At 40.1% G+C, this 72,089-nt stretch overlaps 1 protein-coding gene across 4 annotated transcripts; it reads left to right on the top strand.

The window, feature by feature from the left end:
- Positions 1-40,859: 40,859 nt before the first annotated feature.
- On the top strand, positions 40,860-55,987 carry LOC107764516 (OVARIAN TUMOR DOMAIN-containing deubiquitinating enzyme 7-like). Of its 4 annotated transcripts, XM_075242296.1 has the most exons (13): positions 40,877-41,019; positions 41,234-41,496; positions 41,598-41,704; positions 41,966-42,041; positions 43,899-44,048; positions 44,210-44,271; positions 50,230-50,314; positions 50,430-50,576; positions 50,698-50,818; positions 52,413-52,546; positions 52,966-53,063; positions 53,650-53,792; positions 55,349-55,987. In XM_075242296.1, exons 4-12 carry the CDS (start codon positions 42,021-42,023, stop codon positions 53,777-53,779), a joined length of 948 nt encoding a protein of 315 aa, XP_075098397.1. In that variant the 5' UTR covers positions 40,877-41,019; positions 41,234-41,496; positions 41,598-41,704; positions 41,966-42,020; the 3' UTR covers positions 53,780-53,792; positions 55,349-55,987. The 4 variants fall into 4 exon arrangements, 3 of the variants coding, with proteins under 3 accessions (XP_075098396.1, XP_075098395.1, XP_075098397.1); XM_075242295.1 differs by lacking the exon at positions 41,234-41,496 and having other exon boundaries at positions 40,860-41,019; positions 52,422-52,546; XM_075242294.1 differs by lacking the exon at positions 41,234-41,496 and having other exon boundaries at positions 40,862-41,019.
- Positions 55,988-72,089: the final 16,102 nt, after the last annotated feature.

The raw sequence follows: 72,089 nt of genomic DNA, 5'->3' as shown, positions 1-72,089 counted from the left end.
ATATCAAAAGCAATAACATCCCGGCAAGGGAGATAACACTAAAAACAACAACATCCCAGCAAGGGAGACAATATCATAATCCTCTTCTCTTTTAACATTTACTTCACAACTCAATTCACAACTTAAGCCAATGCTCTAAAATGTTCAATTGCCAATAATACTTCCACAAATCATTTTACAACTTGAGCCAACACTCTTCAATGTTCAAATACCAGTATTACTTCTACAAGCCTTGTTCAACAATAGCAATCATCACATAAGGCATGAGCAATACAAAACGGGTCACATTAATCATAGTATAAGACTCACGGGCATGTTTGACACCAACGTATAGATACTAGTTACGTCGTACTCAACAACTAATGCATAGCAAATAGGATACAACTCCTAATCCCTCAAGCTAAGGTTAAACCAAACACTTACCTCGATACCTGATCACGCCCAACTATGCCTTATAAAAAGGACTAAGCAGTCATTGCAAATATAATCCGGTTTACAAGTCCGGAGTCGAATCCCATAGAGAACTAAGGCTTAGCTACAGTTGTTCACTATCACTAAGAATACAATCTTGAACAATTCCTAACTTATAGATATTAAGATTTTTGTGTTTAACTAACTAACTAACTAACAAATTAAAATAATAAATTAACATTAAAGATACTACAGGTTGAAGAAAAGATTAAGGAGGTCTAGAGTTATGATTTTCCCAATTATCGGAATCCTTCCCGCTATGTCTTCTATAATTTTGCCTAAGTATTCTCTACCGATCATGAACGCTTTGCGTGTTGTAATTCTTTCCCGAGTAATTACGACAATTTACTAGACATAGCTAGCTTTAATTACAGCTCACTTATATCGCATCCAAGGTTTTGTTATCCCTAATCCCACCTTTAAACCCTTGGTTATTGATTCCTCACATACGTCGGGAGTGATGTTGTTCAACAACTACCTAAATATGCACTCTCTCCCGAGTAATACATACTAAATAGTCACAGCTAATTGAGGGCCCTTTAATCAACCACAAGAATAATATAGTTAAACAAATAGAGAAAATATTACGGCTCAATTATATAAAAACATAACAAGGATTTATCCTACAAAAGGTTCAATCAAAACCCTAGATAACAAATTAGCTATTCATAATAGTATGTAAAACTACAATACTAAAAGTCATAACCAACAATGAAAAATAGGAAAAGGAAGGAAAAACTCGTAGAAGAATTCCCCGCCTTGCTCCTATTGTGTGTCTGCCTCCTTAGGTCGAATCTGTGTCAAAAATTGGTCTCCTCTCCTCAAAATACCATTTTTTCATGTATATATACCAAGTAGGGTTGGGCCTAAACATATATATCAAGTAGGGTCGTGCCCAAACAATTATACCTTCTCCTACGTGAAAAAGGACAAGTTTCCAGGCCTGGACGTCCGCGGCTACGGTTCGGGCGCGGTACTTTCCTAGTGTACTGCCTCAGTCCGCGTCAGGTCCGCAGTCACGGTTTCGACCGAGTTTTTCACCTTGTTTCGTTAGAAATTTGAAAAATTGTAAAACATTAAAGTTGTGTCCCTTTGTGTTAGCTTTCCAACCATATATTGTGGAGCCCAAATGGAGTTACGAGAAAAAAATTATGTGCATTTTACTAGACAATGCACAATATGCCTACTCGATTCTTCGTTTGTTGCTCTATCATCCATTAATCCCCGAATATGATCCAGGATTAATTTCTTGGGCTTTTACTCAGACTTCAAAGCTTCAAATCACTTGAATTCATTCCATAACATCTACATAGCTCGGAATCACCCCTACAAGACATAAAACACACAAATAGTGCAAGACACTAGCGATTAAAGCTCAAACTCAATTAAAGCGCAATAAATTTGAGTGTAATAAACGACTAAAATACGTAATTATAGCCTATCATCAACACCCCACACTTAAAACTTGCTCATCCTCGAGCAATCAAACTACTTTTTTTATAGACACGACCTTTTTAAATAATTCTTCTAACTCATCACACCAAGAGTATTTAAAATAGACTAAGCAAAAACGCGTAACATCTTCACCTCAAGATTTGACTCACAAGTACCACGCATTATTCACAACTCACCCACTTACTCTAACATAGAGGTCACTGACATTACCTTTCCTTCATGAATCAAGTGCCCTCACACAACAAAAGAGAGTAGTTCCACACAATAAAATTTAAGAACACTTAGGAACTCAAGATAGAAAGAATTCACTCACTCTCAGAAATAACATTCATATGCCACAAAAGATGCACCATAAGCTTGCCCGTAGTGTACTACTCCACTAATCGAGCTCATTCAATCTTGGATCAATTAGGACTTTATTTGGTTGTAATGTAGGCTGAGGGACGGGTAAGATACATTTAGATATAAGAGTGACTACACCTCCCCAAGCACTTTAATACATACACTTTAATATTTAAAACCCCACTTATGTCAAACCAAAACTCCACCTTCATATCAATGTATATTACCCCATTCTTCTTTAAGCACACTTACATCAAAAGCCACCACTTATCATAGAATATTTTTTTTCTTCACAACAATCCAACTAATTTTTTTTTTCCTCAATTCAAGTGGCTCTTACTTTTCAAAACAGTGCACTTTTCTCCTTATTTAATTAGTTCTACTCAAAAGCCAAGCCAACACCCCACACTTTAACTTTTACAAAATTCATAAACAATTCAAGTGCTCATGCGAGGTTAAAAGGTTCAAATAGATGATTAATTCAAACAAATGGGTAAGGCTTGTAATGTGGTTGCCAAAGAAACAAGATTACAAGCTCAAAGGGGTTAACTACAATACATAACAATTAGGTGAGTAAAATATACATATCTGGCTCAATAAAGAAACGCCTATATCACCTTCCAAGACTGAACAAAACTACTATTTCGCTTTGCAAATACACAGGGCAAGTTCTAGGCATTAAATACAATGCACAAAATATAACAAATCCTTACACACACGTGGCACATAACTCACTCAGGATTAGTTTCATCAAGACACTCTAGTCAAAGCAGTTAAGCAAAGTTAAGATCATAAAATTTAAGGTACTTATACAAGAGTCAAAAACTGAGCTTAAGCGTTACAACCAAAGTACTCACTATTCTCAAGGCATAACAAAGTCAAGAGATATTGGTTCAATTTAAAGCACAACACAATGGCTCCTACTCTAAAAAAAACTAACTACACCTGGTTCAAACAAAACCCTTGGAAAAGAACCGTGGTTTAAAGAAAAACCAAGGGGTAATTGCTACACTACCTAACAAAAGAAAATCCTTTTGTTTTCTTTCTTTGGACTTAAATCCCTCAAGAAAATTGTCTAATAGATCCATCGTCGGGAAAAGTCCAATCTTTTAAAAAATATTATTTAATTAAACTAACACAACTAAAGTAGCATAAAAAGTCACCCAGACAATCTTCTCACCCTACACTTAATCATAACCATAAGAGGGTAAGAGAAACTCCCAGGTAGGACAAAGGCCGAAGCACTAGCAGTTCATGGGGTACTTAGACTTCTCCCAGGTTTAGTCATTCGTGTGGGTACCTCACACTTTGTTCCAACCATTTGGTTTGTTGTTGCATCCTTCCAATAGCTTTGCTTTCCATGTTTCTAGAAAACAAAAAATCGGCACTACAAAAATAATACAATAAAAAAATTTATCAAAAAAATAAAATAAAACAAAGCAGGAAAGCTGGGTTGCCTCCCAACAAGCGCTTGATTTAACGTCGCGGCACGACGCGAATCACTTTTTGCCTCCACTTCAAACTTATAAATTGGACCCCAAGTTTTGATTCTGCTCTATGATCATGCTCCTGGGGTGGTGGAACGAATCTGACTGGCCCAATAAAACAATGTAGTATTCTGCACTTCTTGGCCTTTGGATGAGATGTGTATTCCCGACTTTCTGGAAAGAAGCATTCCAGAATGTAGCCACCTTGTTCCTCATTCCTTGAATCCTCAAGTGGCTCGGACGACTCTATTTCTATATCATCATCCAAACACAATGTGGAAAAATGCTTGGAGTGTGGACCAATGCGCTCAACTACAAAATTATTGGGATTGTCTACATTCTCAACACTAATGACAATAGAGTCAACTAAATATATATCCTCAATGTCATTGGTTGACTCTAGTATCTCATCTACAACATCGACATCCTCAAAATCTAGTGCGATTGTGTGACGACCCGTCCAGTCGTCTCATGAGTTACCGCTCTGTTTCCCCCATTTTTGCTTCTTATTACTTTGTCTATCGGTTCTATATGTGATTGGGTTGGTTGGCTCGGGTTCGGAAAGGATTTGGTAAGGTTTGAGACACTTAGTCTCTTTTGAGGAAGCTCAAGTTGGAAAAACCAACCGAATATTGACTTATGAGTTAGAGGGCTCGGATGTGAGTTCTGATGATTTGGAGAGCTTCGGGAGGTGATTTGAGACTTAGGAGCGTTATCGGAATGTGTTTTGGAGGTCCGGAGTAGTTTTAGGCTTGAATTGGCGAAATTGGATTTTTGGCATTTTCCGGTTGATAGGTGAGATTTTGATATACGGGTCAGAATGGAATTTAGAGAGGGGCAGTAGTTCCGTTGTGTCATTTGGGATATGTGTGAAAAATATCAGGTCATTCGGACGTGGTTTGGTTGGGTTTTGATCAAAAGCGTAATTTAGAAGATTTTGGAATTTTTAGGCTTGAATCCGATGTGTTTTGGTTTATTCGATGTTGTTGAGGTATTTTGATGATTGATATAAGTTTGAATAAGGTTTTGGGATATGTTTGTGCTTTTGGTTGAGGTCCCGGGGGTCTCGGGGTGATTTCGGATGGTTGACGGAGAGTTTGGAATTTTTGGAGAAGCTGCAGATTTTCTACTTCTGGTGTTTCTGCACCTACGGATTGGGGATCACAGGTGCGATACCGCAGATGCGAGAAGGGAGGTCGCAGAAGAGAAAAGTAGCTGGGAGGCTGTGACTGCAAAAACGGTTAGTGAACCGCACCTGCGATGGCGCAGGTGCGGCTTGTGCATCGCAGATGCAGAAAGTGAGACTTAAGTGAGGACCGCAGATGCGGTGGTCTTGACTGCAGAAGTGGTACCGCAAAAGTGGAAATTGGGCCGCAGGTGCAAAATCCCTGGGCCAGAAAGTATAAATTGTTTCCTTCGCGATTTTTGAGCTATTCCATCATTTTAAAGTAGGTTTTGGAGCTTTTCGGACGATTTTGAAGAAGCATTTCAAGGGAACTTCATTGAGGTAAGGATTTTGGACCAAAAACTCGTTCCTATGGTATTATTTCACGGATTATAGCTATAATTAATGGAATTTAAGGGTTAAAATTGGGGAAACTAAGGCTTGGTATTGGAGACCTAGACTTGAGGATTTGAGGGACAATTTGCGGTCAGATTTTGGTACTTTTGATATGTATGAACTCGTGGGGAGATACAAAATCTATTGATGTAAATTTTATCGAATTTCGAGACGTGGGCCCCGAGGGTCGGGTTTTGGTAATTTCAGGATTTATGTGGTAAATTGATTATTTTTGCTTAGGGCTTCGTTCCCTTAGCATATTTTGACGTCGTGATTATGATTTTGGATATATTCGACGCGAGTGGAGGCCGATTTGAGGGGCAAAGGCGTCGTGGGCTAGAGTTTGGACCGGATTGAGGTGAGTAATGATTGTAAATGATGTCTTGAGGGTATGAAACCCCGGATTCCACATTATTGTGCTATATTGCGGTGACGCACATGCTTGATGACGAGCGTGGGGCCGTGCACTATTGAGGATTGTGACTTATTCCATCCCGAATGACTATTTTACCACGTATTTGACTGAAAACTATTTGTTATTATCATGTTTTGGGCTGAATGCCATATTTGGGCCTCGTACCAATTATTTGAGCCCTTAGGGGATTTTTATTGATATTTCCTCACTGTTTGACTTTATACTTGAACTCAGTCATGCTATATTCTACTATTTTCATAACTTAGCCATGTTTACTCTACTTTAACACTTAAATGATATTTTGGGCTGAGCAATATGTTTTACTGTTGTCCGAATGGCTGTGAGATTTTGACTGAGTAAGGCCGAGGGCCTATGTCGTGAGGAAACACCTGATTATGATTATGAGGCCAAGGGCCTAAGATTTATACGCCACGAGATGACTTGTTGATATGAGGTCGAGGGCCTAGTGATGATGCCACGTGATGGCTTGATATTGCGCTTGGGCCGTAAGGGGCCCCTCCAGGAGTCTGCACACCCCCAGTGAGCGCGGGTACCTAGTGTGATGTGAGAGATAGACCGAGGGGCTGACATTGTTCTATGATCTTGCCCGAGGGGCGATCCTTTATGTGTTTATCTTTCCTATTTGCTTGCTTAATTGTTAAAAATGCATTTTATGAAGTTTAAGCTGAACTCAGTAATTTTACACATCTTTACTGCTTCACTGATTTACTGGCTTTTACTGCTTCCTTATAGCCTATAATGTGCCTTACGTGATTTCATGCTTTCAGTCTTTATTTATGATTATTACTCACTGAGTTGGAGTACTCACTTTACTCCCTGCACCCCGTGTGCAAATTCAAGCGTTGCTGATCCCGCTAGCGAGTGTTGATCTTTCTAACTCGGGCGAATTTGAAGATTTTCTAGGTAGCTACCGGCATTCGCATCGTAGAGCTTCTTCTTTTATCTTATCTTTCTCTGTTTAGACCTGTATTGGACTATGTAGACCCTTCTTGTATTTATTCGAATTTGTAGTTGCTCATGACTAGTGACATCCCGGTATCGGGCTATTTTGGGTTGCATTCCGCAAGTTGTTCTGTATTGTCACTGCTTACTTTTGGATTATTTATCATATTTTAGACTTAAATTCTTATTGTTTAATTGCTTAAACTGAAATGGGTAAGTGTCGGCTGCCCTTATCTTCACGAAGGGCGCCATCACGATCGGGTCCGGGTTTAGGGTCGTGACAGATTGATTGTTGGTGTTCTACTCTGGCCTTCTCCTCTAGCTCATCCTCGTATTTTTTTAAATCCTCCAATATAATGGCAATTTCTGCAGCCAATTCATGCTCATATTGGCTACTATCCACAATATCAACTTGTTGCGCTTTACAAGGTTCAATTAATTTATTCGTTTGCATCTCCAAGTTGTGAATAGTTGTCTCTTGCCTTTGTATTTGCCGTGTTTTCTTATCATATAGTTTCATGTAACACTTTAACATATCTTTGATCTCTTTCAGGTCATCATCCCTGGGTACTTTGTTTCAATTAACTTCACAAGAAAAAGAAGAACTATCAAAGTAAGGGGTTGGGGGAAGATAAGAATTATAAGCACAACCATGAAAGTGACCATCTGGACCACCACGCATATCACACACATTCCACATATAAGATTGAGTTGGTGCACCAAACTCGCTCTCGCAAATATTTTGATAATTCTGCCCTGGGTGGTTTCCTTCACAATATGCATAAGGAGGATTAAAAGTAGAATTACCAACATCAAAATTCTCATAATTCCATGATGCCATGTCTCTCAGATCAAAAATAAAAAAATTTAAAAATAAATAAATTATCAAATGCACGAAAACAAAAATTACAGTTCAAACTTGCAACCTAGAAATATGTACACCTACAACTACACCGTTAGTTCCCCGGCAACGGTGCCAAAATTTAGTCACACCAACTACGCCTTATAAAAAGTACTAAGCGATCGTTGCAAATATAATCTGATTTACAAGTCCGGAGTCGAATCCCACAAAGAACTAAGGCTTAGCTACAGTTGTTCACTATCACGAAGAATACAAGATTGAACAATTCCTAACTTATAGATATTAAAATTTTTGTGTTTAACTAACTAACTAACAAATTAAAATAATAAATTAACACTTAATATACTACAGGTTGGAGAAAAGATTAAGGAGGTCTAGAGTTATGATTTTCCCAATGGTCGGAATCCTTCCCGCTATGTCTTCTATAATTTCGCCTAAGTATTCTCTACCGATCATGAGCGCTCTGCGTGTTGTAATTCTCTTCCGAGTAATTATGACAATTTACTAGACATACTCTCCCGAGTTACGCTAGCTGGCTTTAATTACAGCTCACTTAGATCGCACCCAAGGTTTCGTTATCCCTAATCCCACCTTTAAACCCTTGGTTATTGATTCCTCACATACGTCGGGAGTGATGTTGTTCAACAACTACCTAAATATGCACTCTCTCCCGAGTAATACATACTAAATAGGCACAGCTAATTGAGGGCCCTTCAATCAACCACAAGAATAATATAGTTGAACAAATAGAGAAATACTACGGCTCAATTATAGAAAAACATAACAAGAATTTATCCTACAAAAGGTTCAATCAAAACCCTAGATAACAAATTAGCTATTCATAATAGTATGTAAAACTACAATACTAAAAGTCATAACCAACAATGAAAAATATGAAGAGGAAGGAAAAACTCGTAGAAGAATTTCCCGCCTTGCTCCTATTGTGTCTCTGCCTCCTTAGATCGAATTTGTGTCAAAAATTGGTCTCCTCCCCTCAAAACACCATTTTTCCATATATATATATATATATATATATATATACCAAGTAGGGTCATGCCCAAACAATTATACCTTCTCCTATGTGAAAAAGGACAAGTTTCCACGCCTGGACGTCCGCGGCCATGGTCCGGGCGCGGTACTTTCCTAGTGTATTGCCTCAGTCCGCGTCAGGTCCGCAGTCGCGGTTTCGACCGAGTTTTTCACCCTGTTTCATTAGAAATTTGAAATATTGTAAAACATAAAAGTTGTGTCCCTTTGAGTTAGCTTTCCAATCATATATTGTGGAGCCCAAATGGAGTTATGAGAAAAAAATTATGTGCATTTTACTAGACAATGCACAATATGCCTACTCGATTCTTCGTTTGTTGCTCTATCATCCATTAATCCCCGAATATGATCCAGGATTAATTTCTTGGGCTTTTACTCAGACTTCAAATCTCCAAATCACTTGAATTCATTCCATGACATCTACATAGCTCGGAATCACCCCTACAAGGCATAAAACACACAAATAGTGCAAGACACTAGCGATTAAAGATCAAACTCAATTAAAGCGCAATAAATTTGAGTGTAATAAACGACTAAAATACGTAATTATAGCCTATCATCAATACCCCACACTTAAAACTTGCTCATCCTCGAGCAATCAAACTACTTTTTTTTATAGACACGACCTTTTTAAATAATTCTTCTAACTCATCACACCAAGAGTATTTAAAATAGACTAAGAAAAAAAGTGTAACATCTTCAACTCAAGATTTGACTCACAAGTACCACGCATTATTCACAACTCACCCATTTACTCTAACATAGAGGTCACTGACATTACCGTTCCTTCATGAATTTAGTGCCCTTACACAACAAAAGAGAGTAGTTCCACACAATAAAATTTAAGAACACTTAGGAACTCAAGATAGAAAGAATTCACTCACTCTCAGAAATAACATTCATATGCCACAAAAGATGCACCATAGGCTTGATTGTAGTGTACTACTCTACTACTCGAGCTTATTCGGTCTAGGATCAAGTAGAACTTTATTTGGTTGTAATGTAGGCTGCGGGACGGGTAGGATACATTTAGATATAAGAGTGACTACACCTCCCTAAGCACTTTAATACATATACTTTAACATTCAAACCTCATACTTATGTTAAACCAAAACTCCACCTCACATCAATGTATATTACCTCATTCTTCTTTAAGCACACTTACATCAAAAGCCACCACTTATCATGGAATATTTTTTTTTCTTTACAACAATCCAACTAATTTTTTCTTTTTTTTTTCCTCAATTCAAGTGGCTCTTACTTTTTCAAAACAGTGCACCTTTCTCCTTATTTAATTAGTTCTACACAAAAGCCAAGCCAACCACCCCACACTTTAACTTTTACAAAGTTCATAAACAATTCAAGTGCTCATGCGAGTTTAAAAGGTTCAAATAGATGATTAATTCAAACAAATGGGTAAGGCTTGTAATGTGGTTGCCAACGAAACAAGATTACAAGCTCAAAGGGGTTAACTACAATACATAACAATTAGGTGGGTAAAATATACATATCTGGCTCAATAAAGAAACGCCTATATCACTTCCAAGACTGAACAAAACTACTATTTCGCTTTGCAAATACACAGGGCAAGTTCTAGGCATTAAATGCAATGCACAGAATATAACAAATCCTTACACACACGTGGCACATAACTCACTCAGGATTAGTTTCATCAAGACACTCTAGTCAAAGCAGTTAAGCAAAGTTAAGATCATAAAATTTAAGGTACTTATACAAGAGTCAAAAACTGAGCCTAAGCGTTACAACCAAAGTACTCACTATTCTCAAGGCATAACAAAGTCAAGAGATATTGCTTCAATTTAAAGCACAACACAATGGCTCCTACTCTAAAAAAAAACTAACTACACCCGGTTCAAACAAAACCCTTGAAAAGGAACCGTGGTTTAAGGAAAAATCAAGGGGTAATTGCTACACTACCTAACAAAAGAAAATCTTTTTGTTTTCTTTCTTTGGACTTAAATCCCTCAAGAAAATTGTCTAATAGATCCATCATCGGGAAAAGTCCAATCTTTTAAAAAATATTATTTAATTAAACTAACACAGCTAAAGTAGCATAAAAAGTCACCCAGACAATCTTCTCACCCCACACTTAAAATTGTGCATTGTCCCCAATGCACATCATAACCATAAGAGGGTAAGAGAAACTCCCAAGTAGGACAAAGGCCGAAGCACTAGCAGTTAATGGGGTACTCAGACTTCTCCCAGGCTTAGTCATTCGTGCGGGTACCTCACACTTTGTTACAACCATCTGGTTTGTTGTTGCATCCTTCCAATAGCTTTGCTTTCCATGCTTCTAGAAAATAAAAAATCGGCACTACAAAAATAATACAATAAAAAAATTATCAAAAAAAATAAAATAAAACAAAGCAGTAATGCTGGGTTGCCTCCCAACAAGCGCTTGATTTAACATCGCGGCATGACGTGAATCACTTTTTGCCTCCACTTCAAACTTATAAATTGGACCCCAAGTTTTGATTCTGCTCTATGATCATGCTCCTAGGGTGGTGGAACGAATCTGACTGGCCCAATAAAATAATATAGTATTCTGCACTTCTTGGCCTTTGGATGAGATGTGTATTCCCGACTTTCTAGAAAGAAGCATTACAGAATATAGGCACCTTGTTCCTCATTCCTTGAATCCTCAAGTGGCTCGGACGACTCTATTTCTATATCATCATCCAAACACAATGTGGAAAAATGCTTGGAGTGTGGACCAATGCGCTCAACTACAAAATTATTGGGACTGTCTACATTCTCAACACTAATGACAATAGAGTCAACTAAATATGTATCCTCAATATCATTGATTGACTCTAGTATCTCATCTACAACATCGACATCCTCAAAATCTAGTGCGATTGTGTGACGACCCGTCCAGTCGTCTCATGAGTTACCGCTCTGTTTCCCCCATTTTTGCTTCTTATTACTTTGTCTATCGGTTCTATATGTGATTGGGTTGGTTGGCTCGGGTTCAGAAAGGATTTGGTAAGGTTTGAGACACTTAGTCTCTTTTGAGGAAGCTCAAGTTGGAAAAACCAACCGAATATTGACTTATGAGTTAGAGGGCTCGGATGTGAGTTCTGATGATTTGGAGAGCTTCGGGAGGTGATTTGAGACTTAGGAGCATTATCAGAATGTGTTTTGGAGGTCCGGAGTAGATTTAGGCTTGAATTGGCGAAATTGGATTTTTGGCGTTTTCCGGTTGATAGGTGAGATTTTGATATAGGGGTCAGAATGAAATTTAGAGAGGGGCAGTAGTTCCGTTGTGTTATTTGGGATGAGTGTGAAAAATTTCAGGTTATTCGGACGTGGTTTGGTTGGGTTTTTGATCAAAAGCGTAATTTAAAAGATTTTGGATTTTTTAGGCTTGAATCCGATGCGTTTTGGTTTATTCGATGTTGTTTGAGGTATTTTGAAGATAGATATAAGTTTGAATAAGGTTTTGGGATATGTTTGTGCTTTTGGTTGAGGTCCCGAGGGTCTCGGGGTGATTTCAGATGGTTGACAGAGAGTTTGGAATTTTTGGAGAAGCTGCAGATTTTCTACTTCTAGTGTTTCTGCACCTACGGATTGGGGATCGCAGGTGCGATGCCGCAGATGCGAGAAGGGAGGTCGCATAAGCGAAAAGTAGCTGTGAGGCTATGACTGCAGAAGCGGTTGGTGAACCGCACCTGCGATGGCGCAGGTGCGGCTTGTGCATCGCAGATGTGGAAAGTGAGACTTAAGTGAGGACCACAGATGCGGTGGTCTTGACCGCAGAAGTGGTACCGCAGAAGTGAGAATTGGACCGCAGGTGCGAAATCCCTGGGCCAGAAAGTATAAATTGTTTCCTTCGCGATTTTTGAGCTATTCCATCATTTTTAAGTAGACTTTGGAGCTTTTCGGACGATTTTGAAGAAGCATTTCAAGGGAACTTCATTGAGGTAAGGATTTTGGACCTAAAACTCGTTCTTATGGTATTATTTCACGGATTAGAGCTATAATTAACGAAATTTAAGGGTTAAAATTGAGGAAACTAGGGCTTGGTATTGGAGACCTAGACTTGAGGATTTGAGGGACAATTTGCAGTCAGATTTTGGTACTTTGATATGTATGAACTCGTGGGGAGATACAAAATCTATTGATGTAAATTTTATCGAATTCCGAGACGTGGGCCCGAGGGTCGGGTTTTGGTAATTTCAGGATTTATGTGGTAAATTGATTATTTTTGCTTAGGGCTTCGTTCCCTTAGCATATTTTCACGTCGTGATTATGATTTTGGATAGATTCGACGCGAGTGGAGGCCGATTCGAGGGGCAAAGGCGTCGCGGGCTAGAGTTTGGACCGGATTGAGGTGAGTAATAATTGTAAATGATGTCCTGAGGGTATGAAACCCCGGATTGCACATTGTTGTGCTATATTGCGGTGACACACATGCTTGATGACGAGCGTGGGGCCGTGCACTATTGGGGATTGTGACTTAGTCCATCCCGAATGACTATTTTACCGCGTATTTGACTGAAAACTATTTGTTATCATCATGTTTTGGGCTGAATGCCATATTTGGGCCTCGTACCAACTATTTGAGCCCTTAGGGTATTTTTATTGATATTTCCTCACTGTTTGACTTTATACTTGAACTCAGTCATGCTATATTCTACTGTTTTCATAACTCAGCCATGTTTACTCTGCTTTAACACTTAAATGATATTTTGGGCTGAGCACTATGTTTTACTGTTGTCCGAAGGGCTGTGAGATTCTGACTGAGTAAGGTCGGGGGCCTATGTCGTGAGGAAACACCTGATTATGATTATGAGGCCGAGGGCCTAAGATTTATACTCCACGAGATGACTTGTTGACATGAGGTCGAGGGCCTAGTGATGATGCCACGGGATGGCTTGATATTGCGCTTGGGCCGTAAGGGGCCCCTCCAGGAGTCTGCACACCCCCAGTGAGCGCGGGTACCCAGTGTGATGTGAGAGATAGCCCGAGGGGCTGGCATTGTTCTATGATCTTGCCCAAGGGGCGATCCTTTATGTGTTTATCTTTCCTATTTGCTTGCTTAATTGTTAAAAATGCATTTTATGAAGTTTAAACTGAACTCAGTAATTTTACACATCTTTACTGCTTCACTGATTTACTGGCTTTTACTGCTTCCTTATAGCCTATAATGTGCCTTACGTGATTTCATGCTTTCAGTATTTATTTATGATTATTACTCACTGAGTTAGAGTACTCATTTTACTCCCTGCACCCCGTGTGCAAATTCAGGCGTTGCTGATCCCGTTAGCGAGTGTTGATCTTTCCAACTCGGGCAGATTTGAAGATTCTCTAGGTAGCTACCGGCGTTCGCAGCGTAGAGCTTCTTCCCTTATCTTATCTTTCTCTGTTTAGACCTGTATTGGACTATGTAGACCCTTCTTGTATTTATTCGGATTTGTAGTTGCTCATGACTAGTGACATCCCGGTATCGGGCTATTTTGGGTTGCATTCCGCAAGTTGTTCTGTATTGTCACTGCTTACTTTTGGATTATTTATCATATTTTAGACTTAAATTCTTATTGTTTAATTGCTTAAACTGAAATGGGTAAGTGTCGGCTGCCCTTGTCTTCACGAAGGGCGCCATCACGACCGGGTCCGGGTTTAGGGTCGTGACAGATTGATTGTTGGTGTTTTACTCTGGCTTTCTCCTCTAGCTCATCCTCGTATTTATTTTAAATCCTCCAATATAATGGCAATTTCTGCAGCCAGTTCATGCTCATATTGGCTACTATCCCCAATATCAACTTGTTGCGCTTTACAAGGTTCAATTAATTTATTCGCTTGCATCTCCAAGTTGTGAATAGTTGTCTCTTGCCTTTGTATTTGCCGTGTTTTCTTATCATATAGTTCCATGTAACACTTTAACATATCTTTGATCTCTTTCCGGTCATCATCCCTGGGTACTTTGTTCCAATTAACTTCACAAGAAAAAGAAGAACCATCAAAGTAAGGGGTTGGGGGAAGATAAGAATTATAAGCACAACCATGAAAGTGACCATCTTGGCCACCACACATATCACACACATTCCACATATAAGATTGAGTTGGTGCACCAAACTCGCTCTCGCGAATATTTTGATAATTTTGCCCTGGGTGGTTTCCTTCACAATATGCATAAGGAGGATTAAAAGTAGAATTACCAACATCAAAATTCTCATAATTCCATGATTCCATGTCTCTCAGATCAAAAATAAAAAAATTTAAAAACAAATAAATTATCAAATGCACGAAAACAAAAATTACAGTTCAAACTTGCAACCTAGAAATATGTACACCTACAACTACACCATTAGTTCCCCGGCAACGGCGCCAAAATTTAGTCACACCCAACTACGCCTTATAAAGAGGACTAAGCGATCGTTGCAAATATAATCCGATTTACAAGTCCGGAGTCGAATCCCACAAAGAACTAAGACTTAGCTACAGTTGTTCACTATCACCAAGAATACAAGCTTGAACAATTTCTAACTTATAGATATTAAAATTCCTGTGTTTAACTAACTAACTAATAAATTAAAATAATAAATTAACACTTAAGATACTACAGGTTGGAGAAAAGATTAAGGAGGTCTAGAGTTATGATTTTCCCAATGGTCGGAATCCTTCCCGCTATGTCTTCTATAATTTCGCCTAAGTATTCTCTACCGATCATGAGCGCTCTGTGTGTTGTAATTCTCTCCCGAGTAATTATGACAATTTACTAGACATACTCTCCCGAGTTACGCTAGCTGGATTTAATTACAGCTCACTTAGATCGCACCCAAGGTTTCGTTATCCCTAATCCCACCTTTAAACCCTTGGTTATTGATTCCCCACGTACGTCGGGAGTGATGTTGTTCAATAACTACCTAAATATGCACTCTCTCCTGAGTAATACATACTAAATAGGCACAGCTAATTGAGGGCCCTTCAATCAACCACAAGAATAATATAGTTGAACAAATAGAGAAAATACTACGACCCAATTATATAAAAACATAACAAGGATTTATCCTACAAAAGGTTCAATCAAAACCCTAGATAACAAATTAGATATTCATAATAGTATGTAAAACTACAATACTAAAAGTCATAACCAACAATGAAAAATAGGAAGAGGAAGAAAAAACTTGTAGAAGAATTTTCCGCATTGCTCCTATTGCGTCCCTGCCTCCTTAGGTCGAATTTGTGTCAGAAATTGATCTCCTCCCCTCAAAATACCGTTTTCAATGTATATATACCAAGGAGGGTCGTGCCCAAACAGTTATACCTTCTCCTATGCGAAAAAGGACAAGTTTCCAGGCCTGGACGTCCACGGCCACGGTCCGGGCGCGGTACTTTCCTATCGTACTGCATCAGTCCGCATCAGGTCCGCGGTCAAGATTTCGACCGCATTTTTTACCCTGTTCCATTTGGAATTTGGAAAAATGTAAAACATGAAAGTTGTGTCCCTTTGGGTTCGCTTTTCAACCGTATATTGTGGAGCCCAAATAGAGTTCTGAGAGAAAATGTATGTGCATTTTACTAGACAGTACATAATATGCCTACTCGATTCTTCGTTTTGTTGCTCTATCATCCGTTAATCCCCGAATACGATTCGTATTGTTGCTCTATCATTCACGAAGATGGGAGTTCTATACCTACACATTCGTGATGGCTTTCACGCGTTCGCTTAGGAGGAGGAGATTGTGCTCTGCGTTCGCGACTAGGGCATTTCGTTCGCGATGAAGGAAAGCTGGACCAAGCAAAGTTGTGCTTCGCGAACACGACGTTCCTTCCGCATTCGCGCAAAAGGAAATACCTAAGCAGAATATAAAATTTCAAAATCGAGGGTTTAGCCATTTTTATCAAAATTTAAGCTTAGGAACTCGAATTTGAGCGACATTTTGAGAGATTTTCACAGATATCGATTGGGTAACGATTCTTAACTCCTTTTTTCTTGTAACCCATTAATCTAAACATGAATTCTTCATTTAATTTTGGATTGGAGATGAAAATTGGGGAAAAATTGGAAGAAAGTTCTTAGACCTAGAATTCGACTTTTGATTGGGAATTTGACCTTGGATTTGGATAATTTTGGTATGCATGAACTCGTGAGAGCGTGAGGATTCTGAAAATATAAATTTTACCCGATTCCGAGAGGTGGACCCAAGGGGCGTTTTGGTCATTTTATCTAATTTTGTGTATTAGCTTAAAATTTCTTTGTAGAATCAGTTACTTAAAGTGTTATTTACATTATACAAGTGAATTGAATAGATTTGGGCCATTTGGAGTTGAGTACTCGTGGCAAGAGCGTGGTTTCGAGTTAATTTTGAGCCGGTTCGAGGTAAGTGGCTTGCCTAGCCTTGTGTGGTGAACTTTCCCCTTAGGATTTGGTATATTTGGTAATTGAAATGCCTTGTATGTGAGGTGACGAGTGAGTACTTGTGCTGATTGTTGGAAATCCGATTTTCATTAAGTAATTACTAGTATGTTTCCTTTCCTATTTTTTTATTACTTGCACTATTAAGCCTGTTGTTAGCTTAAGAAAGCATGTCCAAGTGATTTAATTGCTCTATTTGCTCAAGCTGCCTTATCTGAGTTTTGTACAACATACTAGGCTAGAATTACTTGTTTGCCTTAATATGAAATTTGTCATTTCTGAATATTTTCATGTTGCTACTGTGTATTTACATTGGGACTACGGATGTGGGATTCTGGTAGCTCCCCCTTGTTTGTTTATTTGGGACTACGGATGTGGGATTCCGGTAGATCCCCCTTGTCTGTTTATTTGGTACTATGGATGTGGGATTCCGGGTAGATCCCCTACACAGTTATATGGAACCACGTGACTGCACCCGTTAGATTCCCCCAGTACTGGGTATTTATATTTGGGACTACGGATCGGGATTTCTGGTAGATCCCCACGCACTGATAGTTGGACTATGGGATGGGATCCCGGGAGATCCTTCAGATATATATACATGTGATGGACTACGGGACAGTATCCCGGGAGATCCATTGGATAGATGTAATTGGGACTACAAGACGGTATCCTAGAAGGTACCCCAGTTATTATCTCTGTGTTGAGTTGTATTTCCTTCCGTGATTATTTTGTCTATGTTATAGTTGTTGTTGTTCTTTCTATTCTATATTATTTCTTACTGTTGCACTTAATTATACTGTCTTATTCTACACTGTTATACCTTATATTTTATTTAACCTCAGTAGGGCCCTGACCTTCCTCGTCACTACCCAACCGAGATTAGGCTTGGCACTTATTTAGTACCGTTGTGGTATACTCATGCCCTTTCTGCGCATGTTTTTCATGTGCAGATCCAGGTACTTTCACCCTGTCTTATCATCCTTGAAGCGATGTGCTTCTGTAGAGACTTCGAGGTATATCTTCCGCGTCCGCAGACCAAGGAGTCCCTTTCTATCTTTTTGTAATAGTATAGCCCTTCAGTACTTCCCTTTTGTTAGACATTTCTGGAGTTAGAGCTTCTTATGTATCTCTTAGCTTGTGATTCATGGGTTTTCGGGTCCTGGAAGTATGTATTGGTTGAGAGTTAAATATTGTGTATGCCGAGTGGCACTTTTAAACACTGTTTTATCACTTTTCATTCTGTTTTAAATTGTTTTTATTCTGCACTTTAGGCATCTTCCGCAATTTAGGCTTACCTAGTTGTAGAGGACTAGGTGTCGTCACGATGGTTCACGGAGGGCGAACCGGGGTCGTGAAAATTTGGTATCGGAGCTTTAGGTTCATATGAGTCATGGATCACAAGCCGGTTTATTAGAGTCTCACTGATCGGTACGGAGACGTCTGTACTTATCTACGAGAGGCTATGTAACCGTTAGGAAAAATTTCCACTTCATTTGATTTACCTATCGTGCGAGATCTTTGACATCACGAATTCTAAGCTTTTATCTTCTATTCTCTCACCAATGGTGAGGACACGTGCTACCTGAAATGATCAGGCATTCGCGCCCCTGCGAGAGTCGCCAGAACTCGGGGTCGGAGTAGAGGCCGAAGACGCGCACGTGGTGTAGCCAGAGCACCTACGCGAGCTGCCGCCGAGGTACCACTAACAGTTCCAGCCGGAGTCCAGGCACCAGATACTGCTACTACTACTCCAGCACTTCAGGAGACATTAGCATAGTTCCTGAGCATGTTTGGTACATTAGTTCATGCGGAGTTGATTCAGGTTGTACCAACTACCTCACAGATCGGGGAAGGGACCCAGACTTCCGCTACCCCCACTCTAGAGCAGCGAGTTTTCATTGTTCAGGTTTCAGGTGTCATAGCGACACAGCCTGTGGTCCCAGTTCAGCGGGTGGTGATGACCTTTCGCCGAGTAGAGGACGGATGGGTCTAGGAGAGAGAGGACAGATGAGGTCAGGAGAGAGTATATGGAAATAAAGAGACCTCGTAGACTGGAGAGACCCACTGGTCCTTATTTTGGAGGAAGAGTACGGCATGGTAGAGGTTTTGTGGTTCAGCCAGCTTAGTTTGCATCTCAGGTTTCACACAGTGTTTCAGGTGTTCAGGGGTCTTGGAGTATACCGCACAGTTTCCGCTACCACATCCTCCCATAGCTTTTTTTGAGTGTGGTGACACACACCATGTGGTGAGGGATTGCCCTAGACTTGGGAGGAGTGTACCTCCACAGACTTCTCAGCCACGGCGCACTCCGCAGAGTTCTCAAGCTATGATCACCGCACCAGTTGCTATCCCACCTGCCCAACCAGCTAGAGGGGAAGGCCAGACAAGATATTATGCCCTTCCTACTCGTACCGAGGTTGTCGCCTTCGATTCTGTCATCACAGGTATTGTCCTTGTTTGTTATAGAGATGCATCGGTTTTATTCGATCTAAGCTCCGCCTATCCTTATGTGTCTTCTTATTTTGCTCCACATTTGGATGTACCTCAGGATTCTTTGAGTTCCCCTATTTATGTTTCTACTACTATGGGAGATTTTCTTGTTGTGGACCGCATTTATCAGTCGTGTTTGGTTGCTCTTAGTGGTTTTAAGACCAGAGCCAATTTATTGTTGCTCAGCATGGTAGATTTTGATATTATCTTGGGCATGGACTGTTTGTCACCCCATTATGCTATTCTTGATTGTCACGCCAAAATCCTGATGCTGGCTATGCCATGTGTACCGCGTGTTGAGTGGAGGGGTACTTTAGACCACACTCCTAGTAGAGTTATTTCTTTTCTTAAAGCTCAACGTATGGTTGAGAAGGGGTGTGACGCGTATTTAGCTTATGTGAGAGATGTAAGTATTGAGACCTTTTCAGTTGATCCAGTCGTAGTAGTACGAGATTTTCTCGATGTGTTTATAGCTGATCATCCACGCATGCCGCCTGATAGAGATATCGATTTTAGCATTGATCTATTGCCGGGCACTCAGCCCATTTCTATTCCTCCGTATCGTATGACTCCTTATGAGTTGAAGGATCTGAAGGATCAGTTACAGGAATTGTTTGATAAGGGTTTTATTCGGCCCAGTGTATCACCTTGAGGCACTCCTATCTTGTTTGTGAAGAAAAAGGATGGTTCTATGCGTATGTGTATTGATTATCGCCAGTTGAACAAGGTTACAGTAAAGAACCGTTATCCTTTGCCTCACATTGATGATCTGTTTGACCAGCTTCAGGGCTCACGAGTTTTTTCTAAGATTGATTTGTGCTCAGGTTACCATCAGTTGAATATTAGGGAGCCAGATATCCCGAAAACTGCTTTCAAGACTCGGTATGGTCATTACAAGTTCCTTGTTATGTCATTTGGGCTGATCAATGCCCCAACAGCCTTTATGCATTTGATGCACAGTGTGTCCGGCCGCATCTTGACTTATTCATCATTGTCTTTATTGATGATATTCTGGTGTATTCCTGAAGTCGGGAAGATTATGAGCAGCACCTGAGGACTGTTCTTCAAACTCTGAAAGAGAAGAAGTTATATGCTAAGTTCTCGAAATGTGAGTTTTGGTTGGATTCAGTGGCATTCTTAGGCCACGTGGTATCGAGTGAGGGTATTCAGGTGGATCCGAAAAAGATAGAGGCCGTGCAGTTTAGCCCAGACCATCCTCAGCTACCGAGGTCTGCAGTTTCCATGGCTAGCGGGTTACTACCGTCGTTTTGCGAGGGGTTTTCATCGATTGCAGCCCCTATGACCAGGTTGACCCAGAGGGGTGTTCCGTTTCAGTGGACGAAGGAGTGTGAAGTGAGCTTTCAGAAGCTCAAGACAGCGTTGTCTACAACCCTAGTTTTGATATTGTCTACAAGTTCGGGGTCTTATACGGTCTATTGTGATGCCTCGAGGATTGGCCTCAGAGCGGTGTTGATGCAGGACGGTAGGGTGATTGCCTACGCGTCCAGACAGTTGAAGGAACGTGAGAAGAACTACCTTGTTCACGACCTTGAGTTAGCTACCATTGTTCACGCCTTGAAGATTTGGCGCCATTATTTATACGGGGTTCCCTGTGAGATTTATATTGACCATCAGAGCTTGCGGCACCTGTTCAAGCAAAATGATCTAAATTTGCGCCAGAGGAGGTGGTTAGAGTTGCTAAAGGACTATGACATCACTATTTTATATCACCCGGGAAAGGCCAATGTTGTGGCCGATGCTTTGAGTCACCGGGCAGAGAGTTTGGGGAGTTTGGCTTATTTACTAGCATCAAAGAGGCCTATGGCGATGGATGTTCAGGCCTTGGCCAGCCAGTTTGTGAGATTGGATCTTTCGAAGCCCAGTCGGGTTCTAGATTGCGTGGTTTCTCAGTCTTCCTTATTTGATCGTATCAGGGAGCGTTAGTATGATAACCCTTATTTGCTTATCCGTAAGGACAAGGTTCAGCACGGTGATGCCAGAGATGTGACTATTAGTGATGATGGGGTATTGAGGATGCAGGGTCGAATTTTTGTACCCAATGTCGATGGGCTTCGATAGTTGATTCTAGAGGAGGCCTATAGTTCGCGGTATTCCATCCATCCAGGTGTCGCGAAGATATATCAGGATTTGAGGCAACACTACTGGTGGAAACGGATGAAGAAGGATATAATTGGATTTGTAGCTCGGTGCCTCAACTGTCAGTAGGTGAAGTATGAGCACCAGATACCAGGTGGGTTGCTTGAGCAGATAGAGATTCCAAAGTGGAAGTGGGAGCGGATCACTGTGGACTTTGTAGTTGGGCTCCCACGGACTTTGGGGAAGTTGGATGCTATTTGGGTGATTGTGGATCGGCTGACCAACTCATTTCATTCCTGTGTGTACTACTTATTCTTCGGAGCGGTTGGCGGAGATTTATATTCGGGAGATTGTTCATCTGCATGGTATTCCAGTGTCCATCATTTTGGATAGAGGTACATAGTTTACATCACGGTTCTGGAGGGCCGTTCAACATGAGTTGGGTACTCGGGTGGAGTTGAGTACAATATTTCACCCTCAGATGGACGGACAGTCCGAGCGCACTATTCAGATTCTTGAGGATATGCTCTGTGCGTGTGTGATTGAGTTTGGAGGGTCTTGGGATAAGTTCTTGCCGTTGGCGGAGTTTGCTTACAACAACAACTATCAGTCCAGCATTTAGATGGCACTGTATGAGGCTTTATATGGTAGGTGGTGTAGATCCCCGGTGGATTGGTTTAAGTCGGGTGAGGCCAGATTATTGGGCACATACTTGGTTCAGGATGCTTTGGAAAAGGTTACGGTGATTCAGGATAGACTCCGTACAGCCTAGTCCAGACAGAAGAGTTACGCGAACTAGAAGGTTCGTGATGTTTCTTATATGGTTGGAGAGCGGGTTCTGCTTCGGGTTTTGCCTATGAAGGGCGTTAAGAGATTTGGGAAGAAGGGAAAGTTGAGTCCGAGGTTTATTGGCCCTGTTGAGACATTGAAGCGTGTTGCGGAGGTTGCTTATGAGCTTGCCTTACCTCCCAGCTTGGCAAGAGTTCATATGGTATTTCATGTTTCGATGCTCCGGAGGTATCACGGTGATCCATCGCACGTGTTGGATTTCAATTCAGTCCAGTTGGACAAGGATCTATCCTATATTGAGGAGCCAGTGGCAATATTAGACATGCAGACTAGAAAGTTGAGGTCAAAGAACATTACATCAGTAAAGGTTTAGTGGCGGGGCTAGCCGATCGAGGAGGTGACCTGGGAGACCGAGCAGGATATGCGCAGCGGTTTCCCTCATCTTTTCACTACTTCAAGTATGTCTCTATGGTCGTTCGAGGACGAACGAATGTTTAAGTGTAGGAGGATGTGATGACCCGGTCAGTCATCTTAAGAATTAACGCCCCGATCCCCTATTAACTGCTTTCCTCGTGTTTATTTCTGCTATTTTGATTCGCCGGGATGTTAGATTTTGAGTTTCAGAGAGTTTTGGGACACTTAGTCCCTAAATGAGAGCTTAAGTGTTGGAAAATTAAACATAGTCGGAACAGTGTGAAGACGACCTCATAATGGAAATTCGATGGTTTCGTTAGCTCCGTTGGGTGATTTCGGGCTTAGGGGCGTGTTCGTATTGTGTTTTGGAGGTCCATAGCTAATTTAGGCTTGAAATGCCGAAAGTTGAATTTTTGAAGTTTCCGGTTCGATAGTGAGATTTTGATCCGAGGGTCGGAATGGAATTACGGAAGTTGGAGTAGCTCTGTAGTGCTTAATGTGACGTGTGTGCAAAATTTCAGGTCATTTGGACGAGGTTTGATAGACTTTTTGATCGAAAGCATATTTTTAGAGTTTTTGTAATTCTTAGACTTGAATCCGATGAAAAATAGGTGTTTTGATGTTGTTTTGAGCATTCCGAAGGTTGGAGCAAATTTGAATGAAGTTATGGGAGATGTTGGTAAGTTTGGTTGAGGTCCCGGGGGCCTCGGGTTTGTTTCGGATGCCCAACGGGTCATTTTTGGAACTTAGAAAATTGCAGAAAATGTTGCAGCAGTCAGTTCTGGTTTCCTTCTTCGCATTCGTGAAGAGGAGCTTGGGTTGGCAAGGAATTTGTGCTTCGCATTCGCGAAGTGTCTCCCGCATTCGCGAAGCTGGGAGTTCTATACCTACGCATTCGTGATGGCTTTCACGCGTTCGCGTAGGAGGAGGAGATTGTGCTCTGCATTCGCGACTAGGGCATTTCGTTCGCGATGAAGGAAAGTTGGACCAAGCAAAGTTGTGCTTCGCGAATGCGAGGATCCTTCCGCGTTCGCGAAGAAGGAAATACCTGGGCAGAATATAAAATTTCAAAATCGAGGGTTTAGACATTTTTATCAAAACTTAAGCTTGGGAGCTCGGATTTGAGCGAGATTTTGAGGGATTTTCAGAGATATCGATTGGGTAACGATTCTTAACTCCTTTTTGCTTGTAACCCATTAATCTTAACATGAATTCTTCATTTAATTTTGGATTGGAGATGAAAATTGGGAAAAATTTGGAAGAAAGTTCTTAGACCTAGAATTCGACTTTTGATTGGGAATTTGACCTTGGATTTGGATAATTTTGGTATGCATGAACTTGTGAGAACGTGAGGATTCTGAAAATATAAATTTTACCCGATTCTGATACGTGGACCCAAGGGGCGTTTTGGTCATTTTATCTAATTTTGAGTATTAGCTTAGAATTTCTTCGTAGAATCAGTTACTTGAAGTGTTATTTACATTATGCAATTGAATTGAATAGATTTAGGCCATTTAGAGTCGAGTACTCGTGGCAAGAGTGTGGTTTCGGGTTGATTTTGAGCTGGTTCGAGGTAAGTGGCTTGCCTAACCTTGTGTGGGAGATTTTCCCCTTAGGATTTGGTATATTTGGTAATTGAAATGCCTTGTACGTGAGGTGACAAGTGCGTACTTGTGCTGATTGTTGGAAATCCGATTTTCATTAAGTAATTGCTAGTATGTTTCCTTTCCTGTTTTTTTTATTACTTGCACTATTAAGCTTGTTGTTAGCTTAAGAAAGCATGTCCAAGTGATTTAATTGCTCTATTTGCTCAAGCTGCCTTATCTGAGTTTTGTACAACATACTAGGCTAGAATTACTTGTTTGCCTTAATATGAAATTTGTCATTTCTGAATATTTTCCTGTTGCTGCTAGGTATTTACATTGGGACTACAGATGTGGAATTCCGGTAGCTCCCCGTTGTCTGTTTATTTGGGACTACGAATGTGGGATTCCGGTAGATCCCCCTTGTCTGTTTATTTGGGACTACGAATGTGGGATTCCGGTAGATCCCCTGCACAGTTATATGGAACTACAGGACTGCAGCCGGTAGATTCTCCCAGTATTGTGTATTTATATTTGGGACTACGGATCGGGATTTCCGGTAGATCCCCGCGCATTGATAGTTGGACTATAGGACGGGATCTCGGGAGATCATTCATTTATATATACATGTGATGGACTACGGGACGGTATCCCGGGAGATCGACTGGATAGATGTAATTGGGACTATAGGATGGTATCCTATAAGGTACCCCGGTTATATCTCGGTGTTGAGTTGTATTTCTTTCTATGATTGTTTTGCCTCTGTTATAATTGTTGTTGTTCTTTATATTCTATGTTATTTCTTACTGTTGCACTTAATTATACTATCTTATTCTACACTGTTATACCTTATATTTTATTTAACCTCGGTAGGTCCCTGACCTTCCTCGTCACTACCCGACCGAGGTTAGACTTGGCACTTACTAAGTACCGTGTGGTGTACTCATGCCCCTTCTGCGTATGTTTTTCATGTGCAGATCCAGGTACTTTCACCCTATCTTATCATCCTTGAGGCGAGGCGCTTCTGTTGAGACTTCGAGGTATATCTGCCGCGTCTGCAGACCGAGGAGTCCCTTTCTATCTTTCTGTAATAGTATAGCCCTTCAGTACTTCCCTTTTGTTAGACATTTCTGGAGTTAGAGCTTCTTATATATTTCTTAGCTTGTGATTCATGGGTTTTCGGGTCTTGGAAGTATGCATTGGTTGAGAGTTAAATATTGTGTATGCCGAGTGGCACTTTTAAACACTATTTTATCACTGTTCATTCTGTTTTAAATTGTTTTTATTCCGCACTTTAGTTATCTTCCGCAATTTAGGCTTACCTAGTCGTAGAGGACTAGGTGCCGTCACGATGGTTCACGGAGGGCAAACCGGGGTCGTGACACCAAAACTCACCTGAGCCCTCGGGTATCCAAACCAAACATGCACGCAAGTCCAAAAACATCATACAAACTTGCTCGTGCGATCAAATTATCAAAATAACATCAATAACTATGAATTTAGCATCAAAATCAAAGAAAAATCTTATGAACTCTTAAGTTCAAATTTTAACAATCGAATGTTCGATTCACGTCATTTCAACTCCATTTCTTACCAAATTTGACAGGCTCAACTTAAATCCCATATAAGACCTGTATCGGGCTTCGAAACCAAAATATGAGCCTGACACCATCAAATTCAAACATATTTCATTTCCAAAAACCCATATATATTCCAAAAAGCAATTTTCTTTAAAAATTTATTTTTCGGGCTTGGGACCCCGGAATTCGATTCCGGGCATACGCCTAAGTCCATATTTTCCTATGGACCCTCCGGGACCGTCGAATCATGGGTCCGGATCTGTTCACCCAAAATATTGACCGAAATCAACTCAAATTCATTTTAAAAGCAAAATTTACCATTTTCATAGATTTTCACATAATGGCTTTTCGGATACACGCCCGGACTGCGCACGCAAATCCAGGTGAGACAGAAAGGCGGTTTTAAGGCATCGGGACACAAAAGTTATTCCCAAAACAAGTGATGACCTTTTGGGTCATCACATTCTCCACCTCTAAAACAATCGTTCGTCCTCGAACGGACATAAGAAGGAAGTACCTGAGTCGGAGAAAAGATGGGGATAATGGCTTCGCATATCAGACTCGGAATCCCAGGTCGATGCCTCAACAGGCTGACCTCTCCACTGAACACGAACAGAAGGGAAACTCTTCGATCTCAACTGATGAACCTGCCGGTCTAGAATAGTTACCGGCTCCTCCTTATAGGACAAGTTCTTGTCCAATTGGACAGTGCTGAAATCTAACACGTAGGATGGATCACCGCGATACTTCCGAAGCATGGACACATGAAACACTATATGCATGGCTAATAAGCTTGGTGGCAACGCAAGTCTGTAAGCCACCTCTCCCGCTCGATCAAGAATCTCAAACGGGCCAATGAACCTAAGGCTAAGCTTGGCCCTCTTCCTAAATCTCATCACGCCCTTCATAGGCAATACCCGAAGCAATACCCGCTTGCCAACCATGAATGCCGCATCACAAAACTTGCGGTCATCATAACTCTTTTGCCTGGACTAAGCTATACGAAGCCTATCCTGAATGATCCTGACCATGGCCAAGGCATCCAGTACTAGGTCTGCACCCAACAATCGAGCCTCTCCCGGCTCAAATCACCCAACCGACGACCGATATCGCCTACCATATAAAGCCTCATAAGGAGCCATCTAGATACTCGACTGATAGCTGTTGTTGTAGGAAAACTTCGCTAAAGGCAAGAAATGATCCCACGAGCCTCCAAAGTCAATGACACAAGCTCGGAGCATATCCTCCAAAATCTCAATAATACGCTCGGACTGCCCGTCCGTCTGAGGATGAAATATTGTGCTCAACTCGACCCGTGTGCCCAACTCACGCTGTACTAACCTCCAGAAATATAAGGTAAACTACGTACCTCGGTCCGAAATGATAAACATGGGTACACCATGAAGACGAACAATCTCCCGGATATAGATCTCAGCTGACCTATCGGAAGAATATGAGACTACCACAAGAATAAAATGTGCTGACTTGGCCAGCCTATCAACAATAACCTACACTGCATCGAACTTCCTCTGAGTCCGTGAGAGTCCAACAACGAAGTCTATGGTGATACACTCCCACTTCCACTCCAGAATCTCAATCTTCTAGAACAGACCACCAGGTCTCTGATGCTCGTACTTTACCTGGTGACAATTCAAACATCGAGCCACATATTCAACAATATCCTTCTTTATCCTTCTCCACCAGTAATGTTGTCGCAAATCTTAATACATTTTAGCGACGCTCAGATGAATAGAGTACCAGGAGCTATGGGCCTCCTCTAAAATTAACTCTTGAAGCACATCCATATTAGGCACACAGACTCGGCCATGCAGCCTCAAAACTCCATCATCTCCTAATGTAACCTTCTTAGCACCACCGTGCTGCACCGTGTCCCTAAGGACACACAAATGAGGATCATCATACTGCCGATCTTAGATACGCTCCAATAAAGAAGAACGAGCGACTGTGCAAGCTAACACACGGCTGGTCTCAGAAACATCCAACCTCATGAACTGACTGGCAAAAGTTTGAACATCCAAAGCAAGTAGTCTCTCGTCGACCGGAATATATGCAAGGCTGCTCATACTGGCTGACTTCCTACTCAAAGCATCGGCCACTACATTGGTCTTCCCAGGATGATACAAGATGGTGATATCATAGTCTTTCAATAGCTCCAACCACCTCCTCTGCTTCAAATTTAGCTCCTTCTGCTTGAACAAGTATTGCAAACTCTTGTGATCCGTGAACACCTCACATGACATGCCATATAAATAATACCTCTAAATCTTCAATGCGTGAACAATGGATGCTAACTCCAAATCATTAACTGGATAGTTTTTCTCATAAATCATCAACTATCGCAAAGCATAAGAAATGACCTTGCCATCCTGCACCAACACCGCACCAAGTCCAATACGAGATGCATCACAATAAACTGTATATGGCCCTTAACCTGTGGGCAAAACCAACACCGGCGCCGTAGTCAAAGTTGTCTTGAGCTTTTGAAAGCTCGCCTAACACTCGTCCGACCACCTGAACTAGGCACCCTTCTAGGTCAACCTGGTCATCGAGGCTGCAATAGATGAAAACCCCTCCATAAACTGATGATAATAGCCTGCCAAACCCAAGAAATCCCAGATCTCTATAGCTGATGCGGGTCTAGGCCAGTCCTTGACTGCCTCTATCTTCTTTGGATTTACCTAAATACCCTCTGCTGAAACAACATGACCCAAGAAGGCAATTGACCCCAACCAAAACTCGCACTTCGAAAACTTAGCATACAACTAACTGTCTCTCAAATTCTGAAGAACCACTCTCAGATGTTGCTCATGCTCCTCATGGCTGTGGGAATAAATCAAAATATCATCAATGAAGACTATCACGAATGAATCCAAGTAAGGCTTGAATACTCGGTTCATCAAATCCATAAAAGTTGCTGGGACATTTGTCAACCCAAATGACATCACTAAGTACTCATAATTCCCGTACCGAGTGCAAAAAACTGTCTTAGGGACATCGGATGCCCTAATCCTCAACTGATGGTAGCCAGATCTCAAATCAATCTTCGAAAATACCTTGGCACTCTGAAGCTGATCAAACAAATCATCAATCCTCGACAATGGATTCTTGTTCTTGATTGTAACCTTGTTCAACTGCCAGTAATCTATACATATCCTCATCGATCCGTCCTTCTTCTTAACAAACAACACCGCCGCACCCCAAGGCGAGACACTAGGTCTAATGAAGCCTTTATCAAGCAAGTCTTGTAACTGCTCCTTAAATTCTTTTAACTCCGGCGGGGCCATACGATACGACGTAATAAAAATTGGCTAAGTGCCCGGAGCCAAATCAATGTAGAAGTCAATATCCCTGTCGGGTGGCATACACGGTAGGTCTGAAGGAAAAACCTCAGGAAACTCGCGAACAACAGACACAGAATCCATAGAAGGAACCTCAACACTAGAATCACGAACATATGCCAAATAGGCCAAACACCCCTTCTCGACCATATGCCGACCCTTCATATATGAGATAACACTATGGGTAGAATGACTAGGAGTCCCTCTCCACTCTAAACGAGGTAAACCTGGCAAGGCTAAGGTCACAGTCTTGGAATGACAGTCCAAGATAGCATGGTAAGGTGATAACCAGTCCATCCCCAATATGACATCAAAATCAACCATATCCAAAAGTAACAAATCTAAACGAGTCTCAAGACCCCAAATCACAACTATACATGAATGATGGACACGATCTACCATAATAGAATCACCCACCGGTGTAGACACATATACAGGAGCACTCAAGGGATCACTAGGCATGACCAGATACGGTGCAAAATAAGATGACACATAGGAGTATGTAGATCCTGGATTAAATAGAACTGAAGCATCTCTACTACAAACCAGAACAGTACCTGTGATAACTGCATCGGAAGCTTCAGCCTCAAGCATGGCTGGAAGAGCATGACATCGGGGCTGGGCCCCACCGCTCTGAGTTACGTCCCTAGGACGTCCTCCTGTCAGCTGGCCTCCACCTCTAGCGGCCTGACCTCCGCCTCTAATACCTCTACCTCCACCTCTAGCTGGCTACGCGGGCTGTGGAACACTTGGTGCTTGAACCATGGCACAGAAACCCTGATGCTGAGAGCTGCTCGATTCTCGAGGGCAAAATCTAGAAATATGCCCCGTATCGACACAAGTATAATAAGCCCTCGGCTGCTGAGACTGCTGACGTTGACGAACCTAAATGACCACCCTGAAAACTCTAAAGCGGTGGTGCACTGATAGGAGCCAGTGGTGCACTGTAGGACTGCTAATCATAATACTGCATCTGAGAACCACAACCACCTGAAAGGCCTAGGAGGATGACCTCTACCATACGAATCCTTACCTCCAGACGAGGCGCCACTGAATCTGCCTGAATGATGAGGCCTCTTGTTAGACCCCTGACCACCCCCCTGTGATAGAACCATCTCAACCCTCCTTGCCACATTGGCCGCATCCTGAAAGGAAATCTCGCTCCCCGTCTCCTTAGCCATCTGAAGTCGAATAGGCTGAATGAGTCCCTCAATGAACCTCTTCACTAACTCTCTCTCTTTCTCTTAGTGGGAAGTATAAGAAGAGCATGACGGGCCAAATCAATAAACCTGGTCTCGTACTGAGTAACTGTCATAGAACCCTGTTGGAGACGCTCAAACTGCCTTCGATAGCTCTCTCTCTGAGTGACAGGAAGAAACTTCTCCAGAAATAGCTGAGAAAACTGATCCCAAGTCAAAGCTGGTGACCCAACTGGTCTAGCCAAACAATACTCTCTCCACCAAGTCTTGGCGGATCCAAACTAGCGAAAAGTAGCAAAGTCAACCCCATTGGTCGTCACTATCCCCATGTTTTTGAGAACCTCATGACAACTATCTAAATAATCTTAGGGATCCTTAGAAGATGCACCGCTGAAAGTGGTAGTGAAGAGCTTGGTGAAACCTATCCAACCTCCACAAAGCCTCCAAAAACGTAGCTGATCTATCACCGGTCTGTGCTGCTGCTCAGCTAAAGAAGTGGTACGTGACCTCGCCATTCGCAAAAAGGACAAGAGTAGAGGTTTCAATTTAGCATCGAGAGAACAAAATCGCACGACAAAGAAGAATATAAGTGAAATTTTTCCTAACTCTGTAGCCTCTGGGGGGATAAATGTAGACGTCTCCATACCGATCCCTCAGACTCTACTAAGCTTGTCCGTGAATTGTGAGACCTAAGTAACCTAGAGCTCTAATACCAACTTGTCACGACCCGGATTTTCCACCCTCGGGAGTCATGATTGCGCCTACTAGTGAAAGCTAGGCAAGCCAACCATTTGAATCATTTACCTTTTTCCCATTTTAATCATTTAGCAATTAAGAACCAATATTATATAAACAACGGAATTTAATAAGCGGAAGAACAAAATATAACCATTTAAATATTACCAATACAATTCCTTAAACATAGACTACCCAGAACAGGTGTCACAATTTCACAGACTGTCTGGGAATACTACAAATAAAGGTCTAAAAGATAAATACAATGTTGTCTCTGGAATACATGAAAGAAACAGAATGAAAAGGTAGAAGGAGATGCCAAGGCCTGCGGACGCTAGCAAGACTACCTCAGGTTGCCTGTTGGACTAAAGGCGACAACTTCACAGTGGTCCAAAAGCTATAGCACTGGGATCTGCACATAGTGCAGAGTGTAGTATCAGCATAACCGAGCCCATGTGTTGGTAAGTGCCTAGCCTAACCTCGGCAAAGTAGTGACGAGGCTAGGACCAGACTACCAAATAAACATGTATAGTTAAATCATATACAACGGAAAATAAAGGCAGGACTTCAGAATTTAAAGATAGAAAGGGGGAGTCATGATGCGGGGTACAAAAAATATCAACAGAAAACCAACAGTTAAATGTAGAGAAACCATAACTCAGTTATCAATAAAAATTAGAAAAATCAAAGACAAGCGCACGACATCACCCTTCGTGCTTTAACACTCTCTCACAAATAACATGCACGACATCACCCTTCGTGCTTTAACACTCTTTCACAAATATCATGCACGACATCACCCTTCGTGATTTACACTCTTCCTCACCCAAGCAACAATCACAAAGCAATTTGGGCAAGAGAATCAATAACATCACAATAAAATCAAGTAACAACAGAAAATCAGTAAATAAACGTAAAGAACACCGTAACTCAATTATTAGCAAAAATCAGGAAAATCAAGGACAAGTGCATGGCATCACCCTTCATACTTTTACTCTCGTCCTCACCATAAGAATCAATATAATCGGCAAGATATCACCCTTCGTGCTTTTACCTCACATAGTCATGGCACGGAATGATACTTCGTGCATCATCACTCATATAAAGGCACAGAATGGTACATCGTGCGACACGACATCACCCTTCGTGCATTAACACTCTCTCACAAATATCATGCACGACATCACCCTTCGTGCTTTAACATTCTTCCTTACCCAAACAACAATCACAAAGTAATAAGGGTAAGGGAATCAATAAAATCACAATAAAATCCCGGTAAGGGAACAATAGTACAACAATAATATCCTGGCAAGGGAAACAATATCAAAAATAATAACATCCCGGCAAGGGAGATAACATTAAAAACAACAATATCCCGACAAGGGAGACAATATCATAATCCTCTTCTTTTTTCACATATACTTCACAACTCAATTCACAACTTGAGCCAATGCTCTAAAATGTTCAATTGCCAATAATACTTCCACAAATCATTTTACAACTTGAGCCAACGCTCTTGAATGTTCAAATACCAATATTACTTCCACAAGCCTTGTTCAACAATAGAAATCATCACATAAGGTATGAGCAATACAAAACGGGTCACATTGATCATAGCATAAGACTCACGGGCATGCTTGACACCAACGTATAGATACTCATCACCATGCCTATACGTCGTATTCAACAACCAACACATAGCAAATAGGACACAACTCCTAATCCCTCAAGCTAAGATTAGAGCAAACACTTACCTCGATGTCACGAACACAATTCAAGCCTCAACTACCGCTTTACCTCTTAATTTTATTACCAATTTGCTTGTATCTAGCCACAAGTTACTTAAGTATATCAATAAATGCTAAATGAATCAATTCTAATGCATGAAAATAGGTTTTCTAAAGTTTTTCCCAAAAAGTCAAAAATCGACCCCGGACCCACATGGTCAAAACCCGAGGTTCGAACCAAAACCCGATTACCCTTTCACCATGAACTCAAATATATAATTTATTTTAAAATCGGACCTCAAATCGAGGTCCAAATCACCAAAATTTGAAAAACCTAAGTTCTACCAAAAACACACAATTTCCCCCATAAAACCCCTTGATTTTGAGTTGAAATCATGTGAAAAGATGTTAAAGATTAATGAAAACGAGTTAGAAATGACTTACAATCGATTTGGAAGAGTACTTGTCTTTGACAAATCGCCGAAAGGTGTTTAGGTTTTGAAAAGAGTTGAAAAATGGCTAAAAATGCGTCTAAGTTATGATTTAGCAGGTTGCAGATTCCTTCTTCGCATTTGCGAAGCCTGCATACCTGCAACATACCAGCAATTTTCTAAGTCCAAATTGCACTTCTTGGCCTATCCAAAACTCACCCGAGCCCTCGGGGCTCCAAACCAAACATGCAGGCAAGTCCAAAAATATCATAGAGACTTGCTCGTGCGATCAAATCATCAAAATAACATAAATAACTATGAATTTAGCATCGAAATCAAAGAAAAATCTCATGAACTCTTAAGTTCAAATTTTAAAAATCGAAGGTCCGATTCACGTCATTTCAAGTCCGTTTCTTACTAAATTTTACAGGCTCAACTTAAATCCCATATAAGACCTATACCGGGCTCCGGAACCAAAATACGGGCCCGATACCATCAAATTCAAACATATTTCATTTCCAAAAACTCATATATATATTTCAAAAAATAATTTTCTTTTAAAATTCATTTCTCGAGCTTGGAACCTCGGAATTCGATTCCGGGCATATGCCCAAGTCCCATATTTTCCTACGGACCCTCCGGGATCGTCGAATCACAGGTCCAGGACTGTTTACCCAAAACATTGACCAGAGTCAACTCAAATTCATTTTAAAATCAACATTTACCATTTTTCACAGATTTTCACATAATGACTTTCTAGATATACGCCCGGCTGCGCACGTAAATCGAGGTGAGACAAAAAGAAGGTTTTAAGGCCTTGGGATATAGAATTTATTCCCAAAACAAGTGATGACCTTTTGGGTCATCACACCATAGTAGACCTATTAGATTACATGAGGACTCTTCTTGAAAGTTGGAATAATGAAAAGTTATTGTAAGCAAAGGGTACATTCACACACCTTGGGAAAAAATTCAACAAAGAGCTGGAGGACAACAGAACATTGTCGCAGAAGATGAGAGTAAGCTATATTCAGTAATATCATATCAACGATTCCATCAAACTAAATATATAATGCTAATGGTAGATAACTTGTTGTGACATTATAGTTATTCTGTACACATTGCTGACAATTAGTTGTGTGCTTGTAATGAATTTGTAGGTGAGGGCTTCCACTCACATCCATACAGTGCTAGACGGTGTGAAGCTCTTTATTGTTTGCCTTCAAAACAAGAGATGAAGTTGTGGACAGTTCCAGATTGACGAACTTCCTTGTCCATATGCTTTGGAGGCCTTGAGGCATAGGGATGAGACTTATGAAAACTATTGTTCTCCTTATTACACGAAGGAGAGTCTTTTGAAAACTTATGAAATACCGGTAGACCCGCTGCTTGATGAAAAAAATGGAATGTACCACAACATGTAGCCGAAGAAGTTGTAAAGCCACCAACTGGGAAAAGACAGCCATGGAGACCTCAAAAACAAAGATACAAACCATTTGACGAAGTAAAAGCAAAGAAGTACAAGATTTCATGTGGAAACTGTGGGCTAGAAGGGCATAACAAAAGATCTTATAAGAATGCACCCAAAAGGAAATAAAAATTCATTAACTATAATTTTTTGATAGATTGTTTTGAGGTGTTCTGGAGAATTATAGTTGAGTTGTAATTGTGTTGATAAATTGAATATAGACTGTCTCCTCTAATGAAATGTTTTTAACTCTTAATGCAATTAGTTTGTATTTTTTTTTGTTCAACTACATTTCTTCACCCAACATCCTTAGGGTGGATTCATCGCAGCAACAGTAAGAGAATGGGAACGACATTCCCAGTTTCACAAAACACAACTGTAAAATCAGCAAGTCTTGTAGCACTCTTAGATAGACTAATAAGATAAGGATCACCTGCAAATCCGCACCCTAGGGACATCAATATCTCCCCAACTCGCTGACTTAATACATAATGAAACATCATAAATGTAGTTAAATTGTAAAGAAATTATATGCTAAAAATAATGAAACAAAGGGTAACAACATAAAACAAAAGTAGTAAAATAAATTACTAACAATTTTGAACCAAAAAAGGCTCTCCATAGTGTTTTCGATTCTAAATAGTAGTTTCCTGGACAAAATAACAAAACAAAAGGTAAAATAATTGTAGCACAAATCTGCTACAAATATGTTTCAACTGACTTGGTCGTAGTTAACAATTATCTACAACTTTACTATAAACCCGCTACACCTACACATTTTAACTACAATTTTTCTACAGAATATGGAAACTAATTCTTCTTCTTCTTCTTCTTCTTCTTCTTCTTCTTCTTCTTCTTCTTCTTCTTCTTCTTCTTCCGGACTTGTGTTCTCTCATTATCAGCTGATGCACCTTTTCTTCTTGCTAATATGCCAGTCACCTCACTCTTACTAGTTGCACCAATCTCTTGCTTTTTCCTATAATCCCAAAGTAGCGCTCCATAGCGTCTATAATGTTGATCAACATCAGAAAGGTATTTCTTTGAAATCGATAGCTCTCCGATGCTGACATATTCAGCAAATACTGCAACATATACACCACAATCACTGCAAAAAGAAACTAGAGGAAAAAATTTAGCATTCAGTGGTTAAATAAAATCTGTTAAATAAATAGAAGGAAAAACAACTTTTTCATAAAGTGATCCCTCTTTTTGCTGGGGTATCTCACCGACCAACCACTGAATGTCAAGAGGGTCAGTAACACCTTTTTCAATGTATGCCTTTGTGTTCTTGTAGTTGATGTCTGGACGCTTGCCATAGAAGCCGATGCATGACAAGTAGAGGGGGATCATAACCGCAAATTTGTTGACAACAGATTCAACAAGGATGTGATTGTGTGACGAGACCATAGAATCATAAACATATAGAACCCTTTCGGTAATGTCAAACACAAGCAACAACCAATGAAAATTTTCCACAATGTTTATGGGCATAATCACAAAATCAACTTGATCCTATGCAATATTTGCAAGTAGCCTATATCCTATGTGTTCTGATACGACGTCTTGGGGTTTGACAACATCAAGCTTCTTATAGTTAGGAGCATTAATGTATCTTTGATAAATTTATTCAATTCTAATCTTGAAAATACAGTCAGTGGTTCACAGGACCATACTTTCCTCTCTTCCTCAAATAGTATAAAATAACATCAATGTGCTGCAAAAAAAATATATTTCTTAATGCTTCAAACAAATTAACTACACTTTTAAAACAAAAAAGCTACAATATTCTCCAATAATAGAATACTACAGCTAATCATTACATTCTGCCAAGGTATGTGTTTACCGTATTGTTGAAGATTTGTACGGGATGTGGTAAAGTGTAAAACCACTCCTTTTTATCAACTTTCTCCACTTCAAGATCATACCACGGCTTAAGCTGGTTATCTTTTATAGAATAAGGTACCTTCCTCCTATTTAAACACATAACAATTACAATAAATATTTTGATTCAAATAGAAATCAAAAAATTATATGAACTCGATAATATAAAAACTTGTATAATCTAACCTCTTTGACACCGTGTCAGTACCGGAGTATAACCACTTATTGAATTTTTCCAACAAGTCAGAATCAACATCGTCGCCTATAACCTCAGTAAATGGATGCTTGATAAGGAAAATTGGAGGTCCTCCTGAAGTGCTCCCTTCCAGAACTGTAAAAAGGGAGAAAGGGGGATCTGACATGCTTTCCAGGCTGCCTTGTTCTTCCTTGTAAAGCAGGGGTTGTGTCATCTTGGATAGGCTCTCCAAACTTAACAATCCGGGAGAAGTTCTCTGGCAGCTCAAAATCATCAAGTTTACTTCCCCTTTTTTCAAATTTGCAGTCATCTGAATCACTTACACTATTGTAGTCGGTTGGTTCACCCTCAAAATTTAAAACCAAAGAATAATAAAACATGTGGCTTCAGTTCTTTATGGAAAATTGAAATAAATTGTCAAAACCTTTTTTTCCCTACAACTGTAAAGTAACATATAATACCACCGAAATGTTCACAACAATCATCTCCTGGTTGTATAACGTTTTCTTGTTGAATGGGAGATTGAACTTTTGTTGTCTCCTTCTCCTCATTTAAATGCTCTCCTGGAATGCCAATATTAGCTTCCTATTTTTGAGTCCACATGCATAGTTTCCTTCTCTGTTACAATAAATATGCACAACTTAATTAATTTGTAGGAAATATTAACAAAAATGTAGATAAATCGTAGTGAAATTATAGTAAATTTGTAGAAATGTGGTCCTGCATTTGATATGGAAATTGTGAAATATGATGATGACATGTACTAAATTATACCTGCATTTTCTTCATCAAATGCCCCTTCAAATTTGGAAGACAAATCAACACCTACAGGAACATTCTTCTCAATTTGAATGTCATTCAGGTATCTTGTATCTAAGAAAATCATTGGAAATATAATATAGATTAGTTGTTAGTAATTTCGGATATATGTAGATATAATGTAGATATAATGCAGACATAATGTAAAGATAATGTAGATACTTGTTTACTACTGCTGGCCAATACTGGTTTAGCACTACTGTCTGGAATGTGTTGATTATTTTTTTCTCTGCAGTGCTCATCATTTTTCGTAGAATTGCCAGTAAACTGCAAGCATAATTTATTAGGCTATATACTTTTATGAATGTTAATAGATACTTGGAAATTGTAAAAATTATTGTCTAAAATGACTATATTTCGAATGAAACCATAGCATCAATGTTATCCTTTTGAGCGTTTATCGCCTCTAAAATAACCTTGATTGAATCTTTGAGTAGCAGTCGAATGCTATCTAGTTCTTTAAAATATCTTTCTTGAAAGTTCCAAGGTCTAAACCCACCTACATATTAAAATAGAAAAAGTTAACGAAATAAGTTGCATAACATAAATTAAAGAAACCATCTAGGATTATGTATAGATGTTACCTTATCAACATCTTTTTTTAATTTTTTATTTGTTTCAGAATGTCTTTCTTGTCATCTTTTCCAATTGTCTGCTTATGACCGGATGGAGATGGAGAATCTGTCAAATGCTCGAACTTTGTTTCATCTTATACAAGGATGTATTCAACTTTATCTGGCAAATTCATTCTTGAAAGCTCTTCTGATGCTTCAATTATGTTGGTGAACTGAGTGGAAAAAATGTGAGAGACCTACTCATAATATGTATTAACTTTGTATATAATTTATATTAAATTGTGTGCGCGGAAGTGAAAACATTTACCTTGATCCATGATTGTTTGATCATTCTATCTTCCAGTGTAGATAACCATATCTTGTCCTTACTAGTTGTCCAGTTAAGTACGCGGGGGATTGAATTAGCAAATTTTGTAGCTATATCCATGTTGATCGTAGAGCAACACTCATACAACCATATTTGCATAGCTAGTGCAAAACCTTAAATGAGATAAAAATGCACAGAAGAGTTGAGCTTGTGCCTAACAGACTCAAGCAAATGTGTATAAGATTGGATACCCCATGCGTAGTTCGCATATTGCCCCGACTCCACCAAGTAGAACCTAAAATGGTCTATCAAGCCTAAATTCTCTTTGTCTGAAGGACAGATGAAGACTTCGATGAGATAGAGAATACACAGCTTGACTGCATCCTCATCGTTCACCTAAATACGGCTGGTTACAATTTGTTTGAAGTATGACCTCTCAACTTTTTCCATGTTCGGAAAATAGCTCCTCATTATCTTACTGTCATACGTAGTTGTGTAATCAAAGTCCGTCACTTCTGTAAAACGTCTAAGGCCACTAATCAGGACAAACTCTCTCAACCCAAAATTCAACCTCTCGCCCTTTATCCATGCTGTAAAAAAGTCGGAACCAGATGCATTCAATTCATACTTCATAAGAAGGCGAATTGCTTGATTTTGGATACATATTTTTGGCAAGGAAAGAATATACTCAAAACATATCTTTTTGAACAGCTTCAACCCATTTTCAAACAGTAAATCCTTGATTTGGCCAGGAATAATTTGGTCGCATAATGTCTAGTACCTGGTGATGCCATAATCAAAATCATGTGGTGCAAAACACTTTCGATTCTGCAGCAAAAATAACAACAAGTTAATAAACTTGTTTCAAACCAGATAACAACATAACTACATTTATACTACAAAATATCTACAAGAAGACAATAATTTACACTGACATGAAGAAAATTTGTTAACATATAACAAATCTACACAATGTACATAAAATATCTACAAATACAAAAACACAAAAATTATGTATGTTCACGAGAAGGAGAACAAGTTTTTGAGCTTTACAAAAAATAAAAAAAATTAAAACTACTCCATTGTATCTTCTCCAATAACTCTTGGGGTACAGTTTTAGCTGATTTTTGAACCTTTTTCTTTTTTGAAGGTTTAACATTAGGAGAAACTCTGCTTTTTTTTGCAACTTTCGTGATAACTTCTTCTTCGACAAAATCATCACCCGAAGCAATTTCTTTGCCCTTACATTTTACATATTTAACAGACGTCGACGCTTCACTAGTATCCCTATCGTGCTTCTGTTTTGTTCGAGCTTCTGCCATAGCTTCACGAAGGAAACGCCTAGGCTTGGTTTCTGCTTTTGCATGTGCCGATTTGAAACTTTTTTGGGTGAATCCTGTGAGAAAACACCCAAATCAAAATTAGGAATATCACATGCTTTAGCTTTTTTAGGACTAATCTTCGAGAATATTTTCTTCTTCATAAAAAATTAAGCAAAAATTTAAGCAACTACAATTTTGGTAGAGTATTTAGGGCTGGAATATGTAAGAATAGAGAGGGATTTTGAAGAAGAGATTAAAACTGTAGAGGGATTTTTGAAAGAAGAGTGAAAACATGCGTTAATGGTGGGAGATACTGAAGATACGCCGGGGGTATGGAGAGAGAAACGTGGGGGGAGTGAGATAGTAATTGTAGGAATTGATTAATTATCCTTAAATCCTAAAAATGTACATAACTGGTAATTTTGTATATCAGAGGTAATTAAAGTGAAACTTGAGTATGGAAGGTAATAAAGTTTACAATAGCGTATAAGTATGTAAAAATCCCAAGATAAAAACATAAATACTTAGCTCCCGTTTGGCCATACATTTTGCCAACTTTTTTTCAAATCTTTTTTACATTGTTTGTTCATAGTTTAGTGATGTATTTTTGAAAAATTTCTGAAATTATTTTTCAAGTTCCCAAAATCTAGTTTAGGGTAGTTTTTGGGTTAAATTTTTTCTCCCACTCACAAAACTTCAAATTTTTTTCAAATAAAATACATGTCCAAACATAATTTCAACTTCCAAAAATTATTTTTCAAAACTACTTCAAAAATTATTTTTTCAAGTTTCAACCAAATCTATGTCCAAACGCTAGCTAAAACATTAGCGATTAAAACATAAGTAAGGGGATTAAAACATAAGTAAGGGATAACTCGGGAAACCATAAATATATAGACCGCGACAAAACCTCTGTTTCAGGCCACGAATCGTTCGCAGACCAACTGATCTATTTTTTTGAAGTTGAGAAATAACGAATCGAGGAAGCGAATCTGATTTAAAAAGAAGAGATGGCCAAGCCAAAGCATCAAAAGGCCAAACCCAACAAACAATCCCATGTACGTTCCTTCAGAATAATTTAAACTCCTTATCTCTACTGTTTTCGCTCTTTGTTAATCAAATTTATTGGTGAAAGCATAGTAGGTCTAAAAGATATGGGTTACCACATGAAAATACCAGATAAAAAACAGTCATGATGAATTGTACAGATGATTCATATAAGGGATTTCAATTAGTTTGGGACTTAAACACATTTGGTTAATTTCTATATAGGTTCAAATCTTAGGGGAGGCAAAAGCACTAAGTGATTTCTTTCATCGGCCTAAGTTTAGCTGGGTAGAGTACCTGGTCTGTGTTGGCGGGAGGTAGCAGGCGCCATTGTCATAAAAGAAGTGTTGAGCTAACATAGTGTGATTCTGTTCGCTTTGGGCCAAGCCCACACAGTTTTCCCAAAAGGCCTCGCTATTCCCACCTTATATGTAGCTTCACAATTTTTGTTGTCGTACACCAAACAAAAAGATTTTACTTCAGATGGTGTAAGTATGGAAATTGAGTGTGCTGGTTAATAATATACTGAGGCTATGTGCTTTCTTTGTCTTTGTTACTGTCATTGTGCTGAACAATGCATATGCAACAGGCTAAAAAACACGGGAAGCAGGCTGATATTTCTGAATTTCGAGCTCAGCTTGATGCATTGGGCTTAAAAATTATTCAAGTGACGGCAGATGGAAATTGTTTCTTCAGGTTTGTACTTTGTAAGATTAACCCTTTTCTACATATTGGTCTGTATCAGAATCCGCGTGAATGTGTATGTAAACTCGATGCATGTTCATCGTTTGGTTTAGAAATGCATAAGATGCGACCTTAATCTATATTAAGGTTGTATATCTAAGCATTGTATTTTAATACTTAGCAAGTTCTTGAGGTTTCCATGCCACATGTAATAGTAAAGAGTGATTACTTGAGCTTCTGGATAAAGGTTAAGCAATCATTGTATTTACGCAGGGGATTAGCTGATCAACTGGAAGGCAATGAGGAGGAGCATGAGAAATATCGGGATATGGTTGTAAAGTTTATCAGGGTACGTGTTTCTTCAGATGACTTGATTTTCCTTCAGTATGCTATCAGGTGACGTGGAATTATGTCCGTGCAATCTTGTCATTCAATGCAAAGATACGCTCAGGATACACCTAGGAACATTATTTGGTAGCTATAATGTTGGTGTTATTTGTAGTTTGGTTATGAATATCCTGTTGTATTAAAAAAAAGGGGGATACAAGGGATATTGAGGTTAAAATTAAATTTTGAAATAGAGGTGTTAATGTGTAATTAGCAAAACCTGAAAATTACAACGAATAATAACGCCTACAATGCTTGGATAGGAAGTAGAAGGAAATAGAAGTTCGAAACTAGGAATGAATTAGGGATCTGGAATCATGAAATTTCACAGCTACCAGCCAGGGTTTCATATGAGATTCCGAAGGAAGAGGGCAAGGGGGAGAAGCAAAATTGAAGTTGTCTGGTTTCGGGATTTCGAAGAGGAAGGTGATTTAGGTAAAAAAATTAGTAATACAAGAAAGAACACAATCTGGCATTATTCTCAAAGTTTGCATTTTTTGACAGTATCTGTATTTGATATGAGCTCCGTAATCAGTATTCGTATCCAAACTATATAGCTTAAGGTGTTGTTCAGAAGTGGTAGGATTTTTAAGTTTATTAATAGTTCAGAAACTTAATTAAAACAATCAAACTTCACTAAGAGGATTCATATGATTCATCCCAATTAGTTTGGTATTTAGGCACTAATGATAGGTAGTGATAGATGGATTTTGTGAAAAAATTATGTAAGGATGTAATCTCTAAATGTGTTGAGACTCTTATTGGGATGGGCTCAATTACAGTTCTACTGAGAAGTAACGTCATTTTGGCAAGGCAAGAAGAAGTAGCTTAGAAACTTAAGTTTCTTCTACAGCTGTTGTTTTAATTTCCTCTTTTTTTCCTCTCAAGTGTCTACCTTTATTTTCCTCCTACGGTTTTGTCCTAGTGGTAAGAGCATAACAGGTAAAGTGTGGTTAGACGGACATCACGAGTTCGAATCCTGCGCAGACAAAATAGCCTGGCATTTAAGTGGAGAAGGGTAGAGGCAGGCCCATTATCTATCGAGTTTCGAATCATGCACCAGCTGGCCTCAGGGATTTCTTGGTTATTAAAAAAAAGAAAAGAAAAAGAGAGTGTCTACTTTTACTCTCTTCTCTGAGCTTATTCCCCATAATTTGTCAGCAAAGCTGCTGACACTGTCAATATTATTTATATTATTCTCTGGCATGAAGGCAGAAAGAACTGAGCCATTCTTGTGACATATATGCTATGTACTATTTTTGTCATATTGTTCTATCCTATGACTAATGTGCAGGGTGGTCGGGGGGAGGAGTGTTGGAATCTGCTGACAGTCCAATATGTCTGCACCTTAGTCGTACGATAGAACTATTGCAGGGTGGGTCGGGGAGAGGGGTGTTGGAATCCTATGACTATATGCTATGTTCTAACTACTATTGGAGTGTTTTCTTCAGTTTCAACTTAGACTGAAAAATTATTTATCTATTGATTTTTTAGGACATTTGAATCAAGTGGTTTTTTGGTCCATGTTTATCTAGCCACGTCTGAGCAGATAACGACTTTTTTGAACAAATAATTGTTCAGATAGTTATGATGTTAGCCAAATGGTCTCGTATATGAAGATATTACTTGTTTCCAACAAGCTCTTTTGACTTTGAAATGTATATAAAAAATTGCTAATAACCTCCCCTGCAACCTCCAAGGCATCACTTTTGTCTTTAGTTTTTGTATATCCTAGTTCTGCTGTTACATCATGTTCTCTAGTACTTAGAACACCGAAACAGATTTTTAAGGTACTAATAAATGGAGCTATATTTAACAGAATAACCGTGATAAATTTGAGCCTTTTATTGAAGATGAAGTACCATTTGATGAATATTGTGAGTCCATGGAGAAGGATGGCACTTGGGCTGGACATATGGAATTACAAGCAGCTTCTCTTGTTACTCATACTAATATATGCATTCACCGAGTATGTCTTCTCCCCCCACTTAATCCCCCTTATACTTCTAGGGAGTTCTTGATTCTTTAGAACAGCTAGATCTTTAAACATCAAAGTTGCTCACTTCATGCTCTGACCTGATGTTCAAGGGATTTTAGATTGACTGACTTTTTACGTTCAATGTGGTACAGCATATGTCACCTCGCTGGTACATACAGAATTTTGACAACCGTGATTCTCGGATGCTTCATCTGTAAGTGTTGAAAGAATATGAGATTTCAGCTTCACTTGCTTATGCATTTATTGATCCAGATATTGTTATTCTTCTTAATGTTATTCAATATTTCATTATCATATAAAGTATGCTATAGTTTGACTCAATAGGAGTAAAGTCGAGTCCCTCCACAACATGTTTTTCTTTAGTTGTTTAACGGGAACATTTCTTAGCTGGGTTAGGATTGTTGGAGGACTGATACGAGTCATTTTCATTAATATATTTATTTAGGGCAGTTATAATTGGCATTTAGCAGGTTTACCATCAGTGTTGTCAAAGGCTCATGCTTAAGCCCTGAAGCTCAAAAAGGCTCAGGGAGGGCGCTTCCCTCGCTTAAGCTACGTTTTTATGTAGGCAAGGCACTAAGGCGTGCGCCTTATTGCCCATACATTCTATCTTGAATTCAGCTGTATTAAACACAAATATAATTGGCAAAGAGATGCTAATTGTTAAGGAAACTTATGAACGGATTTGTCATTTTTTTCTTGCATTACAAATATATTTTTATTGTTTTTCTTTATTGCGCCTTCTTTTGCTAAAGCCCACACTTAACTGCGCTTTGCGCTTAAAGCCCTGATAGACCTGAACCACTTTTTAAAGCATTTCGCCTTTGACAACATGCTGCATTCGCGTTGCAATAATGGAATAGTCTTATGGGAGATGAGTTTTAGTATGTTAGTTGTTGGAGGTGAAAGAGGAACTAGATGCGGAATAGACAGTCTGGTACTTTATTGAAGTTATCTATAAAAGTTTGTTTTGTTTATATTTATAGTTTACATTCTCTGGGACCAGTCTAATTTTGTATTTGCTAACGTCATTCATATTGAACAAATGAGCGTCATGGCAGTAAATCATAATTGATGGCTTAACTGAAGGAGGAGGAGAAAATTCGGTATAGTACTATCTATGATAAGGGTGGCAAACGGTCCGGGCCCGGTCCTAAACGGGCCTCGCGAGCCGGGCTTAAACGGTCCGTTTCTAAGTGGGCCCGGGCTTCGTGGGCCGGGCTTAAACGGACCTGGGCTTCGTGGGCTTTTGGGTGTAACCAGACCGGGACCGGGACTGTGAACTAATGGTCCCGGGCTATGTGGGCCGAGCCCGGTCCTAAACGGGCCTAAGTCGGCGTTGACTATTTTTTTTAATTTTTTTTTTATCTAAGGCAATTTCTTATAAATTATATAGCTTATATATATATATTATATACTATATCTATATCTATAAATATATATATACTTTATATCTATTAATATATATATACTTTATACATTGCTTATATATATATATGTGGGCCTATTTATTTGTTTAAATTTTTTATCTAAGGCATTTTCTTGTAAATTATATTATATCATTGTGACTTAAAAATCTTTAATTCAAATTTAAAACACAAAATATTGTGAAAAGATATTCAAAGGAATGCATTATAATTTTTATTATTATAACATTAAGAAAACATGGCCCAATCTTTCTTAGCTTCCACCCCCCAATGAAATGAGCACAACCAATGTGCTAATACCACCATTGAGAAGAAAAAGAAACTAATCAAGATGTGCCAAAATACAAGTTACATATTAATTTTACATGGTATCTCTTACAAATTTCATAAATCCATCAAGGTTCGCAGGAATTTCCGTTGGTGGTGGCGGAAAAGAAGCTTGTTCATCACCGCTTCCGGGCGAAGCTGCATCCTCCGCAAGTTCAGCTAACATTTCTTCGTAAGCTTCGTCTACCTCTGGTTGTGATTCAGCAAGTCCAAAATTTCTTCGTTTCGAACGGATCCAATCTCTGAAAAGTACTGATTTTTCCAAGCTCTCCCTCATAGACGCTCTATAATCACCGAGTTGTAGTCTTGCTTGACTAAAAGCGCTCTGCGATGCCACTGTTGAAACTTGAATGGTTAAAATGTCTCGGGCCATCCTTGAAAGGATCGGAAAGTGTTTTTCTTTGTCCTTCCACCATTCCAAAAGATTAAATGAGCCATCGTGATTCACTTCTTCAAGTCCCTGTGACAAATAAACTTCAAGCTCATTTAGTTGTGAACAATTACTAGTGGTACAACCTTGAGAACCCCTGAATTCGGTCCAAGCAGTAAGTGCTCTTACTCCTGCAGTTCTTTTAGATGATTGAGAACTAGAAGAAGAAGGAGTTGAAATATCTGGTCTAGCATTACCTAGTGCAATTTGATAAGCACTATAAATAATTAGAGCATTTATTTTAATTGAGGCTTGTGCGTCCGAAAGTGTAGACAACTCCTCAGGTGCAAGTGCTAAACCATTATAAATAGATCGATACCAATATTGAGGACCACCTAATTTCATAGTAGGATTTAACAAGGCAGCAATACCATAATTAGGGGGAATAGGGAAAAAATATTTTTTAAATTTCTTTCTCATAGAATCAATAGCTACTTCATAAATTTCTCCACCCTTTGAAAAATAAGCAAACAAATTGCAAGATCTGCAAGATAAACTAAACAGTTTGAAATAGTAGGATAATATTGCCCAGAAAATTCATTTGTAGCAACATGAAATCTTTCTAAAAAATCTACAAGCATTTTAATATTAGCCTAATCCACATTTGTAAGGTGCTCATCATCATCACTTACATGAGCATTAAACGTTGAGCTTATGGGATTTCTATATTCATTTACAACAACTAAACTTTCATACATATAATTCCATCTAGTTGGACAAGGTTTAGGAACCTTTCTTTCTCTTAGGCCAAATTCATCGCATCTTTTAAAATATTCTCTAAGTCTACTTCTACGGTTTGAATAAAAAAGCCAATTAAGAGTCATTTTAACCTTTTCAATTTCAACATTTAAAATTCTCATACCATCACCCACAATTAAATACTCCCTCCGTTCCAATTTATGTGAACCTGTTTGACTGGGCACGGAGTTTAAGAAAAAAATGAAGACTTTTGGAATTTGTGGTCCTAAACAAGTCCAAATGGGGCCCAGAGTATTTGTGTGGTTATAAAAGCTTCTCATTAAGGGTAGAGTTGTAACTTTAAGCTAAATTGTTACCAAATTTAGAAAGGGTTCATTCTTTTTGGAACGGACCAAAAAGGAAATAGGTTCACATAAACTGGAACAGAGGGAGTAGTAAATATGACAAATACATCTAACATGAAAAATGTTACTAAATGCAGGGTTTAGTGTAGTGGTAAGCAAGGCTACAACATTAATGTTACTAGTAACATTATCCATTGAAATTGACAAATATCCGTAACCGTGCTAAAAATAAACTGCCTTGTGTGACGTGAATTAATTATTCTATAAGCAATAATGCACTTTTGCATTATCCACTCCTCATCAATCCAATGACTTGTAACAGTAAGATAATCGCAGTCATTACCACTTCTACCAATATCAGTAGTAATAGCAACACGACAATTAATATGAGTAAATAAATAGCGCAAATATTGTTCATATTCATGTTTATATTTATAAATATCGCTCTTTACGGTTGTGCGAGGCCATCCTTTATAAGTAGGATTAAAAACTCTTCTAATATAATGCACAAAGTGGGGGTTAGATGGAAAACTGTAGGGTAAGCACATAACAGTAACCATTTTGCCAATTCTTCCCTATCTTTTCTTGGGTCATAATATAAAATACCACCGGTAACAGTGTTAATTCTCGGTTGAGATTGATTTGACCCGGTACTAGGGTCAGGTTGACTAGTTGGACTTGACCCCCCGGCCGCAGCTTTCATTTGAAAATATGTAGCTTTATCTTGAGGGTGTATCATTATGTGTCTCTTCAAACTTCCCGTCCTCCCCCCGATCAACATAGTTAAAAGCTAACTCTTTGCCACAAGTTTTACACTTAACTTTATTTTTTTCTCTTATTTGAATAAAAAATGGCCAAAGAAGAGATGTTTCGGCCCATTTAGAAGGTTGTCTAGAAAAAGTAGGGGTAGTAACAGGGGGGGTCAACCGGGGCATCATTTGGATTAGTTGGGTTAACTTGAGCAACAGGACTAGCGAGTGTATCATCATCCGGTTGCGTTTCATCTAAATCTATTTCCTGCTCATCTTCTTTATCAATAGTTGGATTACCATAAAGAGAATTCATATATTCATGATCTAAGTTTTCACCACCTCCAACATTATGCACATATTGACTCTCCGTAAATTGTAATAAAGTATTATCACTATCAAGAATAGGAGCAGGTGGAGGGCGGGTATGGGGTTTGGGTAGGGGAGGCCGGGAATTAGAGGAGGAATAGATTGGCCGCTAGATTCACCACTTTTGGATTTTCCCTTATTTTTACTAAACATTTTTTTGAAGGAATATGCCATCTTAATTATAATTATACAAAGTAATTTAATAAAACAAAAAAATTATAATATTAAAACTAAAGAGTTGGAACGAGTTTACCGAATTGACGAACAACTTGTTGAAATATCGTTAAAGACTTGAATACTTCAATTCACCAACTTCACAATTTTTCACACAAGTTGCAACAACGAAGTAACCAAGTTTAGAAGAAAATTAGAGAGAGATTGATGATTTGGTGAAGAAAAATGAAAGAATGAGGGGGTATTTATAGTTGAAAATAGGGAAAAAGTGTAATTATAAAAAGTTTGGGGTTAGAACAAAATTGGGAGGGGGGAGGTTAAATGGCTATTTTATAAATAGCCAACGGCTATTTTGGCAGCAATAACGGCTACATTTTAAATGGGCAACGATCAGAAATTTAATTGAGAATTTTATTTTTTAAAATTAGCCGTTGGGGACCGGTTGAACCAGCCCACTTAGGAGCCGGCCCCGGGCCCAAACGATCCCAGTCCTAACGGGCCCCTGCTGTGAACCGGCCCACATGGGCCTGTATGTTTCCTTTGTGCCGGGCTTAAATGGATAGAACCGTTTAGGCCCATTACCCATATGGGCTCTCGAGCCTGGGCCGGTCCCGGGCCTAACCGGCCCACTTACCACCCTTAATCTATTATATGTCCCCGTGCTCGACATTTAGTTATATCTGCTCTTCTACGAAGCTTCTTTTCTTTCAGAGACCCAGTTGAATGTTTGTAACCTTGTTCCTCCGTCATGATTCTCCTAATTGTCCTAATACTTGCTGTTTATTTCTTCACTTCAAAGTCTTCTCTTCACTTCAAAGTCTTCTTTGGGTTTTGAGGGGGAGGGGGGGTTGTGGAAGGCAAATTCTCCTTTCCTCCTAGTAAAAGCTGAAGCTTGGAGGTGTATGTAGATCATTTTCTTTTAGTTGATACTAGTGTTCTGAATAAGTTCATGCCAGGTGATGTAATTTTCCTAAGTACTTGGTCCTGCTTCATGGGCATCTCCCTCTCTCCCTTTCTTTTCTTGTGCATTCTTACAGGAAGGGGATTGGAGAAAACACAAGAAACTCATTTTAAATACTTATTTTTTCCCCTTTTTTAATCTGTTACATTTTGCTTTGCTTTTCTAGTAGTTGTAAACTTCCCAACTTTCTATGCTTTAGTTGTTTGAGAGATTTAAGTTTATATCAGTATACCACTTCGTTTTCTCTTCTTCCAAGGCAAAATTTAAATCCTTTGTGGATACAGCCATGTCCAAACCTGCCCCCCCCCCCCACCCTCCTTCTCAACTGTCATGTCTCTTTCTTTCTTCATTGTGGAGAGTCTGCTGTCTCTAGCTTTTTGCTGTACTGTGATTGACTGACTGTTTTGGTCCATTTTCATTAAATAACAAAGAACAGTTCCAAATCATGTAGAGGTTAGCCTCCACCTCGTCTTTCTTAATAAAGAATTGATTATCACAAGGAACTAATGATTATAGTGGTGTGCCTCTTCAACCCTCTGAGATAATTGTTTCTACTGAAGCAAGTGCCATTTGGCATTTCTTTCTCTACTTCTTAGCCCCTTCATCATTACTTCTTAGCCTCTTCATCATTTTATACATATTAGCTGCCTGACTTGCTTATTTACTGTCAGTTCTTATCATGACGGAGAGCATTACAATAGCGTTCGGCTGAAGGAAGATTCTTGCATGGGACCTGCTAGTCCGATTACTATCAAGGTTTATATCACTTCAATTTTTATTTTTATTTTTTATGATGGGATTAGCTGTCCCTTCTATAACAACGGATTAGGATTTCTTGCAAGAATTCTAATAACCTTCAGTTATTTAAAAGGCTGATGCTGATCTTTCAGCAAAATCTCGTGAAGCTATAGTTGCTGCCAAATCTAAGGGAGACACTTCTCGGAATACTGTTCAAGTAGGATCAGTCAAAGTTGTTATGGCTGGAAGTGGATGTAATGACATAGTAAAAGTGGAACAGGTCATTTGCCGATATCTCTTTCCTTGGTCTACAATGATGTGGAATTTGTTTGAGTGTTAAAAGAAATCTACATGTCTCTGTACTTGATATCTACTTCTTTTTTTAATCTGTTGTTCTCTAGGTTTTACAACAAGTTGGTGGTGATGTTGATGCTGCAATTGAGTATCTAATCGCAGAGCAAGGGTCCGAGGACCAGTTAAATGCAAATGATAACATTTCTTGTCTGGCAAGCAGTTCACAAGGTAACGATCAGTCTTGCTTTTAAAGTGATTCTGCCTATTGCCTTTCTCTGAAATTGGAGTCATGGTAAATTCTGGTTTTGTAATCATCACAGACTCCCAAACACGAGTTTGACAAATAAAAACTAGAAACTGGAGGGCTTGTTATTCAACACGACTTATATACTCGTGTCAACCTTTGCATATGTAAATATTCAAATTTTAATGAATATTATTTGGCGCTTTTTGTTGATATTGCTTGTTTCTACTGGTTCTTTTCATCTTTCTTGAGCCGAGAGTCTGTCGGAAACAACCTCTTTACTTCCTAGGGTAGGGTAGGGTCTGCGTACACACTACCCTCCTCAGACTGTACTTGTTGGGATTCTACTGGGTTGTTGTTGTTGTTGTTGTTGTTTTAATGAAGAAAAAATACGGACTTCTGTCCATATGGTAGTGGGTTGCCCAGGATTTGCCATGAAACATCTTTGGTGACACATTTTTCCCTTTCCCCTTTTCCCTACTTCCATTGGTTTTGAGCTTTGACACCTGGTCATCTTATCCAAATTGACTAGCCTAGTTTAAAACCATAGATTTTTTAGCTATGTAAGAAACATCAAACTTAATTTCTGGATTAGAAATAATTGAAACAAATTTAAAACATTTTGGTCAAGGAGTAACCTGTTTGGCTCTTAAAATAGTAACTAGTTCAAACAAAAGGGGACAGATTTAAGTACTATGTAACATGTAGTCAGAATTTCACTATATAGAAGTTAGAGAACCATTCATTTTACTCCATGCTTTGCTAGTCGACCTTCTTGACCTTATTGAAATAGCCAAAGCAAGTTTCTCCTTTCTTTCTCTCCTTTCCTTTCCTTTTATTTTCGGGCGGAGGGGGGTGGGTGGTTCTTTTGTGGGATATTTCTTTGGATCACTTTTCAACCTCTTCCTACTGCTTTGAGAAATCCGTTTGCAAATGCCTGCATGAGAGGTAAGCTAGATGTGCTCATCTGAGGTACCAAGAACTGTGAGATTTAGGTAGAAAGCTTTTTCTCCTATACACTCGGTAATATTTATGTGCCATCATATGCACAAATCACAATAGCCCCTTTTAGGTGAAAATACAATTTTGATAGCTTGGACTATAGATATGACGATGAAGCATGGTTTTATATCTACTTGTCATTATTGTCATAACTCTGTCATTAGGTGGATACTTTTTCTGCATTCTCTTTAATAATGGTTCTCACACTGGGGAACCCATCCTTCTCATGCTTTGGTGATCACTGAGCTGGAATATGTTTTCTTAGCTCTGGTTCTCTGAAGGTGTCCCCTTGCCATTCACCAGGGACTCTAGTAATATTTAGGGCTTGTCAGGTTGGGAAGAAACACCTTAACGTTATGAAATCCACTTAATGCTAGGAGGATTTTGTCACAGAGCGAGAGACAGTGGTAACACGTGGTTTGTTGTCCCCATTAATTGATAGGCAAGATATATTCGATAAATGTACACATGAGATACCGGTCTATTGCATCTATCATAGAGGGGGAAAATTGGTGTAGTTATGTTTATGCTTTTGTTGCCAGCACCTCGCCGTCTCATACATTTCATTCTTTTTAGGGTCTCCAGGAGAGCATGATAAATCCTGCGATGAACGCGATTTTAAATCTGAAGACCCACCTCGTGAAAAAGGTTCCACTGACTGTAGTGTAAAAGGAGTTTCTGATAGAAATACCACCCAGGAAGATGAAAAGGTAAAACAGCATGAATCTTGTTGTATCTTTTTTTTTTTTTTTTTGATAAGTTAATCTTGTTGTATCTTTCTAAAAATATATACTCCCTCCGTTTCAATTTATGCGTCTTCCTTTTCAATCTGTTTTATAAAAAATGTCTCTTTTTTTATTTAGTAACCATTTAACTCCAATATTCCACATGTCATATTTAAGACCACAAGATTTAAGGGAATCTTGGTACATTACGCACATCTTTAGTTTAAGACCACACGATTTAAAAGTCTTCCTTACTTTTGTTAAACTCTGTGCCCAGTCAAAATACGACATATAAATTGAAACAGAGGGAGGATTAGTTTTGTTCTTATATGCATGTCTAATTGGAAACTTCACTGGGATGTAGTTACTGAAACCATCAAAACTGTCTTCGTTTGATGCTGTAGAAAATTCCAAGAAATAAGGCCTGTCCCTGTGGTTCAAAGAAGAAATATAAGTCTTGCTGTGGATCAGTTGCAGGGAAACGTCCCACTAGCTATGCAGTGTATGGTTGTCGAAGATCACCTGTCTTTTTGGTTATTGCTGTGTATTTGTTGGAACCTTGTTGAAGTTTAGTTTGTTAATTCATTTTTGCGGTAAAATTGTATACAGCTTAATGCCATTAGCTTGTTGTAACTTGTCGATGCTATTGTAGTTCTGCTTGTTCTGCATATGTTTATCTGCTTCTACTATGCATATGTTTGCGCTATGTTGTATTTGCAATAAAGTCGAAAAAAAAGAATCTTAGAGAGCTTTCTATTTGAAAATCTTAAAAACTTTGTGCTCTCTAAGTTCGTTGATACATAGAGGCTGCTATATTGTGTTTTGTGGGCTCTGCAAGTTATGAAGTTTGACAGCACAAGTATGATGATGTAGTGGTAAAGCTAAGAATACACGAAGTACCTATCTTTCCTTCCATTTTGTTTTGAATTGAATAAACAAAATCCCAATATGCTGAATTGAAGACAAAATCGTCATGTTCATCATTTAACTTTTAATTTAGCCTCCTTTGTTTCCTAAATGGCATACTGTTCTGGGCACTTGGATTTCCAATTCTCCTCGCTTTCACATGCAATGTATATTTTTTTCAGCAACCAAACAATTGATTATGGCAAAGGTCGAAGAGACAAAAAGCAGGGCAAGAAAGTTCCACTTACCAATGTTACGAGTTCAAAACAATCTGATGCAAGGCTACCTGACTTGGGCGCGCTTTGTATATAATCAGTTTTTTGAGGTATTTTCTTGCTATAATTGGTTCTGTCCATGCTCTACCATTTCGTCATTCTTTTCATCTTTAAGGCGACTGATCAGGATTTTGGTTTATGCGGCATGTAACTTCAAAAGTTGAGGCAACATTAGATTTGCCCTAAGTTACTCCGACGAGCATTTTAGGTGCCGCACCCGTGTCGACACGACACTAGTATGGGTGTGGGTATGGGATCCGTACCAGATCTGGTCAAACAATTTTGGGTACTTTGACCACGACAAACAACAAAATTTGAGCGAGATACAATTTGATTCCCGAAATTAGAACCACGACTAGGGTAAGTTTGGAGAAATTAGCATACCTTATCTCGGAAATCAATCCTTTACTTATCTACAACTTGATAATAAAAAAGAAATCTACACTTACAAGCTATAGATAAGTATTCCACAAAATTTCTCATAATTTAGAAATATTTTTATATATTTTTTGAATTATTTTTAGCCGGATCCCCGCACCCGTATATGTGCTAGGATCCATATCCCCGAATCTTCGAATTTACATCTCGAAGGATCCGACCTCTAGATCCGCACCCGTGTCGGACACCCGCACCCGTGTCCGAGCAACTTAGGATTTGTCAGTGTTGTCTAACTTGTTATCCTGATAGTTCAAATCTTTTGTCGATTCCCTAGCTAGTTTTGTCAATTAGCACAACATTATTTGCAAATAGCATGGATCATGAAACCCCATCTTGTATACTGTTAGTTAATTCATGTATAACTATGAACAAAAAAGAGGATTCAGAGCAGATCCTGGTGTTATCCATGGTTACTGGGAGCTCCTCTATATCTAATGGAGGGAGGAGAGGAAACCTGGATCAATAGTTGGGGAGGATATTTCTACCATGGAGGGAAGTTAGAGAAAGGAAAGCGAGGACAGCTAGAGTAAATAGGGGGAGGGGGGAAAGAATGTTGAAGGAGGCACACCGGTGCATGACAAGGGAGGGAAACAGGTAAGGTGGAGGAGATGATAATTGCTGGGTGAATGGAAAGGGAGATAGAGAGATAATAAGAAGAGATTGATGACTGCTTGTCGGGACAAGGCTTGAGTGAACAGGGACAAGTTGAAGGAATAAGAAAAGCAGAGAAGAGAATTGGGAAAGATTTGCTAATCCTTTTACATGTAAGGGGCTTAAGTATCATTTCATGTCCTTATGGGGGATAATGATTCCTCCTTTGCCTATATATTAGTACCCCATCTCACGGGTGCAGACGAAACTGATAGCATCCATCTGTATTTTGGTTGAAAAAATGCTTTGATTAAATGAGTGCTAATATTCATTTCTTTTATCCAAATGAAACCATTGATATTGTAGCTAATTTAGTAACCTGAGTTCGTTTGATGGATGTGTCAGGCCTGTACTCATTGCTTAAGAACAAATATACCGCGTAGGTTTTCCATGTTCAAACCATCTTCCCCTCTGCTTTTGAATATGTGGATAGGAGGTTGCAACTTTCCTATGGTGACTCTAAAAAATGATTTCTGGAGTCTTGGTCTCATAAAGTACTGTACTTTTTATTTCGTAGGTGCTGATTATTCTGCATTCCGCTTTGGAGGTCCATCAGATGCTACTTATAGTACTTTGTGAACTAAGGACTTTATTCATTGAAAGTGAGAGAGCGTGGAGGTAAAGTATCCAGGAGGAATTTGAATCGGCTGCTTATTGGTTTGTGAGGAATGGACGTCCAAGTCATTTTCGGAATACCTTGGTTTTGGATGGTGCAATTCGTGGGTCCTATTTTATGCTCTTCAACATATGTGGTTTCTGGTCCTATCTTAATGATTTAGTTCCTTTGGTTGTTTGGAGTGCTATGTGGGAAAAGGAACAAACGGGATCATTTGGAAGAACAGTGGACTTACGCAGCAAATCCAGCATTTCCTCGAGATATCGAACTAAATAATGCGAGTATTGGGAGCAATTGAATCGGTTGCCAATAGAAAGCTTGTTGTTGCCGTAACGGCAGTTTTTTCATCTTAGACTGGCGGTATTATTAGCTTTTTTATGGCGTCCATTTATTAATCCTTTGTTAAGTTTTGCTTTAATGCATTGCTGTTTCGTCAGTGAAATACCAAACATGGAATGTTTCAATGGTCTAGTTGAAGTTATCCATACAGAATGTATCCTCCGATATTCACTAATAATTCTAAGATTTTTCTTATATTCATTTATGGTGTAAGAGGTTTTTTACACTATCATGACAGGTCACTTACTATGTTTTGCAGGCTACACTGTCATGCTTGCTAAAAATAACCCATACTTGGCTCTTTCTTGTGTTCTGATAGTATATTTTAGTTAAACTCATATTTCAGACGCGTAGTAGTTATGTCTTACCACTTGTTTCATCGAACAAATGTGTCATTTAAAGCCTTGTTTGATTGTGTTACAAGCTCATTTAGTATCCACAGGTATCTTTTCTTGTGTTTTTAGCATACAAAATTGTTGGTTTGAAGTCATCAAATTCACATCCGATTTTGATACTTTTACGGGCTAATTAAGACGATGGTGTTACTGAACTTAGGAACTTCTACACAAGCAGAAAGTGCACTCGATCAGTGGAAATTTGAATATTGTATTTTTATAATTGTGCTCAATTTGTAAGACCGTACTGAGTATGTTGTATAATTGTGCTCAATATAAGTTATTTAGCGCACATTGTGTAAACTATAAAAGCATAGACCATCTTACTTTTCTGATTAGCATTGACGATCGGAATGGTATCTCCAATTTCTCACTTTACCTGACCTAGTGATGCAATAAGGACTCTAATCTATCTAAGGAGGGGGCAAATAAGCTCACTGAGCAGTCTAAGAACGTGGAAATCTCAGCAGAGACAAAATAGTTAGATAATTTCTTCTCATTGTGTTTGATCTTTGGGCAGAGTGTTATGAGACTTGCGCTTCTAGAAAGTAAGAGTTATTTGTAAAGGGAATCTTACAGAAATGTCCTAAATAAGTCCCAACTTACCAATTTGTAGCCATTAATTATAGACTTACCAAAATTAATCAAGCACATATAAAAATTGAAAACCTAAATAAATAAGGTTCTTTCTCTCCAAGAATCATGCGAAGATCTCTTTCTATATTTTTAAGCGTGATTAGCAACATTACATGCAAGACAGAAAGGAAACTTCATGGATGAGGTAGCAAATAAGGTGATGAAATATAAAAAAATATATATACAAGATTCCAAAAATCTAAGCAAAAAACGATATTTTTCATTGGGTAGGGTTGAAATTCACTAAAACATATAGATGAGTCAATGTACAAAATTTGAGGACAAATCAGAGGTGATTTGGATAGATTTGGTATCAAAATTCAAAGTTAAAATCGAGTTCAAAAGATTCTTCTACGACACACGTATCAAACATGTATTACACATGTATCTCATACACATGTATACATGGATATACATGTGATACACATTTGATACAAATATGATACATATGCGATACACAAATGATATATAGTGTGATACAAAATTACATATATTATTTTTTTCATGTTTATCTTCTACTTCGAATTTTCCATTCAAACCATCTCAAAACTCCATCAAATCATCCCAAAACTAAGATTCAAGCTCCTTAAGATGTACCCAATCTATTCTAATAACACCCACTCAAAAGAAAGCAAAAATTTGACCTTTTTTGGTTACAAATAGTTAGTTGGCTAATATTGGTAATAATTGGCTAATATTAGTAATATTATATGAATTGTCCAATTTTTGTAATAAGCAACTTATGAATGGACATAGTTGGTAGTTTCCCATTTGTAAAATGGTTCATATGTGTACAATCCGATCGGATGCTATCGATGTTAAAAAAAATTGATGGTTGGAAAAGGAACATAGAGGGTGTTGGATTGGCTTTTAAGCTGGTCAAATTAGCTTTTAAGTTCTTTTTAGTTTTTTTTTCCAGTGTTTGGCAAAGTTAAAAAGTACTTAAAATAAGTTAAAAACTGCTTAAAACAAGTCAAAAATAATAAGCTGAGCAACCCCAACTTATTGCTTTTTGGCGTAAAAGCTATTTCTGCTAAAAATTACCTTTTAAGTCAATCCAAACGGGTTCATAATGTAGCCTGCTGTAACAACCCGACCGGTCGTTTTGAGTATTGCAACCCTGTTCACGTATTTATTATTTATTCTATGTTCGCTTATTGTTACGCGGCTTGCCGGGGTGGTTGGTTTCGGTTACGGGGATGTTTCCAAATGAATTGGGACACTTAGTCCCAACGTTGAAAATCTAAGTTGAAAGAATTGACCGGATGTTAACTTATGTGTAAACGACTCCGAAATGGAGTTTTGATGGTTCTGATAGCTTAGTATGGTGATTTTGGAGTTAGAAGTATGTCCGGATATTGATTTGGAGGTCCGTAGGTCGTTTTGGCTTGAATTGGTGAAAGTTGGAAAGTTCAAGATTTGGAAAGTTGAGAAGTTTGACATAGAGTTAACTTTGTCGATACCGGGCTCAGATTTTGGTTCCGAGAGTTGGAGTAGGTCCACTGTATCATTTATGACTTGTGTGCAAAATTTAAGGTTAATTGAAGTTGATTTGATAGGTTTCGACATTGATTGTAGAAGTTGGAAATCCATTAGTTTCAATATGCTTGAATTGGGGTGCGATTCATGTTTTTGATATTGTTTGATGTTATTTGAGGCTTCGACTAAGTTCGTATCGTATTTTATGATGTGTTGGTATGTTTGGATGGGGTCCGGGTGGGCCTCAGGTGAGAATCCGATTGATTTCGGATAGAGTTTGGGACTTAAAGGAAAATCTGCTATTGTTCAGTTCTGGTGCAACCGCATCTGCGAGGTTTTGGCCGCAGGTGTAGAGCCGTAGATGCAGGTTAGGCTTGGTATTGTTTCACCGTAAGTGCGCGAGGGAATCCGCAGAAGCAGAGTCACTTCTGGAGGGAGGATACCGCAGAAGCGAAAGCGAGCAGGAGGCGAGCTGGCCATGTGTTTCCGCAGAAGCGGACTTTGGCATCCGCAAATGCGGTGGGTATCCGCAGGTATGATGCTGCAGGTGCGGTCTTTAGGCTGCAGAAGCGGAGAGTCGGAGTTTAAGTGGGTTCCGCAGATGCGGAGATTCGACCACAGAAGCGGTTCTGCAGAAGCGAGTTGGTGATCGTAGGTGGGAAAATCCTGGCAATTTTATATTTCGAAGGGGTTCCGAGTTTTCTTCATTTTTGGACTTTGCAAGCTTGGATAGTGGCGATTTTTGAGAGGGGTTTCACTTTAATTCAAGAGGTAATCAATCTTTGATCACTTTTGTCCAATAATATTGAATACCCATTGATTTCTGCACCTAGATTATGTGTTTTTATGGTGAAATTTGGGGGATTTGCGGTCTATGTATTGGAGAGTAAGATTTGGGGATTTGAGGTTTGATTTATGGTCGGAATTGGATGATTTTGGTATGGTTCGACTCGTTATTTAATGGGTTTTCAGATTTTGTTAATTTTGTCAAGTTCCGAGGTGTGGGTCTGTGGGTGACTTTTTGGGTTGGCTTTTAAATATTGGTTAAAGAACTTAGCTTTGTGGTATGAGATTGATTCCTATAGTTTGTATTGATTATATTAAGTTGTTTGTGATTAGATTCGAGTCGTACGGAGGCCGATTCACGAGGCAAAGGTTTGTTGGAGCATTGAGTCGTGCACTTTGAGGTAAGTAGCACTTCTAAACTTGGTACTGAGGGTATGAGTCCTTGGAATATGTGTTATATGGCTGATGTTGGGGTAACGCACATGCTAGGTAACGGTCATGTGGGCGTGCACTGTGGTAATTATGACTCGGTTGATTCTATGGTACTGTGTAGTTATCTAGTCTTATTTCTATCCGTGTAATTCCTATGTGTTAGAGTAATTGAGCTGTGATCCATGTTAGAAATCATGTTTAGGTTATGTGCTTATTCTGTTGGGACCCACTGAGATGATTTTCGCTGTTGAGTTATTTTTTTATGTTGCAATTATGTACTCAGTCATATCCATTCATTTATATATCATATCTCAGTCTTTGTTATCATTCACATTTACATCATGTTATCATTGTTTGGGCTTAGTGATATGAGATATGTGAACCCGTGAGACTGGAGCGATTATGACTGAGTTGGGGCTTGAGAGCCGTGTTGTGAGTGATATTCTGGATCGGGCTGCATGCCGCAACATGACATATTAGCTTTGTATCTATTATTATTATTATTATTATTATTACTACCACTACTACTACTATTATTACTATTATTATTACTATTATTATTATTATTTTGGTCGAAAGTAAAATTTTTTTCCAACCATTTTCAATATACACCACCTGCACTTTTTGACTCTAGTAGCAGGTCTCAGGAATAACCAAAATAAAACTATACAAGCAAACTTGTTGCCTAGACCGCTTGAGAAAGTGTGGTTCTTCCTCTATCCTATTTGCTATAAACTACAACTAGGATAACTATTCAGTGTATTCAATATAGGTCTCCATTTACACATTTTTTGAATTGTAATGTCTTTAGCTCTGTCCTTGGCTTCTCTTTTCTGGTTTTGAAATCTTCTGCTATTCCTTTCCATCCAGATGTGGTCCACCACTGCTTCAAAGATAATTCCTAGGATTGTTCTTCTTGGGTTCCTGGCATTGACATTGGTTGATAACCAATTCACTTCAGATTCCCAGTTTGTGATATTCCTTTGGTACCTTATCCATGTCAACATTCCTTTCCACATGCTTTTTGAGTATTGACATTCAAAGAATAGGTGGCCATGTGTCTCTTCAATATCTCTTTCGCATAGCACACATGATTGGGGCACCTGAATTCCCCATTTTGTGAGCCTGTCTACAGTAGCTAACCTTTGTTGCGCTCTCATCCATAATATGAACTGATGCTTAGGCATCATTCCTAGCAACATAATTAGTGATTTCCATTGAACTTTGAGATAGCTTGGCATATAATGTATATAGGACTTCTTGATGCTGTATTTTCCATCAACCACAAAGGATTTTTATCACTGTTAGATCAGATGCCCACCACTCTCTGGTAGTGAATATTTTCCTCACTAACTAGCTGGCTTGCTTTGGAGTATTCATGGTAGTAACATCATTGTGTTTAATGTAGTGACAGTGAATCTACCTAATCCATAGTTTATCTTTCTTTGCCATTATAGCCCATAGGAGTTTGGTTAAAGCAGCCTTATTCCACAATTCATAATTGATGATGTTTAGACCCCCATCAACTTTTGGTTTGCATAGAGTTTCCCAGGAAACTGGAGCTCTATTAGAATCATGTACTCCAGTCCATAGGTAACTCCTGCATATGCTATTAACTATCTTTATGACCTTATTTGGAATTAAAAATACCTACGCCCAATAGATTTGCATTTCAAACAAAACACTCTTAATGAGTTGAAGTCTACCAGTATATGATAAAAACTTTGAGGTCCAGCTTCTAATTCTATCTACAATCTTCTCAATTAATGGCATACACTGATAGATTGTGAGCTTCCTTGTGGATAGAGGAACTCCAAGGTACTTGAATATAAGCGTAACTAGAGTTAGATGCAGTTCAGCTATCATTTTTTCTTTGAATTCCATAGGCACCCCTGCTATGTATAAGGAACTCTTGTCCAGGTTTGCTTTGAGCCCAGAAACAACAGAGAAATGTTCAAATGCTTCCATAATTAGCTTCATAGAAGTTTCATATGGCCTATAACACATCAGTAGATCATCAACAAAGCAGATATGAAGAACTTGTAGCCTTGCACACTTAGGGTGGAACTTGAAGACTCTGGATGACTGTTTTTAAAGATCTGTTCAAGTATTCTATTGCCAGCACAAACAAATATGGAGACATTGGGTCTCTTCGCCGTAACCCTTTTTTTGCTTCAAACTTGTTAGTTAAGCCACCATTAAGCAATAATGTGTAACTAACAGTTGTTACACATTCCATGATTAGAGTTACCACTTTATAGGGGATCCCAAACTCTAGTAATATTGCTTTTAGGAAGCTCCATTCTATTGAGTCATATGCTTTCCTGATATCAACCTTGATCATACATCTGGGGGAGACTGCTTTCTAAGTGTATCCCTTGATCAACTCATGTGTCATTATAACATTGTCAAGAATGTTCCTACCTTCATTGAATGCAGATTGTGAAGGATCTACCAGCATGTCAACAACTAATTTAAGCCTAGCTGTTAGTACCTTGGCAATGATCTTATATAGTGTAGAGCAACAGGCAATAGGCCTAAATTCCTTGACATAAGTGGGGTTCTGAATCTTAGGAATCAAAGTGACTGTTGTGCAATTGATTTCTTTCAACAGTTTGCCAGTCTCAAAGAATTTTAGGACTGCTTCTATGACTTCTTCTCCAATAATTGGCCAGAATTCTCTAAACAACTCAGCAGGATATCCATATATACTAGGTGCCTTGTCACTAGGGAGGTTTTGCACAATATGAGCTATTTCCTCAGATGTTACAGGCTTTAAGGGTTGTTGCTACTGGTTCATGGTTAGACATGGTCCATTCCTGATTATACTGATATCAATACCTGGTAATTCAGTGGCTTCTGTACCTAGTAGGTACTGAAAAAACTGAGTGAACTCCAGTTGTATTTATTTAGGCTCTGATATTTTGATATGTTGGTCATTGTAGATACAGGTAACCTTGTTCCTTGCTTGTTTGGCTCTCATGTAAGCATGGAAATATTTGGAATTGCAGTCACCTAGCTTGATCCATGTGGCCCTTGATTTCTGTCTCAATATTTATTCCTGAACTGTTTCCCATTTCTCTGTAAGTCCCAGTGTCCTTCTTTCCTCTTCAATCAATGGGTTGTTAAAGTCGTCTTCATTAAGCTTACCCTGCACCTCCTTCAGTGTTTATCTCAGTTAAAATAGTTTCTTATCAACTAAAGAGTGTTCCTGTTGAAGGCCCCTAGTCTGCATCTCCACTAGTTTTAACTTCCTCCATATTGAGTACATTGTGTAACCTTGGATCTGCTGACCCCATGTATTCTGCACCACCTCTTTATATTCTTGTAGCTTCATCACTGTAGACATGAGTCTAAAAGTTTTTTTCACTTTTACCCTGTTAACTTTTGTGATTATCATGATAGGTGAATGATCTGAGCAGCCTGACAGCATGTAGATAGCTTCCACACCATTATATTGTTGAAACCAATCAGCATTCCCAAATGCCTAGTCTATATGGCTATATATTCCGACGTCTGCATCCCTCTTGTTACTCCATGAGAATTTGCAGCCTCTCTTAGTGATTTGCCCCACCCCAATATCATCAATACACCTTTGAAAGTCAGTTGTCTCTACTTGATGAACATGGATCCCATTCAGTCTATCTTCCACATGCAACATACTATTGAAATCACCTATTATAAGCCAAGGTCCATTAGTCTGTATATTCCTCAGACTTCTCCAAAGTGAGGCTCTAGCATGAATAGTGTGCAATCCATATACAAATGTTATATAGCTGAAAAATGATGAATTATTATTAGTGACAAAGCAGTGTATCATCTGATCAGAACAATTCAGCATTATAACTTTAACATTTGCCACGTTCCATACTATCCAGATTCTGCCATTTGGTGCATAGGTATAGTTGTCTTTGAATTTTCAATCTACACCAACCTTCCTCTGTATTGCTTTTGCTCTTTGTTGTTTAACTCTGGTCTCTAGGCAAGCTATCATATCTACTTTATTCGGCAACAAGAACTTTTTGAATTCTTGTTGCTTGTAGGACTTATTCAGTTCTCTTATATTCCAAGAGACAATGATCATGGAGGATTATGAGGGATATGACTGGTTCCTTCAGCTGCATTTTGAGCTTTACCACTACTAGAAGATGCTCCTTATTGACTATTGTTTGGTGGTCTTTCCAGGATTGTCAAGGGTGCAAATGGATTCATTCTAGCTAGCTCCTCATAGTTGATATCTCTATGGGTCTTCTTGCTAGCTGATCCTTGAACAACCACAACTTGCTTGACTCTATTAGTCACTTGTATCTCTACTACTAGTTCCTGTTGTTCAGGATCCTCCTATGGCAGAACATCAGTTGCATTATTTCCTTTGTCATTTGGCTTCCATTCCATTCTTGTCTTCTTCTTCCTTTTCCTTTTATGTGGTTTTAGTTCATCCTCCTGTTGTATGTTTTGTTGGCAATTACCATGCACAAACTTATTACAATCCATACAAAGTTTTGGTTTCCACTCAAATTCCACTCTTTGCTCCCAGCTACTTCCATCTGGATTCTCAATGTTTATTCCATTTGGTAGTGGCTATGTGATATCCATTTCAACAAGGATCCTAACATATGAAATTTTTTCATATTGGGCTGTAAGCTTATTAGTGAAAATAGGTTTGCCTAATAGACTGGCGATTCGACCTAGGTTCTCCTCAGCCCAAAACTGGATAGGTAGCCCAGGGAGGTTAATCCATATAGGAACAATTCTCATAGACTCGTTTTGAATCTTAAAATCAGGATCTCAATCCTTCAAAACCATGGGTCTATTATTGAAGGTATAAGGTCCATTTTGAACAATTGCAATTTTATCCTCCATAGATTCAAAGCGAAAAATGAAATAACCATCATCATGAAGAAATACCGTTGGTGTCGTCACTGAGTTCCACACTCCATAGACGAATTTGAGCATTTCCTTGAACAAAGGGTTTTCTCTTAGGACATATCCAATTGAACCTATTTTCTATCTCTTACACTGTTCCTCTATCTCTTTTGGGTTCAGCTTGGCCACTTTCACTCCGTCCTTAACCACCAGAGGATAGAACTTCAGCAACATACCTTGTGTTTGTACTCTGTTTTCTTTCACTACCTCAGCCATGGTATGCTTTGTACTCTGAGACACAGCTGAGTAGGTTAATTTCCTCACTTCCGGTTGAATTGGGACCAATTTCTAAGGAATACCTGTTTAAGGAGTAATCATTCGATTCCTATTATCTACTTGAAGAGGTGATTGTGCAGGGAGGGGAAGGTGATTATTCCGGTGAGTCATCGTGATGGCGTTGCTGCTGCTGCTGCTGCTGCTGCTGCTGCTGCTGCTGCTGCTGCTGCTGCTGCTGCTGCTGCTGCTGCTGCTGCTGCTGCTGCTGCTGCTGCTGCTGCTGCTGCTGCTGCTGCTGCTGCTGCTGCTGCTGCTGCTGCTGCTGCTGCTGCTGCTGCTGCTGCTGCTGCTGCTGCTGCTGCTGCTGCTGCTGCTGCTGCTGCTGCTGCTGCTGCTGCTGCTGCTGCTGCTGCTGCTGCTGCTGCTGCTGCTGCTGCTGCTGCTGCTGCTGCTGCTGCTGCTGCTGCTGCTGCTGCTGCTGCTGCTGCTGCTGCTGCTGCTGCTGCTGCTGCTGCTGCTGCTGCTGCTGCTGCTGCTGCTGCTGCTGCTGCTGCTGCTGCTGCTGCTGCTGCTGCTGCTGCTGCTGCTGCTGCTGCTGCTGCTGCTGCTGCTGCTGCTGCTGCTGCTGCTGCTGCTGCTGCTGCTGCTGCTGCTGCTGCTGCTGCTGCTGCTGCTGCTGCTGCTGCTGCTGCTGCTGCTGCTGCTGCTGCTGCTGCTGCTGCTGCTGCTGCTGCTGCTGCTGCTGCTGCTGCTGCTGCTGCTGCTGCTGCTGCTGCTGCTGCTGCTGCTGCTGCTGCTGCTGCTGCTGCTGCTGCTGCTGCTGCTGCTGCTGCTGCTGCTGCTGCTGCTGCTGCTGCTGCTGCTGCTGCTGCTGCTGCTGCTGCTGCTGCTGCTGCTGCTGCTGCTGCTGCTGCTGCTGCTGCTGCTGCTGCTGCTGCTGCTGCTGCTGCTGCTGCTGCTGCTGCTGCTGCTGCTGCTGCTGCTGCTGCTGCTGCTGCTGCTGCTGCTGCTGCTGCTGCTGCTGCTGCTGCTGCTGCTGCTGCTGCTGCTGCTGCTGCTGCTGCTGCTGCTGCTGCTGCTGCTGCTGCTGCTGCTGCTGCTGCTGCTGCTGCTGCTGCTGCTGCTGCTGCTGCTGCTGCTGCTGCTGCTGCTGCTGCTGCTGCTGCTGCTGCTGCTGCTGCTGCTGCTGCTGCTGCTGCTGCTGCTGCTGCTGCTGCTGCTGCTGCTGCTGCTGCTGCTGCTGCTGCTGCTGCTGCTGCTGCTGCTGCTGCTGCTGCTGCTGCTGCTGCTGCTGCTGCTGCTGCTGCTGCTGCTGCTGCTGCTGCTGCTGCTGCTGCTGCTGCTGCTGCTGCTGCTGCTGCTGCTGCTGCTGCTGCTGCTGCTGCTGCTGCTGCTGCTGCTGCTGCTGCTGCTGCTGCTGCTGCTGCTGCTGCTGCTGCTGCTGCTGCTGCTGCTGCTGCTGCTGCTGCTGCTGCTGCTGCTGCTGCTGCTGCTGCTGCTGCTGCTGCTGCTGCTGCTGCTGCTGCTGCTGCTGCTGCTGCTGCTGCTGCTGCTGCTGCTGCTGCTGCTGCTGCTGCTGCTGCTGCTGCTGCTGCTGCTGCTGCTGCTGCTGCTGCTGCTGCTGCTGCTGCTGCTGCTGCTGCTGCTGCTGCTGCTGCTGCTGCTGCTGCTGCTGCTGCTGCTGCTGCTGCTGCTGCTGCTGCTGCTGCTGCTGCTGCTGCTGCTGCTGCTGCTGCTGCTGCTGCTGCTGCTGCTGCTGCTGCTGCTGCTGCTGCTGCTGCTGCTGCTGCTGCTGCTGCTGCTGCTGCTGCTGCTGCTGCTGCTGCTGCTGCTGCTGCTGCTGCTGCTGCTGCTGCTGCTGCTGCTGCTGCTGCTGCTGCTGCTGCTGCTGCTGCTGCTGCTGCTGCTGCTGCTGCTGCTGCTGCTGCTGCTGCTGCTGCTGCTGCTGCTGCTGCTGCTGCTGCTGCTGCTGCTGCTGCTGCTGCTGCTGCTGCTGCTGCTGCTGCTGCTGCTGCTGCTGCTGCTGCTGCTGCTGCTGCTGCTGCTGCTGCTGCTGCTGCTGCTGCTGCTGCTGCTGCTGCTGCTGCTGCTGCTGCTGCTGCTGCTGCTGCTGCTGCTGCTGCTGCTGCTGCTGCTGCTGCTGCTGCTGCTGCTGCTGCTGCTGCTGCTGCTGCTGCTGCTGCTGCTGCTGCTGCTGCTGCTGCTGCTGCTGCTGCTGCTGCTGCTGCTGCTACTACTACCACTACTACCACTACTACCACTACTACCACTACTACCACTACTACCACTACTACCACTACTACCACTACTACCACTACTACCACTACTACCACTACTACCACTACTACCACTACTACCACTACTACCACTACTACCACTACTACCACTACTACCACTACTACCACTACTACCACTACTACCACTACTACCACTACTACCACTACTACCACTACTACCACTACTACCACTACTACCACTACTACCACTACTACCACTACTACCACTACTACCACTACTACTACTACTACTACTACTACTACTACTACTACTACTACTACTACTACTACGACCACTACTACTACCACTACCACTACTACCACTACTACCACTACTACCACTACCACTATTACCACTACTACGACCACTACCACTACTACGACCACTACCACTACTACTACTACTAATACTACTACTACCACTACTACCGACTACTACGACTACTACCACTACTACGACTACTACGACTACTACGACTACTATGACTACTACCACCACCACCACCACTACGACCACCACTACTACCACTACTACCACTACTACCACTACTACCACTACTACCACTACTACTACTACTCGGTGGTATCAGAGCACTAGGTTACTTAGGTCTCATGAGTTATGAGCAGGTTTTGTAGAATCTTCCAGATTGGTACAGAGTCATCTGTACTTATCTTCGAGAGGCTACCAAACCATTACAAAACTTGACTTTCTTGTACTCTTGTCGTGCAAATTTGTTGATTCTAGAAATCGAACTTTTATTATTCTATTCTCTCACAGATGATGAGGACACGTGCGGCTAGATCAGACGGACGGTCACCAGTACCACCAGCTAGGGCCCAGCCTCGTGGTAGAGGCTGAGGTGCAGCTCGTACTGCAGCTAGAGCAGCACCTGTGGATCCACCAGTTGCTCCAACTGAGGATCATATACCAAATCTGATCGAGTCGGCAGGACCAATTTAGGCACCAGCTGTGCCCATTGTGATTCTAGGCCTCCAGGAGGCTTTGGCTTAGATATTGACTGTATGCACTAGCCTTGCTCAGGAGGTTCCAGTTCTGGCCACACCAACCACTTCTTAGGCTGGGGGAGGTGCTCTAACATCTTCCTCCTATACTCCAAAGGAGGTAGTTCAGGGACTTCAGACACCAGGGGTATTACTAGTCCAGCTGGTTGCAGCTACTCAGGCCCAAGTTGGTCCACCTATGAGTGACGAGGAGGAGAAGAAGCTAGAGCGGTTTAGGAGGCTCAGGCCTCCATAGTTCAGTAGGGTTGAGTCATAGGATGCTCAAGATTTCGTAGACAGGTGCCTGTGAATCCTTCACACGACGGATATTCTAGAGACTAGTGGAGTCTCATTTACTACTTTTTAGTGTTGGGGGGAAACCTTCAGATGGTAGGAGGCCTATGATTTAAGCAGGCCAGTCGGTGCTACACCACTTACATGGCATGAGTTCTCAGTTCTTTTCTTGGAGAAATTTGTTTTATAGACCCACAAGGAGGAGTTGCGTAGGCAGTTTGAACAGCTACACTAGAAGGGTATGTTACTGACCCAATATAAGATGAGATTTTCGGAGTTGGCTCGTTATGAAGTATGGTTGGTTCCTACAGAGAGGGAGAGAATTAGGAGGTTCATTGTTGGCCTCAACTATGGACTACACTTCGTCATGACTCGGGAGATTGCATTGGGTGTGAGGTTTGACAAGGTGGTTGATATTGCTAAACGCCTAGAGCAGGTTTGTAGTTAGGAGCGTGAGGAGAGGGAGTCGAAGATTCCTCGTGGTTCGGGTGGTTTTGGCATGCCTCATTTGGAAGACAGTCCCGCCACAACAAGGGTAATCCTTATACGCCCGCTCAGATGGCTTGTCGGGTTCATCGTGGTGCATCAACTAGCCATGATTAATATAGTGATGGTCCGAGTCAGTCATCTCTCAGTGCCTTCCCAGCTCAGAGTTTATCCCGTGCTCCATCAGTTCAGGGATCATCTGTACCTGGTCTTTCTAGTAGTTATTCTAGTTCTCGAGGTTAGATTCAATCCCCTCACCATTGACGGATCTGAGTTACTTCGAGTGTTGAGAGTTCAGACATGTGAGGAGGTATTGTGCGCATCTTTTGGGAGGTCCAGTTTAGTAGATGGGTCAGGTTATGACTTTCGCACCAGTTACTTCACCACCTACTCAGCCAGCTCGGGATGGGTCTCAGGTATCTAGAGGTCTCCCTAGAGGGGGAGGCCGATCAGATGGCGATCAGGCTCGATGCTATGCTTTACCCTCCAAGTCAAAAGCCGTAGCTTTAGATGTAGTGATCACATGTATTATTTTAGTGTGCCATAGGGATGCTTCCATATTATTTGACCCTGGTTCTACTTATTCATATGTATTATCATATTTTGCTCATTATTTGGATATGCCCCATGATTCCTTAGTTGCAGCTGTTCATGCGTCTACGCCGATAGGTGATTCTATTATTGTGTACCACGTATATCGGTCATGTATGGTGACTATTGAGGGATTTGAGACAAGAGTTGATCTCTTACTACTTAGTATGGTTGATTTTGACGTGATTATAGGCATGGATTGGTTGTCCCTATGTCATGCTATTCTGGATGTCATGCTAAGATCGTGATGATGGCGATGCTGGATTGCCTATGATTGAATGGAGAGGTTCTCTGTACTATATTCCCAGTAGGGTGATTTCATATTTGAAGGCCCAACGGATGGTTGGGAAGGGATGTTTGGCATATTTGGCCTTTATGAGGGATGTCGGTGCTGATACTCCTACCATTGATTCTGTTTCGATAGTGCAAGACTTTCATATGTGTTTCTTGCAGATCTGTCGGGAATGTCACTTAATAGGGACATTGATTTTGGTATTGACTTGGTGCCGGGCATTCAGCCCATTTTTATTCCTCTGTATTACATGGCACCAACAGAGTTGAAGGAATTGAAAGAGTAGCTTCAGGTGCTTCTTGATAAGGGTTTCATTAGACCTAGTGTGTCGCCTTGGGGTGCACCAATTTTGTTTGTGAAGAAGAATGATGGTACTATGCGGATGTGCATTGATTATAGACAATTGAACAAAGTTACAACTAAGAACAAGTATCCTTTGCCGCACATTAATGACTTATTTTACCAACTTTAGGGAGCTAGAGTGTTCTATAAGATTGATTTGAGGTCTGGGTATCACCAAATGAAAATTTGGGGCTATGATATTTTGAAGACGACATTCAGGACCTGGTATGGTCACTATGAGTTTCTTGTGATGTCTTTTAGGCTGAATAATGCCCAACAACATTCATGCATCTGATGAACATTATATTCTAGCTATATCTTGATTAATTTGTCATAGTGTTTATTGATGATATCCTGGTGTACTCTCGTATCCAGGAGGAGCATGCGCAACATCTAAGGATTGTACTACAGACGTTGGAGGAGGAGAAACTTTATGCTAAATTCTCCAAGTGTGAGTTCTGGCTCGATTCAGTGGCGTTCTTGGGGCATGTGGTGTCTTGTGATAGGATCAAGGTAGATTCAAAGAAGATTGAGGCAGTTCAGAGTTGGCCCAGACCGTCCTCAACTACCGAGATTTGGAGTTTTCTTGGCTTGACCGGATATTATTGCTGCTTTATGGAGGGTGTCTCGTCCATTGCTGCACCTTTGACTAGGTTAACCTAGAAGTGTGCCCCATTTAGGTGGTTTGATGAGTGTGAGGAGAGCTTTCAAAAGCTCAAGACTACCTTGACCACAACTCTGGTTCTAGTTTTGCCTTCAACATCAGGTTCATAAAAGTGTATTTTGATGCCTTTTGATTGGTATTGGGTGTGTCTTGATGTAGGAGGGTAGAGTGATTGCTTATGCTTCACTCCAGTTGAATCCCCATGAGAAGAAATACCCCGTTCATAATTTAGAGTTGGCAGCCATTGTCCATGCATTTAAGATTTGGAGGCAATATCTCTACGGCGTGTCGTGTGAAGTACTTACGGATCATAGGATTTTGCAGCTCTTGTTTGAGCTAAAGGATATAAATTTGAGGTAGCAATAATGGTCGGAGCAGTTAAAAAACTATAATATTACCATTTTGTATCATCCCAGGAAGACCAATATGGTGGCCGATGCCTTGAGTAGAAAGGTAGTGAGTATGGGTAAAATTGCATATATTCCTGCTGGCGAGAGACCGCTTGCATCAGATATTCAAGCCTTGGCCAATCAGTTCGCGAGGTTAGATGTTTCGGAGCCTAGACGAGTTCTAGCTTGCGTGGTTTCTCGGTCTTCTTTGTATGATTGCATCAGAGAGCGTTAGTTTGACGAACACCATTTACTTGTCCGTAAGGACATGGTTCAACATGGTGATGCCAATGAGGTTTCTATTGGAGACGATGAGGTGTTGTGGATACACCGTCGGATTTGTATGCCCAATGTGGATGGGTTATGTAACATCCCAAAGTTTTAGACTAATATTTGCATTCTCAATTGACCATCTTTATAATGAGGATAGATTTTACTTCGCACTTCCTAAATGTGAATTTGATGATATAGGAAAATTACCTACTTTAGATTGTGTTAATGTGTACAAAGAAGTCATGGTATTGCTATGTTTAACACTTAATATCATTTTGATAAATTGCTATGTAATATACTAGATATTTAAAGTTTTGGGCAGCCACCCTTTTGTATTTATCCAAAGAAGAAAAAGTTTGGGCAGACACCTTTTGTTCATCATTATCCAAGGTGATATATACTATCATCCTTGTGAGATATTCTTAAGGACCTCCTCTAATTTCGTTTTCTCCAGCAAAAGAAAACCTCAAAAACTTCTCTTCTCTCATAAAATTCTCTTACCAAGTCATCAACAAGACTTGTCTTGGTTGAGCCATAAGTTACTTCTCACCTTTGAGGTAAGTTTACCAAACCCGATTTGAACTGGAATACTGTTAGTAATTTTAGCATATCTATTTGTATCAAAGCTCCTCTTTAAGTAATCCATACTTTTAAGGAAAACTATTTCATATATCTATAACTTTGGTTCAGGCTCCAAAACCTAGTTTTTCTTGTATTTACCCAAAAATGGATGATGAAGTACAGGGCAAGTGCTGCCCAGATTTTTAGTTTTACAAACCCTCCATGTCCTACCGTTAGTATTTTAAGAATACCTTATTGTACAA

This window comes from Nicotiana tabacum, chromosome 21, assembly GCF_000715075.1.
Source record: "Nicotiana tabacum cultivar K326 chromosome 21, ASM71507v2, whole genome shotgun sequence".
NCBI lineage: Eukaryota > Viridiplantae > Streptophyta > Magnoliopsida > Solanales > Solanaceae > Nicotiana > Nicotiana tabacum.
This window is presented reverse-complemented; position numbering and strand designations above follow the sequence as displayed.

Bases quoted from the DNA above. Each gene is read 5' to 3' on its own strand.
- LOC107764516 (XM_075242294.1), top strand. From the start codon at position 40,972: ATGGCCAAGCCAAAGCATCAAAAGGCCAAACCCAACAAACAATCCCAT. The intron at 41,020-41,597 runs GTACGTTCCTTC...CATATGCAACAG, and splicing joins AACCCAACAAACAATCCCAT to GCTAAAAAACACGGGAAGCA. The intron at 50,819-52,412 runs GTAACGATCAGT...CATTCTTTTTAG, and splicing joins TCTGGCAAGCAGTTCACAAG to GGTCTCCAGGAGAGCATGAT.